General features: G+C 42.0%; 1 protein-coding gene and 1 non-coding gene across 3 annotated transcripts; both read right to left on the reverse strand.

The window, feature by feature from the left end:
* Positions 1 to 31,734: 31,734 nt before the first annotated feature.
* On the reverse strand, positions 31,735 to 53,680 carry TMEM248 (transmembrane protein 248). Of its 2 annotated transcripts, none has more exons than XM_063089752.1 (7): positions 53,386 to 53,680; positions 42,633 to 42,809; positions 39,475 to 39,760; positions 37,936 to 38,086; positions 36,558 to 36,741; positions 34,938 to 35,081; positions 31,735 to 34,354 (listed from the first exon to the last, which is right to left on the reverse strand). In XM_063089752.1, exons 2-7 carry the CDS (start codon positions 42,789 to 42,791, stop codon positions 34,334 to 34,336), a joined length of 945 nt encoding a protein of 314 aa, XP_062945822.1. In that variant the 5' UTR covers positions 42,792 to 42,809; positions 53,386 to 53,680; the 3' UTR covers positions 31,735 to 34,333. The 2 variants fall into 2 exon arrangements, with proteins under 2 accessions (XP_062945822.1, XP_062945824.1); XM_063089754.1 differs by lacking the exon at positions 53,386 to 53,680 and adding an exon at positions 53,121 to 53,255.
* On the reverse strand, positions 43,630 to 43,736 carry LOC134374159 (U6 spliceosomal RNA). Its single transcript, XR_010023034.1, has one exon. It is a non-coding gene; the product is annotated as a U6 spliceosomal RNA (small nuclear RNA).
* Positions 53,681 to 60,948: the final 7,268 nt, after the last annotated feature.

Below are 60,948 nucleotides of genomic sequence, written 5' to 3' on the forward strand. Positions count from 1 at the left end.
CAAATCACCTGTAAGGGGGCCCCAATCAGGCTAACATCAGACTTTTCATCACAAACCCTAAAAGCTAGAAAGGATTGGGATGATATATTCAAAATACTAAAAGACAAAGATTGCCAGCAAAGAATACTCTACCCTGCAAGGCTATCCTTCCGAAATGAAGGGCAAATAGTATATTTCTCAGACAAACAAAAACTGCAGGAGTTTACCACCACACGACCACCCATGCAAGAAATTCTCAAGGGAGTACTGGGTTTGGGTCCTGAAAAATAACTACCACTGCCATAAAAACCCAAGAAAAATCAAAACCCACTAGTATAATAAAAATGGCATTCATGAAGAGAAAACAAGCAAACAAAAAGGCTACCTACAACCTAAGGAACCAACAAACACAGAAAACAAACAGTAAATCAGAAAGCAAGGAACAAAAGACACCTAAGACAACCAAACAATAATCAATAAAATGCTACGAATAAACCAACACTTTTCAATAACAACTCTAAATGTAAAAGGCTTAAGTTCCCCAATCAAAAGACACAGACTAGCTGACTGGATTAAAAAGGAGGACCCAACTATATGCTGCCTTCAAGAGACCCACCTCACCCACAAAGACTCACATAGACTAAGAGTGAAAGGATGGAAAAAGATTTACCATGCAAACAGAAAAGAAAAACGAGCTGGAGTAGCTATTCTTATATCTCACAAAATAGACTTTAAACTAAAAACCATAAAAAGAGACAATGAGGGACACTACATAATGATAAAAGGACTGATCCATCAAGAAGACATAACAATCATAAATATGTATGCACTCAATGTTGGAGCAACCAGATTTATAAAACAAACTCTATTAGACCAAAAGAAGGAAATAGACACTAATACCATAATAGGAGGAGACCTGACCACCCCACTGTCAATATTGGACAGATCATCTAGGCAAAGAATCAGTAGAGAAACACAAGATCTAAACAAGACTCTAGACCAATTGGAATTGGCAGATATCTACAGAACATTCCATCCAACAACCTCAGAATATTCATTCTTCTCATCAGCACATGGATCATTCGCCAGGATAGATCACATATTAGGTCATAAATCAAGTCTCAACAAATTCAAAAAAATTGGAATTATCCCATGTATTTTCTCAGACCACTATGGATTAAAACTAGAAATCAATAACAAATGAAATTCTGTAAACTATACAAACACATGGAAATTAAACAGCATTCTACTTAATGACATATGGGTCCAAGAAGAAATCAAGCAGGAAATCAAAAAATTTATTGAAACTAATGAAAATAATGATACATCATACCAAAACCTGTGGGATACTGCAAAAGCAGTATTAAGGGGGAAATTTATTGCATTAAATGCTCACCTCAGAAGAATGGAAAGATGGCAAGTGAAAAACCTAACACTTCACCTCAAAGAACTAGAAAAAAAAGAACAATCCAAACTTAAAGTTAGCAGACGGAAAGAAATCATTAAGATCAGAGCAGAACTTAATGAAATTGAAACCCAAAAAACAATACAAAAGATCAATGAATCAAAAAGTTGGTTTTATGAAAGGTAAATAAAATTGACAAACCATTAGCATGGCTAACTTAAAAAAAGAAGAGAGAAGATTCAAATAACAAAAATTAGAAATGAAAAAAGTGATATTACAACTGATTCATCTGAAATACAAGGAAGCATTCGAGACTACTATAAACAACTATATGCCAACAAATTTGAAAATCTGGAGGAAATGGATGAATTTCAGGACACACACAAGCTCCCAAAACTGAGCCATGAAGATGTAGAAAATCTGAACAGACCAATAACAATAAAGGAGATAGAAGCTGTTTTCAGAAGGCTCCCAACAAAGAAAAGCCCAGGACCAGATGGATTCACAGCAGAATTTTACCAAACATTCAAAGAGGAATTGACACCGATTCTTTACAAACTATTCCAAACGACTGAAACAGACGCAAGTCTCCCAAACTCATTCTATGAATCAAACATCATCCTGATACCAAAACCAGGTAAAGATATAACCAAAAAAGAAAACTACAGGCCGATATCCTTGATGAATATAGATGCAAAAATCCTCACTAAAATACTAGCAAACAGAATACAGCAACACATACGAAGAATTATTCACCACAATCAAGTGGGATTCATCCCAGGGATGCAAGGTTGGTTCAACATATGCAAATCAATAAATATGATACACCACATTAATAAACTCAAACACAAGGACCATATGATCATCTCTATAGATGCTGAAAAAGCATTTGATAAAGTTCAACACTCATTCATGACAAAGACCCTCTATAAGTTAGGTATAGAGGGAAAGTATCTCAACGTAATTAAAGCCATATATGCCAAACCCACTACCAATATCATCCTGAATGAGAAAAAGCTGAAAGCTTTTCCTTTAAGAACAGGAACTAGACAAGGATGCCCACTCTCACCACTCCTATTCAACATAGTGTTGGAAGTACTAGCCAGAGCAATCAGAGAAGAGAAGGAAATAAAGGGCATTCAGATTGGAAAAGATGAAGTCAAACTGTCCCTGTTTGCAGATGACATGATCCTATATATCGAACAGCCAAAAGCCTCTACAAAAAACTCTTGGAGTTGATAAATGATTTCAGCACAGTAGCAGGATATAAAATCAACACACAAAAATCAGTAGGATTTCTATTCTCCAATAGTGAACATGCAGAACGAGAAATCAAGAAAGCCTGCCCATTTACAATAGCCACCAAAAGAAATAAAATACTTAGGAATAGAGTTGACCAAGCATGTGAAAAATCTCTATAATGAGAACTACAAACCAATGTTGAGAGAAATTAGAGAGGATACAAGAAGATGGAAAGATATCCCATGCTCTTGGATTGGAAGAATCAACATACTGAAAATGTCCATACTACCCAAAGTGATATACAAATTCAATGCAATCCCCATCAAAATTCAAATGACATTTTTCTCAGAAGTGTAAAGAACTATCCAGACATTTATATGGAATAACAAAAGACCACGCATAGCCAAAGCAATGCTGAGCAAAAAAAATAAAGCTGGAGGCATAACACTACCTGACTTTAAACTATACTACAAAGCTATAATAACCAAAACAGTATGGTACTGGCAAAAAACAGACACACTGATCAATGGAATAGAATAGAGAATCCAGAAATCAACCCACACACCTACAGCCATCTGATCTTTGACAAAGGCACCAAACGTATACACTGGGGAAGTGACTGTCTCTTTAGCAAATGGTGCCGGGAGAACTGGATATCCATATGCAGGAGAATGAAACTAGACCCATACCTTTCACCATACACTAAACTCAACACAAAATGGATTAAAGAATTAAATATACACCCTGAAACAATAAACTTCTTAAAGAAAACATAGGAGAGACACTTCAGGAACTAGGACTGGACACAGACTTCATGAATACGACTCGGAAAGCACAGGCAACCAAAGGAAAAATAAACAAATGGGATTATATCAAACTAAAGAGCTTCTGCACAGCAAAAGAAACAATTAACAGAGTTAAAAGACAACCAACAGAGTGGGAGAAAATATTTGCAAAATATACATCTGACAAAGGATTAATACAGAATATACAAGGAACTCAAACAACTTTACAAGAAGAAAACAAGCAACCCAATTAAAAAATGGGCAAAAGAGCTAAGTAGGCATTTCTCTAAGGAAGATATCCAAATGGCCAACAGACATATGAAAAAATGCTCAACATCACTCAGCATCCGGGAAATGCAAATCAAAACCACATTGAGATACCATCTCACCCCAGTTAGGATGGCTAAAATCCAAAAGACTGAACGATAAATGCTAGCAAGGTTGCGGAGAAAAAGGAACTCTCATACATTGTTGTTGGGACTGAAAAATGGTGCAGCCTCTATGGAAAATGGTATAGAGGTTCTTCAAACAATTGCAGATAGATCTACCATACGACCCAGCTATCCCACTGTTGGGAATATACCCAGAGGAATGGAAATCATCAAGTCGAAGGTATACCTGTTCCCCAATGTTCATCGCAGCACTCTTTACAATAGCCAAGAGTTGGAACCAGCCCAAATGTCCATCATCGGATGAGTGGATACAGAAAATGTGGTACATCTACACAATGGAATACTACTCAGCTATAAAAACGAATGAAATACTGCCATTTGCAACGACATGGATGGAACTTGAGAGAATTATATTAAGTGAAACAAGTCAGGCAGAGAAAGAGAAATATCACATGTTCTCACTTAGTGGTGGGAGCTAAAAATAAATAAATAAATTCACACACACACACACAAAAAAAAAAAAAACGGGGGGGGGAAGAAGACATAACAATTACAGTTCCTTAAGTTGATATGAAAGGACATTGTTGGGTGGGAGTGAGGAGACGGAGGAGGGTGGGAGGTGTCAGTGAAGGGCCACAATAATCAACCACATTGTACATCAACAAAATAAAAATTTTTTTAAAAAAGAAAAGGGGTTTTTCAAGATGGCGGTGGCTGCGGCAGTTGGCGCAAAGTAGCTGAGGTGGAAAAGGTGGCCACTGGGCCTCAGGCAGCCGGGAAACTTATGGACCTTCCTCTTGCCATCTCTTAAGGGAGGACCGCTGCTGATGGCCGGTCGTTGCGGGTGACCGCCACTTTGCCCCCGGCAAGAGAGGCTGCCTCATTTACAGGCAACAGCTTTGAAGTGTGGAGCAGGAAAAGAACTGTTTCTTAGCTGCAAAAGCGAGTCTCGAAACAGGGAACATGGCGCCAGGGCTTCTGTGGATGCAGACAGGATCCCGGAGGTGGGGGCCGCGCTGAAGGCGGCCAGCTGCCCTATTCAGGATTTGAGGTTTCAGGCCGGCATTAAAGAAGATTCCTGGGAGTGCCCAAGCCGTGCCACGACTGAACAGCCTGAGGCGGCAGCGGCCAAGAACGGGGAAGGCGGCAAACCAGAGGCAGAGGGTGAGCGCCCGACCTGGCACAACCCTGTGAGTGACCCCTGTACCAGCCCTGTTTGGGGGACTGACGCCCACCCGGATCCTGCCTGCACCACCAGGCCACTCACCACCCCGGGGCTGCCTCCATTTTCCCAGGTGCTGGCAGCTCCGCCCGGCTCGGCCCTCACTGAACCTTCCCACTTGCTTGGCCCGGCGCGGGGCTTTCCGGAACCTGTGGGCCGGCCTCCCCTCCCACTCCCTCCGTGGTTCTCTGGCGGGTTGGTGGCGTGGGGCGTCCCCGGCCAGTGTCGGGAGGGCAAGGAAGTACGGGCGGGCCGACTGTCACTCCACCACACCCTGGACTCCAGTCCCCGGTAAACTTCCTGTTACTGGGAGGCAGATACCATCTCTGCGGCCACCAGTTCAGAAAAAAGCCTAAGGAATTTCTGGTTGGGAACAGTGTGGTAGAAGAGTTCCCAGGTCCGCTCGAACCTGCCGGAGAGCTGGCTGCAGGCGGGCCCTAGACTCGTTTTATACCGGGGGGATACAAAGGTGAACAAGTCCTGAGAAAGATCTACACAGTGCTACAAAGGCACCCAGAGCGACCGGTCGTCTGTGCCTAGCAGAAACCTGGTAGACTTCCTGGGCGAGGCAGTGCCGAGCAGGGTCTTGAAGGCCCAGCTGATAGATGAGGGTTGCAGAAGACACGCCCCAGCCCAGCACAATGCGCACAGAGTGGGGAGACGTGCGGCCAGGGAGGCGGAGACTCAACAGAAAACACAAACCCTGTGGGGTCGCCACTGCACGATCCAACAGCCTGGGCCAGAGCACAAGGAACAGGGAGAAGTCCGGCACAGAAATTGAAAGCTCAACAGCGGTCACACACCCTGTGGTACGTGATCCACCAGCCCAGCAGAGTCCAAGCTAACCAGAAAGGTGGCTCCCCGGAGAAGCCCAAGACCTGAGGCAACCACACACACAAGGCACTAGAGGCCAACTGAGCAGCCACGGAGGTAGCCATACAGAATTTGGCAACCATAGCAACATCCTAGTTATTCATTAGTCTCAAACCAGTGGACTGTGAAACCCCCTGTCACAATGAATAAACATCAAAAAAAAAGATACCAGAAATACAAAAAACCAAGAAAGTACACCACCAAAAGTTAATAAATCTCAAACTCTAGATCCTATAGAACAAGAAGTCCTTGAAATGACTGACAAGGAATTTCGAGTGATAATTCTAAGGAAACTGAATGAGATAGAAGAAAACACAGCTAGACATCATGATGAAATGACGAAAAGTATACAGGACCTGAAAGAGGAAATATACAAAGAAATCAATGTCCTGAAAAAAAATGTAGCAGAACTTGCTGAACTGAAGAAGTTATTCAGTGAAATAAAAAACACAACGGAGAGTTTAACCATCAGGCTTGTTGAAGTTGAAGAGAGAACCTCTGAACTTGAAGATGGGCTGTTTGAAATAACACAAGCAGACAAAAAGAAAGAAAAAAGAATCAAGGACATGGAAGAAAACCTGAGAGAGATATCAGACAACCTTAATTGCTCAAATATCCAAGTCATGGGTATTCCAGAAGGGGAGGAAAATGGAGATTCCATTGAAAACATATTCAACAAAATAGTGGCAGAAAACTTCCCAGGTATAGGAAAAGTCACAGATCTTCAGATCCAGGAAGCTCAACGATCTCCAAACGTATTCACCCCAAAAAGGCCTTCTCCAAGACATGTCATAGTCAAACGGGCAAAACTCAGAGACAAAGAGAGAATCTTAAAAGCTGCAAGAGAGAAGCGTCAAATCACCTATAAGGGAACCCCAATCCAGCTAACATCAGACTTTTCATCACAAACCCTAAAAACTAGAAAGGAATGGGATGATATTTTCAAAATATTAAAAGACAAAGATTGCCAGCCAAGAATACTCTACCCTGCAAGGCTATCCTTCCGAAATGAAGGGCAAATAGTATATTTCTCAGACAAACAAAAACTGCAGGAGTTTACCACCACACGACCACCCATGCAAGAAATTCTCAAGGGAGTACTGGGTTTGGGTCCTGAAAAATAACTACCACTGCCATAAAAACCCAAGAAAAATCAAAACCCACTAGTATAATAAAAATGGCATTCATGAAGAGAAAACAAGCAAACAAAAAGGCTACCTACAACCTAAGGAACCAACAAACACAGAAAACAAACAGTAAATCAGAAAGCAAGGAACAAAAGACACCTAAGACAACCAAACAACCAATAAAATGCTAGGAATAAATCAACACCTTTCAATAACAAACCTTAATGTAAAAGGCTTAAATTCCCCAATTAAAAGACACAGACTGGCTGACTGGATCAAAAAGGAGGACCCAACTATATGCAACCTACAAGAGACCCACCTCACCCATAAAGATTCACACAGACTAAGAGTGAAAGGATGGAAAAAGATTTACCATGCAAACAAAAAAGAAAAACGAGCTGGAGTAGCTATTCTTATATCTCACAAAATAGACTTTAAACTAAAAACCATAAAAAGAGACAATGAGGGACACTACATAATGATAAAAGGACTGATCCATCAAGAAGACATAACAATCATAAATATGTATGCACCCAATGTTGGAGCAACCAGATTTATAAAACAAACTCTATTAGACCTAAAGAAGGAAATAGACACTAATACCATAATAGCAGGGGACCTGAACACCCCACTGTCAATATTAGACAGATCATCTAGGCAAAGAATCAGTAGAGAAACACAGGATCTAAACAAGACTCTAGACCAATTGGAACTGGCAGATATCTACAGAACATTCCATCCAACAACCTCAGAATATTCATTCTTCTCATCAGCAAATGGATCATTCTCCAGGATAGATCACATATTAGGTCACAAATCAAGTCTCAATAAATTCAAAAAAATTGCAATTATCCCATGTATCTTCTCAGACCACAATGGATTAAAACTAGAAATTAATAACAAACGAAACTCTGGAAACTACACAAACACATGGAAATTAAACAGCATTCTACTTAATGACATATGGGTCCAAGAAGAAATCAAGCAGGAAATCAAAAAATTTATTGAAACTAATGAAAACAATGATACATCATACCAAAACCTGTGGGATACTGCAAAAGCAGTATTGAGGGGGAAATTTATTGCATTAAACGCTCACTTCAGAAGAATGGAAAGATGGCAAGTGAACAACCTAACACTTCACCTTAAAGAACTAGAAAAACAAGAACAATCCAAACCTAAAGTTAGCAGATGGAAAGAAATCATTAACATCAGAGCAGAACTGAATGAAATTGAAAACCAAAAAACAATTCAAAAGATCAACGAAACAAAAAGTTGGTTTTTTGAAAAGATAAATAAAATTGACAAACCATTAGCATGGCTAACAAAAAAAAGAAGAGAGAAGACTCAAATAACAAAAATTAGAAATGAAAAAGGCGATATTACAACTGACTCATCTGAAATACAAGGAATCATTCGAGACTACTATAAACAACTATACGCCAACAAATTTGAAAATCTGGAGGGAATGGATGAATTTCTGGACACACACAAGTTCCCAAAACTGAACCATGAAGACGTAGAAAATTTGAACAGACCAATGACAATAAAGGAGATTGAAGCTGTTATCAGAAGGCTCCCAACAAAGAAAAGCCCAGGACCAGATGGATTCACAGCAGAATTTTACCAAACATTCAAAGAGGAATTGACACCGATTCTTTACAAACTATTCCAAAAGACTGATACGGACACAAATCTCCCAAACTCATTCTATGAAGCAAACATCATCCTGATACCAAAACCAGGTAAAGATATAACCAAAAAAGAAAACTACAGGCCGATATCCTTGATGAATATAGATGCAAAAATCCTCACTAAAATACTAGCAAACAGAATACAGCAACACATATGAAAAATTATCCATCACGATCAAGTGGGATTCATCCCAGGCATGCAAGGTTGGTTCAACATACGCAAATCAATAAATGTGATACACCATATTAATAAACTCAAACACAAGGACTATATGATCATATCTATAGATGCTGAAAAAGCATTTGATAAAGTTCAACACTCATTCATGACAAAGACCCTCTATAAGTTAGGTATACAGGGAAAATATCTCAATATAATCAAAGCCATATATGATAAACCCACTGCCAATATTATCCTGAATGGGGAAAAGCTGAAAGCTTTTCCTTTAAGAACAGGAACCAGACAAGGATACCCACTCTCACCACTCCTATTCAACATAGTGTTGGAAGTACTAGCCAGAGCAATCAGAGAAGAGAAGGAAATAAAGGGCATCCAGATTGGAAAAGATGAAGTCAAACTGTCCCTGTTTGCAGATGACATGATCTTATATATCAAACAGCCTAAAACCTCTACAAAAAAACTGCTAGAATTGATAAATGATTTCAGCACAGTAGCAGGATACAAAATCAACACACAAAAATCAGTAGCATTTCTTTTCTCCAATAGTGAACATGCAGAACGAGAAATCAAGAAAGCCTGCCCATTTACAATAGCCACCAAAAAATAAAATACTTAGGAATTGAGTTAACCAAGGAGGTGAAAAATCTCTATAATGAGAACTACAAACCACTGCTGAGAGAAATTAGAGAGGATACAAGAAGATGGAAAGATATCCCATGCTCTTGGATTGGAAGAATCAACATAGTGAAAATGTCCATACTACCCAAAGTGATATACAAATTCAATGCATTCCCCATCAAAATTCCAAAGACATTTTTCTCAGAAATGGAATAAACTATCCAGACATTTATATGGAACAATAAAAGACCACGCATAGCCAAAGCAATGCTCAGCAAAAAAAATAAAGCTGGAGGCATAACACTACCTGACTTTAAGCTATACTACAAAGCTATAATAACCAAAACAGTATGGTACTGGCATAAAAACAGACACACTGACCAATGGAATAGAATAGAGAATCCAGAAATCAACCCACACACTTACTGCCATCTGATCTTTGACAAAGGCACCAAGCCTATTCACTGGGGAAGGGACTGCCTCTTCAGCAAATGGTGCTGGGATAACTGGATATCCATATGCAGGAGAATGAAACTAGATCCATACCTCTCACCATATACTAAAGTCAACTCAAAATGGATTAAGGATTTAAATATACACCCGGAAACAATAAAACTTCTTAAAGAAAACATAGGAGAAACACTTCAGGAAATAGGACTGGGCACAGACTTCATGAATATGACCCCAAAAGCACGGGCAACCAAAGGAAAAATAAACAAATGGGATTATATCAAACTAAAAAGCTTCTGCACAGCAAAAGAAACAATTAACAGAGTTAAAAGACAACCAACAGAGTGGGAGAAAATATTTGCAAAATATACATCTGACAAAGGATTAATATCCATCATATATAAGGAACTCAAACAACTTTACAAGAAGAAAACAAGCAACCCAATTAAAAAATGGGCAAAAGAGCTAAGTAGGCATTTCTCTAAGGAAGATATCCAAATGGCCAACAGACATATGAAAAAATGCTCAACATCACTCAGCATCCGGGAAATGCAAATCAAAACCACATTGAGATACCATCTAACCCCAGTTAGGATGGCTAAAATCCAAAAGACTCTGAACGATAAATGCTGGCGAGGTTGCGGAGAAAAAGGAAATCTCATACATTGTTGGTGGGACTGAAAAATGGTGCAGCCTCTATGGAAAATGGTATGGAGGTTCCTCAAACAATTGCAGATAGATCTACCATATGACCCAGCTATCCCACTGTTGGGAATATACCCAGAGGAATGGAAATCATCAAGTCGAAGGTATACCTGTTCCCCAATGTTCATCGCAGCACTCTTTACAATAGCCAAGAGTTGGAACCAGCCCAAATATCCATCATCAGATGAGTGGATACGGAAAATGTGGTACATCTACACAATGGAATACTACTCAGCTATAAAAACGAATGAAATACTGCCATTTGCAACAACATGGATGGACCTTGAGAGAATTATATTAAGTGAAACAAGTCAGGCACAGAAAGAGAAATACCACATGTTCTCACTTATTGGTGGGAGCTAAAAATTAATATATAAATTCACACACACACACACACACACACACAAAACTGGGGGGGGGGAAGAAGATATAACAACCACAATTACTTGAAGTTGATACACAAGCAAACAGAAAGGACATTGTTGGGGGGGGAGGGAGAAGGGAGGGAGGTTTTGGTGATGGGGAGCTATAATCAGCCACAATGTATATCGACAAAATAAAATTTTTAAAAAAAAGAAAAGAAAAGAAAAGAAAAGTAAGTTTGCTAGCAATTAATTCTAGAGTTGAAAACTGCAATAATTTAAGTGAAACATTTACTTAGATGGTCTCAACAGTAGATTTGAGATCGTAGGAGAAATAATCAGTGAACGCGAACACAAAAAATTATTCAACTCTCAAGAGTCTTTGTTTATCTGAGAATGACTTTATTTCAACTTCACTTTTGAAAGATAACTTTTCTGCAGATAGAATTCTTTGTCCGCAGTTTTTCTTTTAGCCCTTCTAATATGTCATTCCACTGTCTTCTTCCTCTAGTGTTTCTGAGAAGTCAGGCATTAATTGTATTGTTGTTTCCCCGGACATGGTTTCCCTGAGTCACTTTTCTCTTGCTGTCTTCAAGATTTTCTTTTCATCTGTCTTTCAAGTTTGACTATGATATGTCTGGGTGGGGATCTCTTTGTGTTTATCCTACTTAGGGTTTATTGAGATTCTTGGATCTATAGATTAACAACATGAGATAACTTCAACAAATTCATGGAAAAGTAGGATTAAAAGATAATACAAACCTTTCCATGAACTTTTTGAATTATCCTCAAATTTATCAAATTTGAACATTTTTGGCCATTATGGCCATTATCTCTTCACCTATTTTTTTCTGCCCCTTTCCTCCTGTCCTCTCCCTTTGTGACCACCATTTTTCTATATTGGTATGTTGCCTTGAGGTCTCTGAGGATCTGCTCATTTTTCCTCAATTCTTTTTTCTCTCTCATCTTCAGGATTGGATAATTTTTATGATCTATACTATTTTTATGATCTATTTTTCTAATCCTGATTATTTCTTCAGCCATCTCAAATCTACTGTTGAGATTATCGAAGTAAATGTTTCACTTAAGTTATTGCAGTTTTCAACCCTAAAATTTCCATTTGGTTCTTTGCAATATTTCTGGTTGTTTTTACAATTCCCTAGTTTCAAGTCATAATTATATTTTGTTTCAATTTCTTAATCATAATTTTCTTTAATTCTCTAAACATATTTAAAAGAGCTGCCTTGAAGTCTTGTCTGCAAATTCAACATCTGGATCCACTTACGGACAGCTTCTGTTGACTGTTTTCCCTCTGAATATGGGTTGTATTTTCTTATTTGTATATATATCTCATATCTTCTGTTGAAAACTGGTCAGTTTTGATAATATATTGTAGCACCTTTAGATTCTGATTTTTTTCCCCCTGAGAGTTGTTTTGTTTTTAGTAACTTGCCTGAACTTAATTTATGGAATGTGTCTCCCCCATAGCACAAGGGACACTGATATCTCTGCTCAGTTTTTTTTAATTGAAGTTTTTATTTTGAGATAATTTTAGATTTGCATGCAGTTTTAAGAAATAATACAGAGAGATGCCATGTGCTTTTGCCCAGTTTTCCCCAATGGTAATATCTTGTAAAACTATATATCACAACCAGGATATTGATAGTCAAAACACAGAACAGTTCCATCACCATAAGGACCCTTCCTGTTGTCTTTTTATAGCCATGCCTCACACCTCATCTCTAACTATGGACAACTGTTAAGAAATGTTCTCCAATTCTATAATTTTGTCATTTCAGGAAAGTTATGCAAGTGGAATCATGCAATATGTGGCCATTTGAAAGTGGTTTCTTTTACTTAACATAATTCCTTTGAGATTCTCCCTAGTTGTTGTACATATCAGTAGTTCATTCATTTTTATTACAGATCTGCCTTCCCTGGTATGAATGCACTGCAGTTTGTTTAACCATTCAGCATCAAAGAACATCTGGGGTTGTTTCCAGTTTTGGGCTATTATGAATAATGTTGTTATAAACACTCATGTACAGGTTTTTCTGTGAAAATACATTTTCATTTCTCTGGGATAAATGCCCTGAAGTATAACTTCTTGAATGGTAATTGCAAATCTTCAGCTTTATAAGAAATGCCACACTGTTTTCCAGAGTAGCCGTACCATTTTACATTCCCACCAGTAACGTATGTGTAATTCAGTTTCTCTATTTTCTCACCAGGATTTGATGTTGTCACTAATTTCTATTTTAGCAATTTTGATAGGTATGTAGTGATGTTTCATTGTGGTTTTAATATTCATTTCCCTAACGGCTAAAAATATTGAAAATCCTTTTATGTGCTTTTTTGCGATCTGCATATCCTTTTGAGTGAAAATCTGTTCACGTCTTTTGCTCATTTTTTAACTGAATTTTTTGTTTTTTACTGTTGAGTTTTGAGAGTTCTTTACATGTCCTAGATAGTAGTACTTTGTTGTCCTATGATATATGACTTGCAAACAGTTTCTCCAAGTCTGTAACTTGTCTTTTCATTGTCTTAAGAGTGTCTTTCGCAGAGCAAGAGTTTTGACGAGGTCCAATTTGTCAATTTTTCCTTTTATGGATTGTGCTTGTGATGCCAAGTCTAAGGATTCTTTGCCTAGCCCCAGATTATGCAAATTTTAATGTTTTTTCCTAAAAGTTTTATAGTTTTATATTTAAGTCCATGATCCATTTTTAGTTAATTTTGCATAATGTGAGAGACTTAGGTCAAGGTTCTTCTTTTTTTGTCTGCAAATGTTCAAATAAATGCTCCAGAACAATTTGTTGAAAAGACTAACCTTCCTCTGCTGAATTGCTTTTGCACCTTTGTCAAAAATCAGATGGGCAGATTTGCGTGGGTCTGTTGGGAAAATAGAATAGTTTGGCCAGGGCCCTCATCTTGGGTCCAGTTGGGTGTGGTCCAGCACGCCCATTGTAAGCAAATTGTGTGTGTGTGTGTGTGTGTGTGTGTGTAGTTAGTGTGCATGCACACCAATGTATCTTTTTAGTTTTGTTGCTATTCTTGTGTTCTTCAGAGGGGGGGGAGAGGGAGAGGGAGACAGGTAGAGAGGAGTTTTAATGAAGCAGGTGAGCGTCTGCCTCGGGTGTCTACCCAGCACAGCCATGCTTTCCAACCTATGGCTCCAAGGACCTTTTGGCTGGTTACCTAGTTCATAGACCTGTGTGAAGGGGTCTGGTGACCCAGCCTGGCATATGAAGGGTTTGTGACCCAGTCTTCAAATGGGCTTGAGAGGTCTGGGAGCTCCAGACCCAGCCCTAGCTCAACAATCGGCCCAGTCAGTGCAAGATTACTGGCAGGTAAAAGAGCCCAACAACTAGTGTGGTTGCCTAGCTTTACAATTGGCATCATGAACAGGATTAAGAGCACTACAATTGGTGATGTCAACGGGATTCCAGACATTAGCTTAGCAGTAGTTTCACAATTGGCGTAGTTGGCAAGATTAAGAGCACCACGTTGGCATAGGATTCTGAGCAGATACAGGAGCCAAAAGCCCTTGAAAGAAGGAGGAAATGTGGCTACTTTTGAATATGTTCTGCCCTATGGCCACCTTCCTGTTGACCAGGATCTGGTTGTTGCTCACTGTACTGCAAGACAGCATAGACCAAGTACTACAATGTAAAACCCCTTGGGAGGTGGAGGAAATGTGTCTATCTTTGAGCATGTGGTGTCCAGTGGCCACTTTTCTGCTGACTGGAGCCTGGCTGCTGATCATTGTGCTGCAAACTGATCAAGATTTGTGGCAGAAAGCAGAGTCCTTGGAAGCAAGGATGATTATCCTGGAGGATGACATGCAGCAACTGGCCACTCCTGCCTCTCACACCAGGGAAGATGACCAACCCAGTGGTGAGTTGGGGAAAACTGTGCATCTCCAGGCACGACCTGTTGTGCATGAGAAACTGAGACAGTAAAGCAGCAGAAACAGGGAGAGCCCCTGGCAGCTGCAACTGTGAGATCTAGGTGTAATGTGCTCTAGAGACTATGTAGTAATGCATGCTCTGTTTGTCTGAAGGCAAAAGGCTCAGAGGGTGCCCCTTAAACCCAATGGCTCAACAGGTGCCGTAAAACCTGAGAAAAGAATGTCACATGCAGATGGGCAGATGACCCGAGGAAGGGTGCCCCTGAAGAATTTCAAGTATATTTTCACCTGGTGAAAGGTGGAAAAGTTAGTCTCCATTACCACATGCCTGTCTCAGTGACAGCAGTTACAGGAGAGCCACAGATATGCACAGGGGCAGGGCAGCCACTCCTTGATGGACTGGGTGAATGCAGCTGTTTGAACTGTGGGCAAACGCTGCAAGACTGCCTGAGACTGAGTGAGTAGCCAGTGTAAGCAAAGCTGATTGAAGTAATTCAAACGCCAGAATGTAAAAGGGAAGCAGAGCATAAAGATTTGGAAAATTTGTAGCCTGGCCATGCGGTAGAGAAGCAGAGAGCAGGAGAAAAATGCAAGGGTGAAGCAGATAAACTGTTTGCTAAAGACATTATCTTGGAGATGAGGCAGCCAGATGCTAAGAGCCAAGACAATGGGGAAAAAAGCCCTAAACGCATGTGAGAAGTCTGGAAGGATGTCCCACCCATCACAGGCCCTGAGGGCATTTGAGAAGTTTGTGAGAGCACCCTCCCATCCTAGAACTGAGTTGTCCTGGAGGGCAGACCTGAGGTGTCATTGCCCTCGGCAAACTGCTCCCTGCACCCCAGCCACTCTGGCTGGAGCAATCCTGCCTTAGCACCTCTGAAGAAAAAAAGCCAAAAACCTTGGTGGCGTTCATGTTGTGTTAAGTTTGCAGGCCAGCAGTATGTGAGAGCAGTGGAGGTGTGGCAGGCTCCACCTAGATTTCGGAATATGTATGAATAAGCTGGGGGACTCAGGCGGAGACCTGCTGCAGGGGTGGAGCCACTGCAGAGGTCATCTACAGAGCAATGTGGAGCAGAAAAGTGGGGTCAGAGCCCCCATAGAGAACCCCCACTGAGGAAATGTCTAGTGGAGCCAGGCTGGTGGGACTGCCGCCAGGAGCCCAGAACCATGGGGCTGCTGGCAATGTGCAGTGCTGGCCTGGAAAAGCCGCAGGCACCAGGCTGCACTTGGCAAAGCTGTAGGAGCAAGGTTGCCCAACAGTTTAGGGGTCCGGGTGCCCCAGTGTGCTTAACGTTTGCCCTGTTCAGGTTTTGGATTTGTTTGGGGCTTGTTTTTCCTTTCTATTCCTCTCTTCTAGAATGGGAACGTGTACCCAATGTCTGTCCCACTGTATATTGGAATTAGATAAACTTGTTTTTGACTCTTTACAGGTTCACGGCTGGAAGGACTTTTGCTTTTGGTCTCAGAGGAGACTTTGGACTTTGGACATTTGAGTTGGTGCTGCAACAAGCTAAAGATTTTGGGGACTGGGATGGAATGTGTAATATGTGAATGTAAAGGTCATTTATCCTCACTAAGGGACCATTGCAGAAGATTCTGAACACGTAGATTGTACGGCGAAGATCCTGAAGGGGTGGATTGTTGGGAAAATAGAATAGTTTAGTCAGGGCCCTTGCCTCGGGTCCAGCTCAGTGTGGTTCAGCACGTCCATTGTAAGCAAATTGTGTGTGTGTGTGGAGTTAGTGAGCATGCACGCCAATGTATCTTTTTAGTTTTATTGCTATTCTTGTGTTCTTCAGGGGGAGGGGGTGAGGGAGAGGGAGAGAGTTTTAGTGAAGTAGGTGGGCGGGCATCTGCCTCAGGTGTCTGCCCGGCGCAGCCATGCTTCCCAACCTATGGCTCCAAGGACCTTTTGGCAGGTTACCTAGCTCACAGACCTGCGTGAAGGGGTCTGGTGACCCAGACTGGCATGTGTGGGGTCTGGTGACCCAGCCTGGCATATGAAGGGTTTTTGACCCAGTCTCTGAATGGGGTCTGGCAACTCCAGACCCAGCCCTAGCTCAACAATCAGCCCAGTCAGGATTACTGGCAGGTAGAAGAGCCCGACAACTAGCGTGGTCACCTAGCTTTACAACTGGCATCACAAACAGGATTAAGAGTGCTACAATTGGCGATGTCAGCAGGATTCCAGACATTAGTTTAGCAGTAGCTTCACAGGGTCTATTTCAGGGTTCTCTATCCTGTTTCATTGGTCTATGTGTCCATTCTTGCACCAATACTATACTATCATCATTACTAAAACTATAGTAAGCCTTAGTATCAGGTAGAGTAATCCCTCTCACTTTTTTCTTCTTTTCCAAGATTGTTTCCGCTATTCTAGAACCTGTGCCTTTCCTTTCAAATCTTAGAATAAGCTTGTCTATGTCTACAAAAAGACTCTTGCCAGGATTTTGATAGGAACTGCATTAAACCTATAAATCAATTTGGCAAGAACTGACATCTTCACTATGTTGAGTCTTCCAATCCATGAACACAATACATCCTTCCATTAATTTAGATCTCTGATTTATTTCATCAGTGGTTTGTAGCAGTCAGCATACAAGTTCTGTATATGCTCTGTTAGATGCATACCTAAGTATGTTTAAGTGATTGTAAATGATATTGTATTAAAATTCTGGTTTCCATTTTTTGTTGAAAACTGGACATTTTCTTCTATCTCTTCTGTGATTTTTTTTATTGTAACACAGTTGATGGTACATATCTGCGGGGTAGGGGGTTGAATATCAATACCTGTATGTAATATGTGATGCTCAAATCAAGACATTCAACATTATGTAATGTAACCATTTCTCGTGGCCCTTTACCAATCCCTCCCTTATTCTCCTCCCCCCTCTCCCTTTCTCACCCCTGGTAACCTCAGTTCTGTTCTCTCCCTTTGAAAGGAGGTTATAGAGAGGGAGGGGTCAAGATGGCAGAGTACTCAGTTCCTGGTGTCGCTCTCTCCCACATAGTGACAAATTTGCAGCTTTTGAGGAGCCGTGACACAGGACCTGAAATCTGTGCTGGAATGGACAGGAGCTGCCTGTCGCAGGACCCCAGTTCAGGTTGCTCCCCATTTCGTGGAGAGGCTTTAGAGCTTTGGGACCAACACCCCCCAAGTCTGCCAGCCAGAGAAGGCAGGCGGGGCCAGGGCGGGACTTCCAGTACAGGGTGTCCCATCTCCATGAGCGATCTGAGAGGCACGGGCTCCCAAGCCCGAACCAGATGAGCCGGTGAAGGCTGACGGGGTGGGAATTTCAGCCCAGGCCATCCCGTCTCTGTGAACGGCCTGAGAGGCTCCGGAATCCTAAGCCCCGAGTCAGACGAGCTGGTGAACGCAGGTGGGGCAGGACTTCTGGTGCAGGCCTTCCATCTCTGTGAGCAACCTGAGAGGCACAGGCTCACAAGCCCTAAGCCTGAGAAGCCAGTGAAGGTAGGTGGGGTGGGACTTCCAGTCCAGGCTAGTTTCTGCTGTCCAGAAGCAGCAGACCCTTCAGGACCCAAGCCAGACATCAGGGTGAAACAAGTGAACCGTGATACTCCGGCCACAATGACAAAACACCAAAGGAAAGAAACCAGAAATATGAAACATCAAGAAAGTACATCACCACCAAAGGAAATTAATAACTTACAAGTGCTAGATCCTATAGAACACGAAGTCTTTGAAATGACAAACAAGGAATTTAGAGTAACTATTATAAGGAAACTAAATGAGATATAAGAAAACTCAGTGAAACAACATAATGAGATAAGAAAAAACATACAGGATCTGAAAGAAGAAACGTACAAAGAAATCAACGCCTTGAAAAAGAATGTAGCTGAGCTTTTGGAGCTGAAGGATTCATTCAATTAAATAAAAAATACAACAGAGAGTCTAACCAGCAGACTTGAACAAGCAGAAGAGAGAATTTTCGACCTCGAAGACAGGCTGTTTGAATTATCACAGGCAGACCAGAAAAAAAAAAAATTGAAGAAAATTTAAGAGAGACAACTGACAATCTTAAGCGCTCAAATATCCAAGTCATGGGTATTCCATAAGGGAGGAAAAAGGAAATGGCATTGAAAACATACTCAATGAGATAATAGCAGAAACCTTCCCAGGTATTGGGAAAGTCACAGATCCCCAGATTCAGGAAGCACAAAGATCACCAAACACATTCAACCCAAAAAGGTCCTCTCTAAGACATGTGATAATCAAACTGACAAAAATCAAAGACAAAGAGAGAATCTTAAAAGCTGTAAGAGAGAAGCAGCAAGTCACTTATGAGGGAGCCCCAATCAGAATAACATCACACTTTTCATCAGAAACTCTAAAAGCCAGAAAAGAATGGGATGATATATTTAAAACACTGAAGGAAAAAAATTGCCAGCCAAGAATACTTTACCTAGCAGGCTATCCTTTCAAAATGAAGGACAAATAGTATATTTCTCAGACAAACAAAAACTGCAGGAGTTCACTACCACACCACCAGCCCTACAAGAAATTCTCAAGGAAAGAACTGGGTATGATACCACAAAAACAACCATCACTACCATGAATACACAAGAAAGAACAGTACCTACCAGCAAAACAAAAATGGTAACAAAAGAGAAAAAAAATAGTTTACCTATCATCCCAAGAAACCAACACATACAGAAGACAAACAGAAAATCAGATAGAAGGGAACAAAAGATACTTAAGATATCTAAACAAAAATCAGTATAATGCTAGGAGTAAACCAATGCCTTTCAATAATAACTCTGAATGGAAAGGGACTAAATTCCCCATTCAAAAGACACAGACTGACTGACTGGATTAAAAAGATGGACCCAAGAATATGCTGTCTCCAAAAGGCTCACCTGACCTGTAAAGACACAAATAGACTAAGAGTGAAAGGATGGAAAAAGGTATATCATGGAAGTAGAAATGAAAAATGAGCTGGAGTAGCTATTCTTATGTCAGATAAAATAGACTTTAAAGCAAAAACCATTAAAAGAGAAAAAGATAGCCAATACATAATGATAAAAGGATCTATCCATCAAGAAGACATAACAATCATAAATATATATGCACCTAATGTCAGAGCAGCCAGATTTACAAAGCAAACACTATTAGATATAAAAAAAGAAATAGACACTAACACCACAATAGTGGGGGACCTGAACACCCCACTCTCATCATTAGACAAGTCATCTAGGCAAAAAATCAACAGAGAAACACAAGATCTAAACAATACTTTAAACCAATTGAATTTGGCAGATAGCTACAACCACCCAACAACCTCAGAATATTCATTCTTGTCATCAGCACATGGAACATTCTCCAGGATAGACCACATGTTAGATCACAAAGCAAGTCTTAACAAATTCAAAGAAACTGGAATTATCCCATGTATTTTTTCTGATCACAATGGATTAAAATTAGAAATCAATAATAAACAAAACTCTGAAAACGATACAAACTCATGGAAATTAAACAACATTCTACTTATTGACATGTGGGTCCAAGAAGAAATTAAACAGGAAATCAGAACATTTCTTGAAATGAATGAAAATAATGACACATCATACCAAAACCTATGGGATACTGCAAAAGCAGTTTTAAGGGGGAAATTGATTGCATTAAATGCTTACTTCAGAAGAATGGAAAGATGGCAAATAAATAACCTAACTCTTCACCTTAAAGATCTAGAAAAACAAGAACAATCCAAACCTAAAGTTAGTAGACCGAAAGAAATAATTAAGATCAGAGCAGAACTAAATGAAATAGAAACACAAAAAACAATATAAAAGATCAATGAAACAAAATGTTTGTTCTTTGAAAAGATTAATAAAACTGACAAACCTTTAGCAAGACTAAGAAGAGAGAAGACCCAAATAACAAAAATTAGAAACAAAAAAGGTGATATTACAACTGACACCTCAGAAATACAAGGAATCATTAGAGCCTACTATAAACATCTATTTGCCAACAAATTTGAAAATCTGGAAGAAATGGATAAACTTCTGCATGCATACAAATTACCAAAACTGAGCCAAGAAGACATAGAAAATCTGAACAAACCAATAACAATAAAAGAGACTGAAGCTGTTATCAGAAGGCTCCCAACAAGGAAAAGCCCAGGACCGGACAGGTTCACTGCAGAGTTCTACCAAATCTTCAAAGAGGAACTGATACCAATTCTCCACAAACTGTTCCAAAAGATTGAAACAGAGGCCATTCTCCCAAACTCATTCTATGAGGGAAATATCACCCTGATACCAAAACCAGACAAAGATACATCAAAAATAGAAAACTATAGGCCAATATCCTTGATGAATATAGATGCAAAAATCCTCAATAAAATACTAGCTAACCATACAGCAACACATATGGAAAATTATACACCATGATCAAGCGGGATTCGTCCCACAGATGCAAGGTTGGTTCGACAAACACAAATCAATTAATGTGATACACCACATTAATACAAGCAAAGACAAAAACCACATGATCATCTCTATTGACACTGAAAAAGCATTTGACAAAATTAGACATCCTTTCATGATAAAGACTGTCTATAAGTTAGGCATAGATGGAAAGTATCTCAATATAATTAAAGCCACATATGATAACCCACTGCCAGTATCATCCTGAATGGGGAAAAGCTGAAAGCTGCTTTTTTAAAAACAGGAATTAGACAGGATGCCCACTCTCACCACTCCGATTCAACATAGTGCTGGAAGTACTAGCCAGAGCAATCAGAGAAGAGAAGGAAATAAAAGAGCATACAGATTGGAAAGGATGAACTCAAGCTGTCCCTTTCTGTAGATGATATGATCCTATATATTGTACAGCCTAAAGCTTCTATAAAAGAACTCCTAGAGTTGATATATGATTTCAGCAACATTGCAGGGTACAAAATCAACACACAAAAATCAGTAGCATTTCTATACTCCACCAGTGAACATGCAGAAAAAGAAATCAAGAAAGCTAGCCCATTTACAATAGCCACCAAAAAAAATAAAATATTTAGGAATAAAGCAGTCCAAAGATGTGAAAAATCTCTACGAAGAGAATTACAAACTACTGTTGAGACAAATTAAAGAGGACCCAAGAAGATGGAAAGATATCCCTTGCTCTTGGATTGGAAGTACTGACATTGTGAAAATGTCCATATTACCCAAAGTGATCTACAAATTCAATGCAATCCCCATCAAAATTCCAATGACATTTTTCTCTGAGATGGAGAAAGCTATCCAGACATTTATATGGAACAACAAAAGACCATGCACAGCCAAAGCAATACTGGGCAAAAAAAATAAAGCTGGTGGCATAACACTACCTGACTTTAAACTATATTACAAAGTTATAATAACCAAAACAGCATGGTACTGGCATAAAAACAGACACAAGGATCAATGGAACATAATAGAGAACCCAGAAATTAACCCATATGCCTATAGCCATCTGATTTTTGACAAAGGCAGCAAGTCTACATACTGGGGAAGAGACAGCCTTTTCAACAAATGGTGCTGGGAAAACTGGATAATCATATGTAGGAGAATGAAACTAGACCCATATCTTTCACCATATACCTAAATCAACTCAAAAGGGATTAAAGAATTAAAAATACATCCTGAAACAATAAAACTCCTTAAAGAAAACATAGGGGAAACACTCCAGGAAATAGGAGTGGGTACAGAATTCACAAATAGGACCCAAAAAGCACAAGCAACTAAAGGTAAAATAAACAAATGGGATTATATCAAACTAAAAAGCTTCTGCACAGCAAAAGAAACAATAAACAGAGTAAAAAATACAACCAAGAGAGTGGGAGAAAATATTTGCTAAATATACATGTGACAAAGGATTAATATCCAGAATATAAAAGGAACTCTATCAACTTTAAAACAAAGAAACAACTGAATTAAAAAATGGGCAAAGGAGCTGAACAGACATTTCTAAAAGAAAGATATATGAATGGCCAACAGACACATGAAAAAGTGCTCAATATCACTCAGCATCCAGGAAATGCAAATCAAAACTACACTGGGATACAGTCTCAGTCCAGTTAAGATAGCTAACATCCAAAACACTGAGAATGATAAGTGCTAGAGAGGTTGCGGAGAAAAAGGAACTCTTATCCACTGTTGGTGGGGCTGCAAAATGGTGCAGCCTTTATGAAAAATGATATGGAGTTTCCTCAAACAATTACAGACAGATCTACCACATGATCCAGGGATCCCACTGCTGGGAATATACCCAGAACGGAAATCATCATGCCAATTGGATACCTGTACTCCCATGTTTATTGCATCTCTATATACAATAGCCAAGAGCTAGAACCAGCCCAAATGTCCATCATCTGATGAGTGGATAAGGAAACTGTTGTATTCTGTTCCACACAATGGAATACTACTCTGATATAAAAAAGAACAAAATACTACCATTCGCAACAACATGGATGGACTTAGGGAAAATTATATTAAGTGAAACAAGTCAGGCATAGAAAGAAAAATACCACATGTTCTCACTTATTTGTGGGAGCTAAAAATTAATAAATAAATAAACACACAAACAAATAAAGTGTGGCGGGAAGAAGACAGAATAACCACAAAAATTCCTTGAACTATTTAAGTCAAGTGTACAGATACAATGGGTGGCGGGGTCGAGAGGAACAAGTAAAGGGGCATGAAAATCAAGTACAATGTATTTTTAGAAGTAAAACTAAATTAAACTAAAAAAAAAAGTACATTATTATTGTGATTGTTGTTTCTTTCTCTTTTGTTTATGTTTTAGCTCCCACTTATGAGGTGTGGTATTTCTCTTTCTGTGCCTGGCTCATTTCACTTAACATTAGATAATATACTGTAGCAATTTCAGATTTTGATTTCTCCTCCTGAAGGTGGTAGTGGTTGTTTTGTTTTGTTTTTAGTAAATTATCAAGACTCCACCTGTAGAATCTGTCTCCTCCATGGAATGTGGCTCATAATGTCCCTGGCTCAGGTTTTTTAAATTTATATTTACATTTTTTATAAAATAATCTCCCTAGAGGGAGGAGGGAGGGAGGTTTCGGTGATGGGCCACAATAATCAACCACATTGTATATCGACAAAAAAAAAAAAAAAAAAAAATCTCCCTAGTGATTGCCCCAGTTCTGCACAGCACAGTATACAGACAATGACTTCTCAGAGGTTCTGCTCAAACACCTTCAGCCAATACGGCTTTCACCTTTTGCCAAAGGATCTGTTGGGGGAGGGAAGAAGCCGATTCAAACTTCAGTCCATTTCCACCTCTGTCCTAGGTTTCACTTTCTAGACAGAGCTTGAGCCTTCTTGGGTCCCCATTGTGTGCACCCACCTCCCAGCCAACCGGGGATGTGCAGAGAGCTTGATTAGCCCTCTCTGGTTCTCTCTGTTCCAGGATTCCACTGCTAAATTTCTTAGTCCATTGGTCCTCCTCCCTGCCCCAAGAGGAACTGCAACCTCAGGCCAGCAGGGCTGCAGGCTGTCCCCTTTCACATCCTACCAAGTTGGATATTTTCATGGAGCATGGGATTTTCCTCCTCCCTCCAAGTCAAGTCCAACAAGGAAGCTGCTAGTTTTCACAGACAGCCCCCACCCCCACCCCCAGTGCACCATGAGCTCAGGGCGGGGGAGGAAATGGAAGCAGCTCTAGGCAGGAACACCCCCGACTCCCATTCTTCTTTCCTGAGTTCAGAAGTTTTTCCATAAATAAATCCTTCGCAATTATTTTTGTTCGCCTGTGGCCAACTTCCAGAGCCCTGATATGGTTGGTTTTGACTATTTTGTCCTATTTAATAGCTGCCTAGCACTTTGCCAGATATACCCAGACATGCCTGAGTCCTTCAGTGCTGTGACACAGCTTGGGACTCAGTCCCTGCGCTTCCAGCTATAGCCCTAATGGATTAGGCAGCCTTCTTTAACTGAAGCCCTCCACTCAAATGCAGGTCCCCCTGTTCTGGTGAGGGAAGGCTCAGAAAATGTTAGGTTTGCCTATGGAGAGGCCCCAACACCTCTAGGGTAGTAATATGCAGTAATACACGTCTAGGGTGGCCTACACACAGCCCAGCAGAGGGGGTGGGGCCAGTCAATCCATAAGGTGTGGACACCTGTATTTAAAAATTAGGCTGCACGCAGATGCTGATTTAGCACACAGGTTGATGTCGCTGTCCTCCCTTGGAGTGCTGGCTGGGTGGTCAGGTGTCACATGTGGGTTACACAGTCTGGCAGAAGGAGTAGTCGTTACTCACAGTGTTGAGAGAAGCACCCGCCCACTCTCATTTCCTTTCTGCATATCAAGAGGTATCCAGTTTATATGAACTCTATTAAGGAGAGCCATGAGTTTCTAGTTTTGAACTAACTAATTATCTAGTTTTAAACTGTCACCTCATACACAAATGGGTTTAAAGACTCTTCCAAATAAATCACTTATTAAAAATAATACTCAAGTACAAGCAAATGACAACATAACAGCAAACTGACCCTCCTCCTACTAGGTCTTCTCAGTCCTGTAAGAAGATAAATATGATGGTGCTTTAATCAGATCTGACAAGAAGTTATCCAGAAAATCCAAAAAACGCCATCCAGAAAACGTCAAATTTACAAGACCTCAATTTGAAACACAGATTGACAAATTCTCTCATGAGGATGAGCCTCTCCCACCCCAAACCCTTTATGTGGCTTTAGATATTAGCCAACGACATCCTGACATCATCTCAATTGCTAAGGCATTCTAAACATCTGTATTTCATGCTTCTATTTTTAGAAACATTTTATTAGGCACATGATAGAGTGCATGTACATGGCATTGAGCAGATTTGAATTTACTGTGTGCACTAAAATTCATCACCTTACAATCCCACTGGTCTCGGGGGTCCCATGCTCATGCCCCTGCCACCGTGCCAGCCCAGGACTCTGTCAGGGGGCTGGTGAGTCCCAAGCACCCTCTCCCCCTGGCTCCAGTCAGGGGTCATGCAGCTTTGGGGCTGGACTTGAAGGCTAAGAACTCAAACATAACCAGTGGACTGCTCCCTGAACCCCATGGCAGGTTGGGCAGCCACCACATCACTCTCCTGTGACAGTCCCAAGGTGCCGGCATTACCAATGGGGGCTCAAGACTGCAAATGGGTGGCATCCTGTCCCTCTACATTCCCATCAGGCAGGTCATAAGAAATGTCATCTTTCACATAGTTTGGTCTGTACAACGGAGCAGGTTACTGGTGGAAAACTGCACCATTAACTTCTGACTTCTCCAGGGACTGAAGCAGGGTGTAAACAGGACAGTGGCCAGGGCTGGTGAGCCCAGCTCCAAGCAGGCTGACTCTAAGCCTCCACAGTCACAGATAGCATTTGTCATCTCAGGCTTCACATATTGTGTTCATTTAATCTTCACAAGAACCCTGAGAAATGAATGCTATTATTAGCCCTATTTTTACAAACGAGGAAAGGGGGCACAAAGTACAGATGAAATTTGCCCAAGGTTACCCAAGAGAAAAGTGTCAGTGCCAGATTTTGAACCTGGGCCAGCCAGCTCCTAATCCCAAACCCAACCTCCTCATTACTACGCTCTCTTGCCTCCCCAAAAGCTACGACCTGTCCATGACTCAGCAACTAGTAATTGCTAGCACTAGAACTTGCCACCAGGGAGAAAAGCACCACCATTTGCATGAAATAAGGAATGCATGTTGCAGGATTACAGAGTTGGGGCTTAAGATACACAAAGGTGTTCTCTGCAGAGTCCCCATCTAATCACCACCACCACCCCCCCCTCTTCATCCACTTGGTGCCAACACTTTCAGATTCTGGGCAGACCATCTCAAGGACTTTTTTTTTTTTTTTTTTTTTTTTTTTTGCCTTATTTGCCTTACTTAAGATTTTTAACATCTCTCATTTTCCCAGAGTCCAACCCAGGCCAAAAAGCCTGGGGAGACACTTCACTTTGTTAGTTCTCATCTACAAATGTCACTGCCACTAAAAGTTGCATATCCCACATTCTCTAGATATTGCACATTCTGGCCACTCTCTTGGCTTTCCACTGTGCGTTTTTGGCTTATTGTAACTGGTTCATACCACTATTACCCCATGAATCATCCAACACAGGCCACTCACCTCTTCAAGTACACAGCAGGTTTCTGTTGCACCAACTTTATAGGTAGAATTTCTTACACCCCCGAGTATAGTATCTGGGGTTGGCAAAAACGTACTTGATAGTAGGTGAGATCAGTTACTCCCTCTTCTAGTTCCCATGGCATCCCGTGCATTGCTAGTGTGTGGGGCGGAGGCAGGGAGTTGCAGAAAATAGGTTGAGGATAAGAAGTCTACCACTTGTCTCCCAGGCTCAGTGCCTGTCCAGGTGGACCCGAACTTCCTCACATGCCCGATGGACATCTTTGGGGCAGGGCTGCCTCCTGGAGCCATCCCCCTCCTTCTGAAGGGCAAGGGACAGGGCAGTACCTCAGAAGCCCCCTGCATCATCTTGAGGGGCGGGCCATCAGGCAAACCAGGGAGGAAGAGGCATAGATCACAGCTGGTGGGCTTGGCCTGCAGGGCCCAGGGACCACCGCTGCCCTAAGTGCCCAGGGTCAGCTGAAAGTCAACAGCTGAGGCTACTGGGAGTCTTTCAGTCTTGGGCACAGTGCTGGAGCCCTGGTTTTCAACAGGGTGATGCCACCTCGAGGGAACACTCTGGAAATTTGGGGGGGTTGGTCATCACAATAAAAGTGACCCACTCCTGGGATGCAAACATCAGCAATACAGAGATTTGTCACGGGTTCCACACGGCTTCCAGTGTCTTATCCAGCATTCATGTAGAGATGAAAAATGTGTATAATCATTTGAGCCTGGAACCTAACTTAACTCTGTTTTGCACAAAGTATTTTTTGCAGTTTTAACATACATTGTATTTTCCAGGAATGCAAGTAAATTGAAGGAAGAGTGTACTTTGTTTTGTTGGGAAACTTACCAACAAAAACCACATCTCCAGCAGCCTTGTCACAGAAGTGGCCATTCACCCCCACCTGTCACTCTGCAGGCAGGGCTGTCCCATTCAGAGACCCTCTCTTAGGCACAAACATCACCTGCCATCACATTGTCATCACTTGGTAGATAACAATATCTTTTTCTTTTTTTAATCACTTCAGATAATATCTTTTTAGGATAATACAAGTTTTTAAAAGAGGCTGGGTCTGATTAGGTTGAGCTCAAGGAGCGAGAGAAGGCTGGGATATCCCCGGTGCCAGCATGAGTGGCCCTGGGGCAGCACTGGAGCAGGACAGTGGCCAGGCAAGCCCCACAGTCGGGACGTGCTGTAATGCAGACACCAAGATCTGGCTGATGATCAGAAGGGTTTTCCAGATCCAGGATGCAATCTGAGATCCAGGCTGGAGATGAAGGGCTTGGGAGCGATGAACTATAGGATGGAGAGAGCATTTAAAGACACCGAGACATTAAGAGCAGCGTCTTCCCTGTGCTCTTCCGTGTGTCTTTCTCCTTAGATTAATGGCTTCTTCATTTCTAAAATGAAGACCTTGTCAACATGATTTCCAGATGTCAGCCTCCACAGCTCTGAGACCTGGAAAGATTATAACCTGCTAAAAATGACAAAACTAATTCTTTTTGTTTTTAGCAGTTGGCAGGGACAGCTCTTGATAGCTAGAATGTTAGCGTTCAGACTCAGAAATCTCTCTGCTGTAAGGGATCTCACAGATTATCCCAATCAGTGTTTCTGAGACTACTACTCTCCACTTGGGGTCCAGGCCATCAATTCAGTGGTCACACCCAGTGTTTTAATTAAACAAGAGACTCAAACATCAGCACGTGTCATCTGCAATGAGGGGACTATCATTTCATGAAATTTGTCTTGGTTATACACGCATCCTTTCAGAGACGGGTCCTCATACAACCAACAATTGGTAAGCAGCCATGACACACAGCATCACAGTTCATGGAAGAGAAAGCCTGGGGAGACACTCTCCACTTTGTTAGTTCTCACCTACAAAGGGCAACCAGAGGTGGCTCACCAGCAGCACTCTTGGTCACCTCCACTTACCATTTCATTACACGAGACATTTACTGTGTGCCAGACCCTGTTCTGAGAACCCCATATTAACCTGCTGAGCCCTACTGCATTAATGTGGGTACCATCACCCCTACTTTCCAGATGACAAAATGGGCAAAGAGAGGTTAAGCCACACAGCCCCAGCCACATGGCCTGCAGGAGCTGAAGCCTGGCTCCCCCCAGCCATGCTGCGCCTCAGTGCAGACAATGCTCTTCCTGGGCCAGTCAGTGGAGGGCCCTGCCCTGCATGGCTCTCATGTGCCATCCCTCTGGCGCCACTCTGGCAGCAGCCTGAAGGAACCTTGTCCCCAGGTGGGGAGGCAGATCCCCGACCAACTCCTATTCCCCAGCTTGCAACGAGCCAGGGGCCCTGAGCACAGCCCCTGCCTTCCGAATGGAAGGCCTGGTCCACAACTCCCCACTTTCCTTCTGTGACCACCCTAACCAGATGTCACATCCATCACTCTCTATCCTGGTGACCCTCATCCCCTCACTCTCAGCCATTAGCTTATAGATACATTTATGTGTTCGTGGACTGTCTCCCCCACAAGAGGTCAAGTCCATGAGGACAAACGCTCTATGAGCTGCTGTATCCCCAGCTCCCTGGACAGTGACAGGCAGAGAAGAGGAACCAAGAAATACTTGTTACTGCCTAAGCAGAAGAGTTTGGAGGACAGAGGCTGAGACTGAACCCCGTAATCCCCCTGGACAAAGCACAACTTACTACCATCTATTCTCACAATTTTCAAACCACTCTCATTCACCCAGGTTGACAACCGGTACAGTATGAGGAGTTTAGGGTCTTCAGAGGTGAAGGAAGGTGGCTCTCAGAAATGCACAGCAAGGTTTCTGTGAGACTGCAACCAAGTCCACAACAAGCTGGACCGGACGCCACAGCGCTCCTCTGCTTGCTCGTTCACTCTACTTTTTTGCAATCCTTGCTGAAGTTGAGTCAGAGGGAACTTAACACATGGGGAGCCCACCAGAAAAATGAAATGGTTTTAAAGCAAAATCTCCAATTTGACTCAAGGACTTAGCATGTGTCAGGTATTACAAGCTCTTATTCTGTACCTATGCAGACAAGTCACTGCACACAAAAACAAACGAGTACGGGGGAGAGTGATGAGCAGCACCAGGCTCTGCAAGCACCGAGCTCCACCTGCTGCAGACAGAAGGCAGGAAGGGGGAGGGAGAGACAAGGAGCCACTATTACCTTCCTCAGCGCTAGCCTGTCCCAGAGTGCTGAGCCTGACCTCGTGACCCTGCACCTGCTGGCAAGTGAGGGAAGGGATTCCAGCCTCTGCCCACTGGAAAAGGGAAGAATTTGCACCAGTGAACATGACCTTCCTTTGTATAGAGAAGGGGCAGGATGCAGTGTCCTGGCAGAGGAAGTCTGCACGTGCAGGAATTCTGTACAGGAGACAGACTGGGCTCAGATCTGCCGCCTGGGACCGAGGACTAGTGCACACTCAGGGTTTATGTGACCAAGAAGGGTGTCTCTAGACTCCCAGGTCTATTCCACGCTCCCTACTGGTCTATGCTTCTGACTGACTTCTTCAGGGCAGGATTTGGGTGGGTCTGTGAGCACCTGTTGGTCTAGTAAATGACAAAAGATTTTGTACTCACAGGAAGAAGACCCACATGCTCAGTGAGGCCACCTGAAAAGGACACACTGCTCACCCCTCATCTTGATGACAGGTGACACTGCAATAAATCAGCCTGTTACTGCTGGAGACGGGGCCTGGGGTGGTGTGGTGGCGGGCGCAGCTCCTCAAGCCGCTGGAGTCTCGTACTCCAGGGAGCCCAGCCTGGTGACCCCCCGCCCAAGAATCCAGCAGGAGCCCCACCCCAGGGGCCAGCAGGCCGCCCACCGCAACAGCCCCACCTGTACCACAACCAGGACGAGGAAGGCGACGAGGAGGGTAACGAGCTGAGCGACACCATGGAGGAGGAGCAGTAAGGCCACCTGTGCATCACAGCCTCGGGCAGCCGCACAGTCAGAGTTCGGAGCCGGTGCCACTGAGGGCCGCAGCTGCGTGCAGCTGCGTCCCGCTGGTGAACCGCCACCTCGCACAGGGGCGAGGCCAACAGCTGTGGTGTTGGCGTCCGCTCCTCCACCAGTGACCCAAGCCGAGGTACAGCTGCGTCCGCGTGCGGAGACACTGCAGGTCGGACTGAGCGCCCCACCTCACCGAGGGCAGGTGAAGGGGACCAGGCGACGGGGACCGCCACACACGCCTGCTCCGCCACCACCATCGCGTCTGAAAACTGACACCTAGAACATCGATCTGAGCCCCCAGCCCTGCCCTTGAAGCCGGCGAGGAGGTGGACGGGGCCGGCTCGGTAATCAAAGTGGGGGCCGCCCCGAGCCGCTGCCCGCCTTCAAGCAGGCCAGTGCCAGCCCCAGCCACCGGCCACGACAGGGATCAGAAGGCATCTACACAGGGACTTTGTAAGAGGAGCTTGGGTCGCGCCGACTCGTGAGGGACCAAGTACTAGAGCTGCTTGCATGCTATACTAATACAAACAAATGGGATCGAGCCACTTACCTACCCAACTGTGACTGTTGCCTGAAAAAAGTGTGGTTTTTATTCTGCTTATATTTAAAACTGATGGGGGGGGGAGCAGCTTGCAAAAACCCTCAACTGCTTATGTGTATATTCCTCCCTTAGAAAACACCCTTCAGACAGGAAGAAAAGGAAACATGGCCAATAAATTCAGATGTTTTATTCTGTAAAGCACATATGCACATATTTCAAACACAGAAAATTAATCTGGGAGTGAATGCCATAACAGATCAGCTACTGACCATCATGCAGCAAAATAGTGAAATGGATCCACTGGCCCTCATAACCCCACAGTGCCTGCAGGAGGGTTGAAAAACCAGGATGTTGAATCCCTATATACTGCCAAAGAAAATGCAACAGAAACGGCAGGTTCCTAACGATGAGAAAAACTTACACACAGAATCAAAACTGATTCAAGTCGTACAGTAAAAGGACAAAAGGAAAAAGGAAAGAGATCAATATGATCTGAAACAACCATTTTAATAGTAAGTTGCTGACCTTTTGTTGGACCTCCAGTCCAAGGTGCCTGAGAACAAGCCTGTGCTCCAGTGCGGGGTGACCCCTAAACGGCAGTGGGCCCCATCTGTAACACTCTCCTAAGGTCCACCAGCAAGACACAGCTGTAGACTGGGCCTTCTCTGTAAGGTCCCAGGCCTCTTCACCCACGTCCCACGGCCTCCTCTCTTCCCCAGCCCTCCTTCATCCACCTGACTGACTCTGCATTTCTAGGAGATCTTTGAGAATTACTTGCTAGGGTCAATGTTGGATTTTAAAGTGTGTGTCCTGGCCTCAAGACAAGCCATATTGTCCAGACATTTTTGGCACTTCCTCCTCTCATGCCTAACAGTGTCCTTCCTCCCCTGGCTACAGATTCTAGCCATTCCCTATAATTAAAACAAGGCTAATTACTATTAGCAACAAACTAGATTGATCAAACCAGTGACAAACTTTTCTCACTTGTCTTTTTCCTTTTATATGACTCTGCCAGTTATAAATCTATCCCTATAACTCTACTGCATTGGGATTTTATTCAGAAGCAGCTTAATCTAAAATCTGAGGGTTCTAATGATATTGACATTTCTAAAAGCCAAGCCAAATGGCTCTTTCTCAGTCTTGTCTCTTAAGGGTCTCAAAGTCTCTAAAAAGAAAACTAAATTACCAAGTTAGTCATGCATCATGTAAGCAACTCGTGTCATACAAAAAAACTGGATAGACAAATACAATTACCACCCCTGAAATGTACTGAAAGAAAAAAAAAAGGAATACTAACATATCAAGTTACTAGGGTGATTATTTTATCAACCTTCAGTAAGAACCCACAATTGTTTTCCATTCAAGAATGACTAGACTACAATGCCCTAGGTCTGAATATTTCATACTGCAGGAACTAATTCTAATTTAGAACAGACCTAGAGTTAAGGGAAAGAAATGCTGACAGTCACATCTAAGGTTTTAATGGGCCTTCAGCTGTAACACTGCCTGGGAGAACACAGATGTCATTAACAACAATGAAGTTATTAAGGCCAAGAATTATTAAGAAAAAGAAAAACAGTAAGAATATACAAGTAACAAGAAAGGACTGGAAAAGATAATGCACAATTTTTTTTTAAGGAAGAAGAGACAGGAACTAGATAATCAAAATGTTATTTAAAAAATGCTTTTGGTTTTCCCCAATAAATGGCAAATCAAAATCGCATTCCTTCACATTTCACAGGCATCATTTTCATTATGTTACTCACCTACTAGTTGCCATTTTCCTTCTGAGGACGTGAGCTGCATAAAAATAAATGAAAAAAAGAAAACCCACCCCTCTTCCAAAAAAAAAAAAACCCCTTCACGACTATTAAACCAAATCATTCTCTTTCCATACTGTCATCTGCATTCCAGAAAGTAGATCATTTTTACTCTACTCTAGAACCATCTACTTAATTTTTAAGCCATTCTAGGTGAGGAAGTTTAACTTTTATAATACAAGGAAGGTGCAACAGAGGACAAAAAGACAGTAGAACATTCTATGCCAACTCAAACAAGACCAGGCTCCTCACTGTCCATGTGGAAAATAAAACTTAGATCTTTTACCATGAGGTGAATTTTGAATATTTCACTTTTTACTCAGGATAAAAGCACAAGTCTGTCCTAACTAGAGTAGTATTAAAATGTGACCAGTTTTTCTTCAAAAAAAGAAAACCCCAACTTAGATAGGTATGTTTCCTTGCAAGCAAAATGGAGAAAAAGGTATTATTGTTGTTACTATGATTATTAAGCCACAGACACATAAAATCCACAAAATGGATTGGTGGCTCTGGAAATGCAATATCATATCAAAGGTGCAGACTGTTTCAGCATTCTGTACAATCAGGCAGAAACAAGACCAAAGTAAACCTCAACCTCACCAGCAATGAAACGCGCCTGTGACCTTGGTAAAAACATCATGCCCTGCTCTGATGCAGCAAGATCCATGAATCTTCTCTAGTGCTTGGCGGAAAGTTCCTGCCAATTCCACCAGTGCACAGTGAGGCTGACAGGCTCTAGCTGCACTCAGTGCAAAGCACGTGCATCACTGAACCAATTTCCAAATAGAATTTTATAAATATGTACAAATCAGTTACAGGCACTTGAAATGTCTTTGGCTGGAATAACCCAACATTGCAAGGTAACGTATTCACAGAGTGTCCAGGCCCAGGCTGGGTGCAGCAGGCAAGGATTATGATTCTGAGTCTCTCAGGAAACACGGAGCTGTGAGATTAGGCTTCAGCCAAAGCCACCTGGAAGAGAGCAAGACAAGCAATGAAGTCAAACAGGGAAACCCAGGTAACTTGGCTCTGCTGGTGCCCTTGAGAGGCAGCAACCTACCCAAGGACCAGGGAGACATACTGACTGCATGCATCTATCAGGCAGGGAAGTTATTAAAACCTGAGGGAAAAAAAATCTCACCTAGGAAGGAGTGTCTATAAGTCTAAAGTCTCATGTAAGAAGCAGCTCATCTGCAGAACCACTGTGCTGAGATAGAGCTGAGTGTGTTCAACCCTGATCAGCGTCTGCTGAGCATTTCTCACAATGATGGAGGTGGAGGGGAGGCAGCCTATCCAGGGCCAGTGATTCTCTCCTGGGGATCCGAGACAGCTGCCACAGTCAGTACCCTTTAACAGCTAAGAAGCCTTGGGTGTTGGCTGAAAATCCAACACCATAATTTAGGCTGAGGGTAAAAACTACTGACAAGGAAAAGACAGGAACTAGTTTCTTTGGAGGAAAGGTACCACCCACAATAAATGGAATAAGGATGAACTGGGACTTTCCGTATTCAGAGACCTCTAGCCAAACGCTGGGCAGACCCCATCCACAGCTCACCTTCTCAGGACAAAATTCAGGATTGCTCTGACGTAATTTGCTGGGTCTGCCTTTGATAACAGCATAGCAAAACATTGTTATCACCATCACAAAGAGGAAGTAACTGGTGTGCATGAGATGCAAATTTATTAATGAACGGTCATCCTAAATGAAGAGAAAAAACAGAAATATCTGCACTGAGTTACTGAAAGATTTTAATGCTGGCTTTCTGCAGACAGAATTCACAGCCTCCAGACTTGCCCCAGCTTTCATTCTTAAGATGGAACGGGTGGTTTCTTCTTTTGTTTCCTAAACTAGCAAAGCTGGATATAACTAAGCGAAGACATGGTGTTCCTGAGCAATCCGTGCTGGAGACCACCCACTCCTCCTGACGCTGTTCTCTGCCCTGCCTTCTGCACCCCACACTGCACCCCACACTGCACCCCACACTGCCTGAACTCCTTCCCCTGACTCCTCGCCTGGGAAGGCCCCAGAGATTCTGCCTTTCACCCGGCCCCTCCAGACACACCCTCTTGCTCCACTGGCCCTCAGCTGCATGGCTGGCAGCCCCAGCCTGCATTCCTAACTCCTTGCCGCCCCCCTGCCGGGAAGACTGAGCACATCACCTCTCCCCGAAGGCAACTTCTTTCCTTCTGCTGTTTGCCTACTTCGGTAAGTCCCTGGCTGAAAACACTGAGGTCGTCCTTGACTGATTCCTCTTTTACCTCCCACATGCAACTGTCCCAGGCCCTGCTGGTTGTCAGAGCTCCTGGACAGGCTTCCACTTGTTTTCCTCCTCATGGCCCAGTCCTCACAACATCAGCCTTAGGTTCCATGCCATTTCCACACAACATGTGGCAGACCAGTGTCCTGCTTTACAAATCTCCTCCAGCCCAAACACAGGCAGCGGCTGCCTTGCCAGAGAAGAAAGGCTGCATGCCTCAGCTAGGCACACGAGGCCTTCTGGAACCTGGCCTTGGCCCCCCATCCAGCCTCACCCCTGCAGGCTGCTGGCCTACCAACTTCCACAACTTGGTAAAAACAAGCCACGAAAAAGAAAAAGGACTGGGCCAAAAGAAGATAAATCCACCTAACACATACTGATAGGAAGAAAAGTAAGGGCATTTACACGACATCAGTGCAGTCTATTAAAAGTGGGCTCAAGCCTAAGCAGGAAACTAAGCTAGCACATCACCTGCTAGACTAATAACACTGTTTTCTTTCCCTTCCCTCTTTAAGTTGAATCCTATTCAGGCCTCAATATCTAGCCAAAGATTCATCTCCTTTTACTACTTACTTCTACCTTTCTGAACTCCAAGCAGTACTATGTGCTGCTCATACTAACACTAACCAAATAGTCTTCTATGAATGGTTATGTGCATCAGTAAATTGTGCAAGCATCTCTTGTAATCCCCATGGGTTAGGCACACATGCTGAACAAAACAGAAAACAAAGAAAAAGAGATTTTTCTTAACCAAAAGCATGGCACATTTTCCCAAGTCTCTACCACTACGCCTAGTCTCCCAACCCAGCTGGAAATCTAGAGTGGCAGGGGCTACACTAACCCAAGAAAGTGAACAGGGCCTCTGCCAACAGTTCCAGGAGACACACACACACACACACAAGATTTTTCTCACTTACATCTGGAACAATAACTGTAAGCTTAGGATTTAAAGCATGATAGACTTTTCCAATGGCCCCCTTGTAACACCAGAAAGGATTATAATCTTGAGCATATTTTGTGTTGGCATCTCTAGCAGTTGTGAAGATCTTATACCACAGTGTGGCATTGCTGTATGTGTCAGGAACACAGTGTGGTGGCTGCCTGCGGGGGAAGACAGGAAAAGACACGTGCTCGGTGGCCTGAGACATTTACTTTTATCTCCCCAACAGCACCCAGCACAACAGTGAACACAACAACAGAGGTGGAAAGGAGAAATAAAATGAGACACACATGCTTCTGACAATATCATGTTTCTGTGATATAAATACCATTATATTTTTAGTTTGAGGTTTTGGTTTTTGGGGTTTTTTAAAAAATAAACACATAACACGAGAAGAAAACAGGCACCTGACCTTTAGGAGTTCAGGTGCTGGATTTCTGCCTTCAAAATTCAAGTCAACTCCTCTCAGACAAGATGTGGCCAAAGGACCCTGCTCCTTTTAAATATATTTTCTAAAATTATCTAAATTCTTAGGTACAACTAGAAGCTTTACACACAAACTTCTGCATCAGGTATTATAACACCAAATGTTTAATTTATCTGATCTTGTCCTATAAACTTCCAAATGTCTAAAACAGATAAATTCTAGGATAATTCTTATTAAAAAATGATTCACCACAGAATTCTTTTAAATAGGTTGGATCTTCTTGTGTATTTCACCTATTTATTTATAGACCATTATCTACTTAACAGAGAAAGAGCAGGCCTACCACCCCACAAAAAAAAAACCTTAAAGGCAACAACACTGACTGCTACTAAAAAAAATTGAAGTTTCAGAAATAATACTGTTTAATGGGAAAAAATGTTCAATTTTACACTCAGTTTAAAAACTAACACTTTTTGGATAATGGAGATGAACAAAACCTTTATCTTTGGAGAGCCTTAATTACGGATCACTCTGGTCCTACGAGATCAGCTCTTAATTATTTTTATTTTTGAGCGGGGACTGGCCAGTACGGGAATCCGAACCCTTGACCATGGTGACATCAGCGCCATGCTCTACCAAGTGAGCTGACTGCCAGCCCTTTATCTTGTGGCACGCTTCTTCTGTTCTTATAGGAAAGGCAGCCCCAGAATATCTGACAACCAGATGTGGTTATGGCCTGTTGAAGCACCAGCATTCTGAAGTTTACATGTAGACAGTCTACCTTTAGAATTCCAAATTAAATAATCTTTTAGACAGGTCCAGATGATGCAACGTGAGCCATCCTGGGGATTTACTGCCGAGACAGCCAGACATACTCATGGCTAACAAAGCTTCTCTCACATATCCACTGGCTGCAGGAAACACTTACACAGTGACGGGGAACACGCCAGGGGTGGCCGTGAGGGTCATGCAGGCTGTGAACACCACCTGCTCACAGTGACCATGAAGGGCACAGTCATCCGAGCTCCAAGCTGCAGGCAGGGTAAAGGTAATGTTTATCTCCTCGTGGGCTTCCCTGCCTATGAAAGAGAAATTGTTAATTTGGTAAATAAAGGCAAGAATTCACATATTTATTATTTTCTGGGATTTGAATAAATCCTGAAATCAAACACACTCAGGAATCACCTATCAGCCGGGACACCTTTTAGGATTCCAGGAATGACAAGAGTGATCTAGACTATGAGGCCTACTAGCAGAGCCACAAAGAGGCAAACAGAGAAGAGCCACTTTTCAACCGGGGCCTAGAAATGCCAGGCAAGAGCCCAAGCAGTATCTGAGATGGAAAGCTTGGGCTGGGTGAATTATCACCACTGTTTTAGCATTTGCCTAGCACCCTTACCATTTTCAAACTGCTTTTATATGTATTTTATACTTAAAATGAACCACTATCCCATGAACATGACCAAGGAAGTATCACTACTGCCCTTTTATATATGAACAAACTGAGGATCAGAGGGTCTAACAGACTAAGAAAGGTCATGGGAGTGGGAAGCGAAGAAGCTTAAACTACGACCAAGAAGCTCCAATGCTAGCCAGAAGAAAAAGGTCCACCTGCTGCACAGAAAACCCAGAAGTCACCCATACCTTGATCACCATGCGAAAACTCTCACCTCTAACAGCCAATAAGAGTCTGGCAGGCACTCAGATTCCTTTAAGGACTTTTTAAAAAGGCTTCTGGTAACCAAAGAACTCAAGGCAAAGGCTATTCTGCCAAGGCCCACCCCAGGCCCCCCTCAGGACACCCTCCTTGACTATTCCAGCTTCCACTGCTTTCCATCCTTCTCCCCAACACTCACAGTCTGTCACAGGATTATTACTGGTCAAGGGCAGGGCTCCAAGTTTTATAGGTGTTTGTTTTTCACACTACTTAACAAGCACTTATATAGCATTTCCTCTGGGCCAGGAACTACTGTCAGTGTTTAATAAACATCAACTCATGTTATCTTTTTCTCTTCCATAATCCCAAAATTCTAAAGAGAAGAAACCAAGTCCTAGGCTTTTTCTGTTCTTTTCAGCAGCTAGGACAGTGCTGAGCTGATGGTGGGCATTCAAAAATTTGTAGACTAATAGCAATACAATATTTGTAGTAAGTATTGAAAATTCCAAAAAGATAAACCTGAATAAAAATCAAGTGTTTGTTAAATATTAAGGCCAGAAACAGGCCTTACAGTTTTTTCAGCTTCTCTCCTTACAGGCTTTTATTGAGAGACTGCGAGCAAAGAACTTTACTACTGAAGTTGTAGTAGAAATGGTTCCTTCTTGACTTCATGTAGTTCAAACTCAACAAAAGGAGACACATGCAAAAATAAAACATAGCACAATGAGTAAAACTACACATGGCTGGTCTTCTCTCTTGTAATGGTTGTTGCCTGAGGATCTAAAGGGGAAGTGGCTAACACTCACATACCTGAAAGTCCAATCTGATGCCCTAAGATGGTCGAGTACAGGTGTGTGACGTTGCGAGAGTACCCTCCAAAGGGTTTGAGGGGGTCCAGGGTTAGGGTGATTGCAACTGAGATGTTAACTGGGCCGGAATCTTCCAGAGCCTGGGGGGACTGGGTGGACCCTCTGGCCTGCCCGCTGGTCACAGTGCTTTCTGGAGTTGTGGTGTCGTTTATGAGATGCTTTAATGTTTCATTTTCTGATACACACAAGTCCAAATCATTAAACCGCAGCAGAAAAGTATTCCAATCCTTCAGTAAAGTGAAATAAAGAGAAACAAATGTGAGCAGTCCTGAAGTCTCCCAGTGCAGGAATATAACCATGACCCTCAGTGTGGCATCATATCACAACAGAAAAGCTATAATGCAGAGTCAATCATTTCAAATAACAGTGACAACACGGCCATCATCCTCCATACTGGCAGACTAGTGTGATTTTTCTAACCACCCTCATATTCATAATCTGTAACATCAACTCTGCATTGGCATGGGAGAAATAAGTCATGAGATTAAACAAACTTATTCAAGAAAACAGGTTTTCTAAAAAAAACAAGCATATTATTATACTTACAGAAAATGACTTAGCCTCAGAATCAACTTGAAAACAAAATTTGAACAAAACTAGTAAAACATTAAAAACATTAACCCAAACTCCTTTAACAGTTACAATTATAGTTATTTTTTTTAAATAAGGCTACCTTAAAATAATTCCTTAAGAAGTCCATTTAAACACCTTGCTTTCTCTCTCTAGAATGCAAAACAGCAGTAAATATCCATACTCATTTAGTACTTTTTCCCCTTGTCATGGGCTTTGGCTGCCACCTCAGAGCAGGAACAATTTCAAAAGAAGGGCACAAGATGCTTTCAGCCTTCTCTTAATATTTACAACCTTTACTGATGATTTAAATCAGAAGTCAGTTTTAAGAGCACATACAGCTAATTATTTCATAATTAAAAAGATGCCAACATAGTAAAGGACCCGCCAGGGTCTATTAATTTTAGCAGAAACCCAAAGGTGAACTCAAGCTGAAACAGCAACAACAAAACTAACCTGGGCTCTTACATGGAACTTCTTTCTCCCATCCAACATTACTTTAGACAAAGTTGGCAAGTGTGAACACAAACCAAGTTACACTTCCAATTACTCTAATACTAGTGCTAACTACAAATGCCACCTGAGCAATCCCCAAGCAGTCACCTGAGTCTACCTTTACAACATCAACATAACTGTACCTGACACTTAGTGAGACTGCTACTATATGTACCAAATTACATTTTCCCTAACATCTACAAATTCAGCAGACCATTCTAGTACATTAGGGTTGAAAATTAACATTCTAGTCCCCTCCCTTCATATTCCAGACATAAAGAAACTAAGGCCCAGAGCAAATTAGGGACTCTCCAATTCTCCAGATAAAGGCAGAATCAGCATTAAGTTCTGATTCATGTGATCTCCGGACTAGCCAGCGCAAAAAAAAAAAAAAATTCTGCTTCAAGGCACAAAACTTTTCCCATACAATACTACCTTTCGTACATCCTAGGATCCTCATCTGAAAATAAAATCACTAAATTAATCAAAACCAAAGTTCTGCAGCATCCTGGCATTGCTTTCCCACAGAGCTCAAGTCTGTGCTGAACAGCCAGCCAAAGCCAATGCCAGGCCCCATTTTGACTATTAAGGGCTAATTATCCAGGCCACATCTTAACCATTTCCTTGGCCTCTGTGGGAAAGAAATGCCAATGCTACAGAGCTTTGGTTGTGACTAGAATATTCATTTTCAGCCCTAACGTGCTACAGCCTGTTCATGCAACCTTTCTAGATTCAGGCAGGGTCAGAAAAGGAGAATTAAGCCAGCCCCTTGCTAAGAAACTCTTTGAAAGGGTTTCATGGTAGAAATAGCTCAAACTTGTTACTTTAACTGTGTTAGAGAAAGTTCACACGTGAAGGCTGTACCTACTGCCAAGATCGCCTATGATCTAGAACACGGAAGAACACAAGAGAAAGCTGCGATCCCAACTACACAGAGCAGAGCTGTCCTCCCCATCGCAAGGTACACATGGCACAGCAGCAACGCAACCCCGGTCCCCCACCCCCCGCACCCCAACCACCAAGGAGCAAACCAAGAAGAAAAAAGTAGAAGAGAAGGCACTCGGGCCGGCCCGTGGCTCACTCGGGAGAGTGTGGTGCTGAGAACACCAAGGCCCCGGGTTCGGATCCCATATACGGATGGCCGGTTCGCTCACTGGCTGAGCGTGGTGCTCACAACACCAAGTCAAGGGTTAAGATCCCCTTACCGGTCATCTTTAAAAAAAAAAAAAAAAAAAAAGAAGGTACTCAAGAAATCCATCAAGACAGGAACTCATTCATTCTAAAAGAAAACTCTACCAGTCAATTCACCGTATCATTAATTCAGCATAATTTCTAGGACATAAAATAAATTTATGAATAGGCAATTGTCATTCACCTCTATTAAGAATTATTAAATTTGTTTTCTGATATACAAAATACACATCTTTTAAAATCTGCGTTACATGTGTTCAAACTACTATATGCATAGATTAAGGATAAAGGTCAATGCCTTAATAATTTATTTAAAATGCCCAAAATGTAAAATCTAGAAGGCATGTTTGTAGATAACTGAGGATTTCCTTGATCAAAAAAGACAAATACATTGGAAATAAGATTCTGCTTTTGAATTTCTTTGGGATCCCCTTCTTATCCAATAAAAAAGCCATCAGTACAATTGATAAAACTCCATGATGATATGTAGCTTTAAAATATCAAATGTTCACAGTTTTCTAAAATTGCAATGAGCTAATTTTATATGAATATCAAAGAAGTAACTTCTCCAGCTTCTTGACACAAATCATTTTACAGCTATACTCTCCAAAAGGCATGTTTCATTGCTCAAATAGCATAGAACTGGTACAATTATTTAAATCAAACAATAACTATCTACTTAGGTATTTTCTAACAAAGCATGTATGGGAGATGAAAGATGAAAAATTCTGAATAAATACTAATTTTTCTCACCAGGAGAAAAAAGTCACAACCAAAGAAAGGCGCATGGAGAGCCAAAAGGCGTTTCCCCCAAGCCTGAGAGAGAAGTCTTACACACTGTACCTCTGCCATTTCTGGTGATTTAATCTCCTTGATTTTGAAGAAATAGCCCAGGGTCAGGAAAGCTATTGCCATGGCGCTCACACTGATCATAAAGACCACCAGGGGAGGCCGACTGCTGATGTAGACCTTCAGGTTCTCCAGGGGGTTGATGTTGAACATTATTCTGATCAGCTCCACCTGAAAGAAATTAGTCAAAGACTCATAGACTGACTTACCAAAAGAAAAGCTATGATTCTCATTTTTGTTTCCTTTACTAGTGTTGGGGGGTGAGGGGGAACACTCAATTTTGAATGTGAGAAATGTCTGACTATAAATTCATTCAAAAGACTAGATGGAAAAAGCACTAAATGTTAACTGTCATTACCTAAAAGCAGTAGGATCTTGAAAGATATTTATTTTCTTTCAGTTTGAATCCTCTAAATATTCTATAACAAATACTGCTATTTCCTTATTACTTAAGGGAACGTTTAAGCAGGTCAACAATAACACACACGTGCTAACATGTACAGAAATAAATTGTGGATGCTCTCATTTCCTACAACTGAAAAGCTGAATTCTATTCACTCAACATTCTGCCCTGTTTACTGCCATCCTAGCACCTGGCATGGAGCAGACACTCAATAAATACTGAATGCATTTTTATCACTCCCTTGCTTAAACCCTCCTATGGCTTCCCACCAGACAAAGGTCAGTGACAGCTCCCAGTCACCACCCAAAGGGTTTCCTGACCCAGAAGTCCTGCCAGCCTCTCCCACTACATCATCACGAACTCCCCCTCCTTCACTGGGCTTTGGCCACACTGGCCTTGTAATTTTTCAGGATCTACATGTCAATTTCTGCAAGGAAGTCAGCTAGGACTCTGACAGGGATTGCACTTAATTTGCAGATTAGTTTAGGAAGTACTGCCATCTTTTTTTTTTCCTTGATTTATTTTTCTTTTTATTTTAACTTCTCAATAAACAATGTAGTTGATTTTCGTGTCCCTTTACCTGTTCCTAAAAGTATGGAACGCTTCACGAATTTGTGTGTCATTCTTGCGCAGGGGCCATGCTAATCTTCTCTGTATTGTTCCAATTTTAGTATATGTGCTGCCGAAGCGAGCATAATACTGCCACCTTAACAACGTTGTCTTCTACTCCATAAACCTGAGATGCCTTTCCACTTATTTAGGTTTTCTTTTCTGTTTTCAAAGTGTAAGTCTGCATTTCTTTGGTTAAGTTTTTTCCTAAGTATTTTATTCTTCCTGCAATTTTTGAACATGGCCTATCTGAAGGTCTCTGCTCAAGCATCAGCTCCTCCAAGTGGGCCTTCCTTAACCACCCATGAACTTTTTGAAGTATCCTCATATCACTAGGTCATCCTAGCATCACAAAAATTAACAGAATTCGTTAACTCTTAATCACTTTCTAAAACAATGTAAATAAGATATGTACTTCTATTAGAAGTTTGACAGATCTGACCAGAAAACCACCTGAGTCTGCCAAGGTTTTGTTTGGTTTTGTGTTTTTGGTGAGTTGTCTCAACTAATTACTTATTCATATTTTTAATGGCTATCAGTCTATTTCTATTGAGTCAGTTTCGATAAGATATACTATTCTAGGAAATTGTCCATTTTACATTGGTTTTTAAACTTTCTGGCATATTATTTTGCAAGTTGTTCAATTTTTAACTTACTTGTAGTTGTGTTCTTTTTCATTACAAGTGTTTCTGTGTGTGTTTGTCACCTCCTCTTTTTAATGAACCTTGCCAGAGCTTTATTGCAGTCATGTTTTCAAAGAGCCAGTATTTGGTTTTGTAGATTGTATCTAGATAATTTCTTTGTTTTCTAGTTTCAGTAATTTCTACAAATCTTTTTAATTACTTTCTTCCATCTGCTTTCTTTGGGTTTTTCTAACTTCGTCAATTGGAATCTTAGCTCACATCTTCTGTTTTCTCTTCTAATGTAAGCGTTTCAGAACATAAATTTCCCTCAACATACTCCTCTTTTAGCTGCATTCCTTTCCCTCACTCTACTACCAATCTAACCCAGCAGCAAATCCTACTGATTTTCTTTCCAACATGTATCTCAATCTACCTATCCTGCCCATCTTGTTCAGATGACAGAGACTGATCACTGGATTAGCCCCCTCCAGCCCTGAGACCTCTATATCTGAGTGCCCTTGGACATCTCTACACCTGTATGATCCAAAACTGAACGCATCTGCTTTCCTGTCCAACCCAGCTCTTCCTCCTGTTCTCCCCATCTCAATCCAGAACTTCAGGAAACATCCTAGACTTCTTCTGCCTTACTCCCTATATCCAAGCAATGACTAAATGGTAAGGATTCTATTTCATTAACATCTCCTCTGCCTCCTCCTTGCCAAACCCCTCTACTATAATCACTTCTTGCTAAGAGTCCCAACTGGATCTTCCTGCTACCGGTCAAATAATCCATCCTCCATGCTGCTGTCAGAGTGATTTTTCTAAATGCAAATCTAATCGTGTTACTGCTTAAATATCTGAGACCTCCTTAGGATGGCAGTCCACCATGAGGTAAGCCTTATCGCTTCTCACTGGGCTTGCCCCAACATCCCCCTTGTAATTCCCAGCACATCTGAGACAATGTCACAGTTTAAGAAAGCCTTTGGAGTCCATTGGTCCTCCTGACTTTCATAAACTACATCCCACTACTTCACCCACCTCTTCCAAGACTCAGCTCAAGGATTTCCTCCTCTAAGAAACTTCTCCAGGCCCCTCTCACCAACACCTAGGGGAGCAGTGACCACTTTCACTTTTATGTCCACACTACATTCTGCAAATTTCTCACACAGAGCCTGAAACACCTTATTGCAATTTGCCTGTGTATATGTATATCTTCCCAACCAAGCTGTGAGCCTCTCAAGGGCAGACAGAACATCTTACTTGTCTCTGCATACCCAATATCTAGATACAAAATAGGTGATTAAAAATACAAGTTCAAAAGCAAAAACAAACAAACAAAAAATACAAGTTCATTGAATGAAACAAAAGAGTCCAGGCTTAAAACATACACTAAAAAAAAAAATCTAGAAATAACACTAGTTCGGTTAAGATTAATAGGATTCAGAAACAAAAACATCAGTAGTAAATCAGAATTTACTTTGTTAAGAAAGAACAAAACTGAATCATATATAAAAATAAGTACGACCCATTCACCACTTGGAACTACAATTATGAAACATTCAGAAAAACAACAGAAAAATATGAATTAAAATTCACTTCTAGAGAGAACAATCACTAAAACTATGTCACACCAGAAAACACTTAGCTATATCAACATAAATAATCACAGATTAGCAAATATTGTCAACATAAGCCAATTAAATTTATGGAAACTTCCAAAGTAAGACAACTGTAGTCACTAAAAAAGCAAAAGCATTTTTGAATAAAACTATTTAAGAGTCCAAATATTTCACAAATTTTTCTATTTGCTGCTGGCTGGTACAGGCTTCAAACCCTGGACCTTGTTGTATCAGCACCACTCTCTAACCAACAGAGCTAAGTGGCCAGCTCCAAATATTTCACAAATTTAAAATTTCTTTCTACTATTCACAAGAGCATCTTCAAACAGAAAATTAATAAAGGCTAAATGAATTATTTCCTCTACAAAGAGTTACAAGAAAGTTTCTGTAATCTTTGCAATGGTAAATATTGCTTTTAATTAAATAACAAATTAAGCTCTGTTTGAGGGAAAGAGAAAGAGAGAAAGCACTCTATCTGATCCCTCTGCCCTAAATTCATTCCAACTCCAATTAGAGAGTCCTGGTAGTCACCAGGAAAAGAGAAAATGATCAGGGCTGTGAAGCTGCCTCTCTAAAAGTCCAGGAATTTAAGGTACCCAGAAAATAGCCAAAAGGCACCATCACAAGCACATGAAAGCATAGGATTAAAGTCTATCAACACAATACCAAGTTCGGAAACTAGTTCAGCGACAATGCTAAACATCAGATGTTGACTAAGTAAGCAAAAGGCAATACTAAGATGACCCTACAGATAAGCAACCCGCAAGTTACTAGAACACAATTTGCTTAAAAAGAGGCAGGGGAGGGCTGTGTTACAAGCTTTCTGGAGACCAACTTGACCATACATACTGAGTGTTAAAGTCTAGTATGCTTTTTACCTCTGCCATTCTACTTCTAAGAACTTAACCTGAGGAAATGCCCAATGCTGAAAACAAAGATTCAACTACTAAGATAGTTATATCAGGAGTCTGTTTAAAATTGTAAAAAATGGAAAACTAGGTATCCAACACAGCAGGGGACTGGTTAAATAAAGTATGATATCACCCAAGTAGGAACACAATGTGGCCATTAAAAACACAGGATCTAAAATAACATATATAGAACGAGACTACTCTGAGCTTCCTAAGCATGAGGGTCAATGTGCATGCGTGCACAAGCACGCATGTGGGTAAAAGGAGGACACGCCCTCAGGCACAACAGTGGTGATCTCTAGCTGGTGAGATTACATATATCTTCCTTCTTTGGATTTTTTAAAAAACTTCTATCATAAATATGTATTGCCTTTCTAATAATTTTTTAAAATAAAATTTATAAATATAATCTTCAATTGCTCCTGCTGGTCTAGCAGTCAAAGTAAAACTTCATTAAATTTTAATTCCATTTTCTTTATTAATAAAGGTGACAAATGGGAAAAAAACTTAAGAGTGATTTCTTAAATCAACCTAGAAAGAAAACAGAAATCAGGACCTCTAAGCTGTTCTGTGCTGAGAAAAGTAATCCTCAGTTTGCAGTGATCTGTACTCAGAGGCTCGGAGAGACCCCAGAGCAAAACCAGAAAGCACAGCGGGTGCCACGTGCTCTGGGCGGGGTGCGCACAGTGTGCAGGGTTCCTCCATCAGGCACAGGAAGAAAGGACGTGGCAGACACCGCCAGCCAAAAGAGCTCCCAGGATACAGTGTCCTGTGAGGCAGAGAAGAGTTTCAAAGAGGAAGAGGCGCCCACCAAACGCTGCTGAGAGATGAACAGGTGTGAGAGCACAGAAGGAACCTGCGCCCGCCCCTCCCTTCTCTCAGAAGTGCTCGGGAAGCAAAGCTCTCCCCGTCTGGCAAGATCACTGGTGACCTCTGAAACTGTACTCGGGCAGCGAAGAAATCAAACATGAGCAGGTAAGAACAGGGCTGAGGAAACTGAGGCCACAGGTGCAGGTAGAAGGGATGAGTGGGGCTGGCTTTTTATTAAGTGAGGAAACACTGACACCGTGGTAAGGAGAGGAAAGGCACTAAGAAAAGAGAAAGGCCTCCCAGGGGACCAGTGAAGGCAGAAATATGTAATTTTGCAACTTGATTATAATATCTTATTAGAAAGGAAGTAAATCAACATTCATTATGCCAGGCACATGCAGCCTTTCACAGTTTCTCTCTCCTCTCTCCAAAGCCCATGTGCTTTGAAGTATACCGCATGGCTTTGTTCAAGTTTTAAACTCTTTTTATTCTAGTTTTAAACTGGCTTTATTATAGTTTAAACTAGAATCTTTGGACAGGAGAGGGATTCTATATTCCCTGACAATATTTCCTAAACAGTTTCATTACTGTACCTGACTTATGTTCATCTGGGGTACACTAAATCACTACCTGTGCCCCAGACCAAAAAGCTCACTTCACAAGAACAACAAAACCACCATTCATCTTAAACTAGATTGTTTTACCTTAGGCTAACTGGGAAATTCCTGAAAGCTACCCTGTAGTTTGGGGGGTATGGGTAGGGGTGAAAACTGGGGGAAGAAAAGAGAGGAAGGACAAGCGAGGCACACCCCGCCCTCTGTGCCCACCTCCGGATATACCTTGGTCAGTGCTAAGAGAGACTGGCAAGAACTCACCTCGACATCGGAGAGAGGCGCATTTTGATATAAGTATTAAAGTGGCTTTTCTCAAAAATCTTGTGATGTTTGAGACATTCAAAGGGCTTTAAGGCCGGGGTTTGCAAACCCTGAGCCTAATAAAGAACAGTAATCTATGTGACGCCAGATTATCCAAGATTTAGCAGAGATGAGGACACTTGCTGGTGTCAGACAAACCCTGCGCAAGCTCAAGCACCCAGCTATGCCGAGCACTCAGCAGAAACCATCCTTCCTCTCCCACCACAGCAAGTGTAGATAGAATAGGAAGAGATGAGTGGAAGCAGTGAAGACAAAGGGAAACTTCTAGGTCTCCAGTAATCTCTGGGTGCTAAATGCAGTCTGAGTTCCAGTCCTTACATCACCTGGCCATAGCACTTGACACTGAGGGTCGCACCCTCTTCCAGCTCCCAAGACATCCCTCTCCTGGTTTTCCTCACATTCTTCACCTGGCCACCCCCTCCTTCTCGCTGTCCATCAAGGGGGCCTCTGTTCAAAGGGAACAGACTCACTCATGGCTTCATGCCAACTTTACGTACCTCCTCACCCCCAGATCCAAACACCCAACTACTGGAGCTCTCTACTTTGATGTCCCACAGGCACCCTGAACCAACAAGGCCAAAACTTATCACAAGTAACCAAACTGGCTCCTCCTTCTCAAGAAAGACACAGCCATCTGTCTAGTGACTCCTGCCAGCCACTCCTGACTCTCACTCTCCTACAATGCACCAGTTACGGAGTCCTGCCGTTTCCCCCTCTTAAACATCTCTAAAAGCAGCTTGCATTCCATCCCCACAAACACTGCCTTCCTTGGCCAAACTGAACTCCAAATATACCCTGCTCCCATTATCTCTCATTCCTGTGATGTTTCCACAATCCTGCCTCAGACAGTGCCTGGCACCAAGAAGGTGCTTAACGGTAATGTCTACCATTACTGCCTAATTTTTGTGAGAGGCACTGCTCTTAAGAGTTTTGCAGTACACCAGCTCTATTTTATTGATGGGGAAATTAAGGCACAAGGAAGTTAGCTACCTTGTCCAAGATCATATATTAAGCAAACACGGATTCAAATCCAGTCAGCCTCCAGAGCCCATGCATTAACCATTAAGTTCTACTGCTGTCCACTCAATGTTAGAGGCCAACCCCATCAACTGAGATAAAGACTGAAAAGTATCCATACAATTTTGCAATCAAGACATCAATAGTGATGTAAGCAAAACCTCTTTCACAAGGGTGATGGAGCCAGAAACGAGATTACAAAGGGCTAAGGAGTGAAAAAAATCGCATTCTTAATAGCTACCACCTATTGTGTGCCATGTCCCAGGCACCACGCCAAGTGCTGTACATACATCACATTATTTAACCCTTGCAACAGTGCTAGGTGGATATTACTATCGCCACTTTAAAGAGGAAATTGAGACAAAAGAGGTTGAGCAATTTATACAAGGTCACACTGCAAATAAATGACAGAGATGGAATCTGACTTAATTCATCTGACCCCAAAAGATGTGCTGTCATTCACAATGCCAGGGTTGATAAAAAGGTTTCAAGTCAAATGCCAAATCAAAAAAAACAAAAAACAAAAAAAACCCCACAAAATGCCACATGCCATGGACACATAAAGTCTATTTTAGTCACTGACTTCAATAAAAGCACAATCAAGATCAATTTTTTTGAAGTTTAAAATGTTTAATTTGCTCTCCATCTCTTTAGCAAGGCAACTCCTATCTCGGCACTCTCACCAGAATATAAAGCAAAGATGAGCAGAATCTTCTTCTGCCAATGGTTTCTTGTTTCCTAATCTGATACAATTCATAGTGCAGAAGAGACTTTCATAATAACTCAAGTTTAAAGTCATCAAAAGAGAAATTACAACAGAAAGCATAAAGTTTTAGTTGCTAAATGTGCAGATTAGGCAACACCAGTACTCTCATTAAGATGAAAAGGAAAGAGAGGAACAACATAGGCTGATACAATTACCTGTCTATAACCAGACTTACTCCAAAACTCAGACTTCAACTGTATTTCTACTCACTTACAATTAATGAATACATTGTTCCATGTCATAATCATGATATAAAACCGTGGTAACTTCCAACATGCCCCCGTTTCTTTTTTAAAAAATAAATTCACCACAGTCCCAAGATTAAAAATAATTTATCTCTTAAATTGCTAACCATCTTAAAAATCAAAATTAAAAGTACACCTCCCATATTAAAATTTAATATGGGGTTTGATTAACAGATATTTAAGAGAACAAGTCACAACAGAAGCCAAGATTAAGTGAAAGCTAAAGATCTAATATGAAATCTTTTTTTTTTTTTTTGCATCTGGCCAGTATGGGGATCTGAACCTGTGACCTTGGTGTTATAATGCGGTCAATATGAAACCTTAGTAGAACATCCAAACTCAGTGTACAGACTGGAAATGTTTGAAAACAACATTTTTAACCAAACAGCACAAAAGTCCAACTGGTAAGACTCTGTGGTGTAATTCCCAGGGTTACAGTTAGGTATGTAATTACACGCAGAAACAGCACAAATTTATTTGATTTGTACCTGGGAAAGATAACTTAAAGATTTGCGTGCTTATCAAAATAAATCCTAAATGGAAATTCAGTTTGCTAAAAACTCTATCTTTCCTCCATCTCTTCTTTTTCACTTTTAACTGGAATGTCAGAGTGAAAAAAAAATTATTTAAGCCCTCTTACATGGTAATGGAATTCTGTGGCATGTCAATACTGACAAAAACATTCCACAGATCTGCCATCTCTGTATTGTTATACTGTGTTCCCTGTCAGGACCACTCTTTTTCAGATGCTGTCTATAAAGAGGAAGAAATAGAGCAGTGGGTAGAGCAGGAAGAAGAGTCAAAAAGAAGCATTAAGAAGTTAAAATGGTGCAGTCCTGATCATGTTTAACAGCTAAGGTTGAAGCCAGTGAGGTCCAGAGATTAGTCACAGTGTTCCAGAGCAATTACACGCATCCTGTTTGAATGGTTTCAAAGGTTCTTCGACAATATCGGGGAAGAAAAACAATCAGCATCTCTGTGAACAGACTAGGTGTCATTAGAAACACTTAGGACACGACTAAGGGGCTTGCCATTTATCACTTCATTTGGCTGTAGCCAGACCTGCAGAGACATACTAGAGCCGCGCTCCTGCAAACTAACCTAAACACAGGCACTGAAACAACCTGCACACACCAAATTTAATTTCCTGATTGTTACTATCACACAGGAATGACAATCAGCTTCTTTTTCATTGTCCTTAAAATAAATTAAGCACCGCTTGATGCCACTGGCTGCTTAACAAGATAAACTCATCAAATGAAAACAATTCTTTAGAACTCAGAAATCTACCAGAAGCCAGGCTAGGTAGCATATGCTTCTCTGTATTTCTTAGAAAAGTATTTAACCTTTATGCACCAGCCTCTGCCAATACTTATAGGCACCTATTGCCCAAGTACCTAGTCTGTATGCTCTTTCACCAAATGGCCCTAGCTTTTTCATTTCCCAGCTAATTCTGAATGGCACAAATCCTCCTGATCTTTCTAGGTCCATGTCAAAGGTCACTTCATTTATGAAGCTTTTTCTGATCCTAATTATAATAAAATCCCTAGCAGTTGGTAGTTTAGTATGGCAATTCAGTCCCGCTACATTTTATAACCTATTGCTTTCTCTAAGTAAGTTCCTTGGCAAAAACTGTATTTGCACCTAGCTCTTTCTACCTCTCCCCCTTGCAGCAGCTGCAGTGAGAGCCCAAACATCTGGGAAGGTGTGCTGATCAGCATTTAGTGATCTCAGTACTAGAAAGTGGGTGCCGGACCGTATTCTAGTCCACCTGAATCAGGCCAAAGAAATTCTTCCATCACCTTTGCTACACGTTTACTACAACGCCTCCTTACTCCTAGAGAGTAAACGCACTTGGGGGCATGAAGTGCATGTTAGGTGCACAACAGGTCTATTTCCTTTCACAATCCTTAGATGAAATGAGGAAGGAGGAAGGCACTCTTACCAGTTTAGTGCTGGCGGAGCAATCATCTACAAATGGGATACAGATGCTCAGACCCCAAACGGACCAAAAAGGGTGCTACAGGGACAAACCGATGTATCAAATACTGATCATCAGCCTTGACGTTTTTCTTCCCACTACCTCCCATAGTGGCTCACCTCTGGGAAAGTAGCAATTCAGGGGACACACAATCTTTCCAATGCATGCTCCAAATTAGCTTACCATTCATCACCCAGTGAGGGCTGTAACCTGATAGTTGAGAACTAAACTCAGACACCAGATTCAACGAAGGCCCCCTCACCAGCTGCCCAACGGAAACGGCGTTCAGACAATTCAAAACAGCACAGCAAGCCTATCTTATTCTTCATGGTGCCCATGAAGCAAGCTAGAACTACATGCCTCTAGCCCATCTTGAAAGCACTCCACCTGTTTTACTAAAATATGGTTACAGATAAGAATCCACCCCATCTCTTGATATTTAGCAGGCCTGCCACACAGAACACCACTATTCCATTCTAAGCCTCTCCCTCCTACAATCCTTCACTACCCAAAGTCGAAAATGGCAAAAGACCAAAACGTTCCCCGTGCCACAGCCAAATTACCCAGGCCTCAGCGCCACACGAAGAAAGTCCAGCGAGGGCGGGCAGGGAAGCCCCGCTCCGGGTTTGCGGTGGGCAAACACCGGCGGCGGGTGCCCAGGCCGAGGCCGGCCAAAGCGATGCGACCTCCACCAGCAGCTGGGGCGGGGGCTGCAACCCCGCGGACGATGAAGAGACTGGCGGAAGCGCCGCTCCAGACCAGCAAACCCCAGCCGGCCCCGCGGACAGCCCCGGCTCAGCCCGACCCCCGCCCGCCAGCACGGCTCACCCCGCCTCGGCGGGCAGCGGCGCGCCCCGGGCCCGGCCGGGCCAGCTGCTCGGCGGACGCCCGCGGCCGCGCTGGGCTCACTCGCGGCGGCGCGCGGCGGGACCGGGGCCGCTCGGCACCATCCTCCCCGCCGCTCCAGGGGCAGCGTCCGGCTCCGCAGGGCCGATGTGAAGACCAGAGACCAGCCCGGCTCCCGCCACCGTAACGCGGGATCCCCTCAGAATCCGGCAGCCGTGATTTCCGGGTAAAAAGAAAAAAAACGGCAGCGCCAACGCTGCCGTGACCTCTGACACCTGGCGCCCTACGGCGGCGCGGCCTGGACAAGAGTCCTCTCAGACGCCGGCGGCGGTGGCCACGCCTCCTGGCTGGGTCACGTGTGTGCGGACGTGCGTGGAGTGCGTAGTGTGCGCCTGCGATCTGTGTGTGCGTCTGGGCGCGCGCGTGTTGATCTGGGTGTGTTTCTGAGCTCGTGTATTAATCGGTGCTGATAGAAGTATAATTTTTGTACAGTCACTTGTGAAATAAGTTTCACTGTCAGGTACACTTAAAGATATAGATATCCTCCTTCGGGAATACATCACCCAGAGGAAAAGCTTGCGCCTGTGAACAGGTGGACTATAACGTTTATAGCAGCACCGTTTGTAGTCACTAAAAATTGGGGAAAAGCCTGGCCGGTTAGCTGCGTTGGTTAAAGCGCACCCTTGTAACATCAAGGTCACTGGTCCCGATTCCCATGCCGACCAGCTGCCAAAAATAAATTTTAAAAAGTTTTTGTAATTGGGGAAAAAAACATGTCCATACAGTCAAATGTAAAAACAGACTTTAGTATATTCATGTATAACCAAATACAAAAGAGCTGTGACAATTGAACACTGTTCACATAATAACGGGGATCTCAGGATATAATAGTGGAGGGGCAAATCACAAAATGATACATTGCAGCAAAACTGCATTACATAAAATTCCATGCAAATCTAATCAACATATTGTTTAGAGATGCTTATGTAATTGGTCGAACTGACAAAAAGCATGAGAAAAAAGATGCACAAACTTCACGTTGAGTGTTAAGGGAATGGGCCTTCAAAGGGTATGGAGGTGATCTTTTTCTTAAAAAGGGTGGTGGGTGCACAGTTATTTGTTGAATTGTTATTGTTTATGTTTTACACATAACAAATATTTTGTGTCTACTAAATATTTAAATTAGAAAATCATAATGATTCACCATTGAACTATAAAGTTGTTGGATGTACAGAAGATGGCCTATCACATGCCAATTAAAGGCAGAATTGCTAAGTATCTTAAAATAGGTCAAATCTAGAGGACGCTGAGTCATGAAAGAGAATGACTGTAGACCCCAAATATACATATTTTGACAAAATTATCTATCAAAAACTTTCAGCTGCCTTTCAAAAGAAGCTGCTTAACTTCCAGTAAAAAGAAATTCTGTTACAAGTAACATGAGAAAACCAATCTTTGTCCCAGTTGCAAAAAACAGTTGAATATTTCTGTACTCTGTAGTCACAAGCTTGTGCTTGTGTTAGCAAGAAAACCACAGGCTGTCAGCTCTCAGCTCCTTCCTGTGTAGATGAGAAACAGGCTAGCTTTCTAAGACCCCTCCTCAAGTAACCACACTTCCTACCCTAATACCCAGGTATGATAAAGACCCCTTACTCAAAAGCTTCTTTAAAATATGTTTCTGTGGAAAGTTTTATGGTGACCTATTTCAGCCTCTGTAAGCCAGCTGTGCTGGCTTTTGCAGAATATCCTGTATTACGTACTGTTGGCTTGCTTGCATTGGCTAAAATGTATCTGATGATTAAAGTTTGCCCGTACATGTTAAGATAAAAACCTTGAAGAAAAACGGCTCAGGGCCGCGCTGATCAAATTGGCTTGCGTGGTCCCGGCTGCCGGCAATAAATTTCTTTCCATTTTCTCAAGTCGGTCTCCGAGGGTATTTATTTTTCTGGATGGCTATAACAATTCAACCGAAGATAAAACTTCGATCCTCAAAATCATATCCTCAATCTTTTTTTTTTTTTTTGGCAGCTTCTGGCTGGTATAGGGATCGAACCCTGGGCCTTGGTGTTATCAGCTCCACACTCTAACCAAATGAGTCACCGGCCAGACCTCATACCCTCAATCTTAAAGTTAGTAAAGCACCCCTGATTTAATAAGTGGAGGCTTTGACAAGCGTGCCAGTGCCAGCTGTGTACAACTGCCAGTGGCTAGGTGGTAATCTAAGTGCACGTTTACAGCTTGATGAATATGGATTAACGTTAAATCAAGACTGTGAAAGTGAAAAGTAATGTGGTGGGTCACTGTATCAGGATGAATATGTGCCGTCATAAATTAATAAAAATAAGCTTTGTCAATTCTGTGCACCAAAGTCCAAGTAGGAAACAAATTTTGTTTTAATTCCACTCTTTAGAACTGGCTGGTTAGCTCAGTTGGTTAGAGCGTGGTGCTGATAACACCAAGGCACCAAGGTCAAGGGTTCAGAACCCCATAATGGTCAACCACAAAAAAAAAGGTGTAAAATTTACACTATATTCATGCACATTTCATGTTATTTTTTCTGAAAAGCTATTGCTGAATCAATGAATATGTTATTCTCAGTGAAATATTAGAATCAATAAATATTTGTTGAAGGAGTGAACGAACAATGAGCATTTCATAAGAGAAGAAATATGCATTCCAATAGAAAAAGATGTCACTGGAATGAAGATGAAGGTTACTGAGGACAAGCAGATCATTTCCTGGGAGGGAGGGTATGCAGGAGCAGGGAGGAAAGCAGGAGGCTCTGGCTGGAGGGGGGATTTGGGGTCTAGTCTTGACTCTACTGCTCACTCTATATCACCTGGAGCAAGCCACAAACACTCTGAACCTCATGTTCTTCATTCCCAAGATAAGGATGATAATACCAGCTCACTCAAGGTAGCAAAAGTCCTCCAAACACTCTGCAAACTGTAAATCATTATCCAAAGATAAATTATTGTACTGTGAGGGCTAATTCTCATAGCATCAGAATTAGCCCAAGCAGTTTTGCTAAAGTTCCAGCTGGGCACTGACCCTTGGTCAAGGCCGGATGCATACTGATTTGTAACCAGTTGCTTTGTAACCGTGGATTCAAGGAATTTGGGAGCAGTTCGTGTCAACCCTCAGCATTATTTATTGATAATAGTGATGATTTACACCTGGTCTCAGGGAGACTACCCCCCACCCCCAGGCTAGTTACATAGCAGAAATATGCCTACGTATATAGGCAAAATATAAATTGGAAAAAAAAAAAAAACCCAGCATAGACTCCATTTTGAGCTCCCTGCTCCAAGGTGTTCCAGGCACATCTTGATGGTTTCTGATCCAAGAGAGAAATGAGTTTTGTCTTGTCTCTTACAGAAGGGGGATAAATAGCCTTACACCTGGCCTTTCCAGACCTATTGCTGTGAGACAACCTTTGGCTGTGACAGATATCCTTACTCTAATATTGTTGCTCTATTGTATTTTTTTTTTTTTTCCTATAATAAACTGTCGATTTGTTAGCACTCTCATTTGGGGTCCTGAGAATCATGTTTACCAACCAAACCCTGTTAAACCCTATTTAACTGCTGCCATTAGTGCAGTTGGTGTCACAAGTGGGGTTTATTGGAAGACCACTGACTCGTTCTTAACTAAAAATATGGTTAAGGCATTATTTAGAAAGAAAAGGGATGAGTCTGATAAAGGGGATAAAAAGTAACAAGCTATCCTTGGTTCAAAGTAGGACAGAATTTGAAATCAGATACTAATAATAAAATTTTGCAGCAAAAATCTGGAAACAAACGAACCTCAGGAACGAGAAAAAGGAATCAGAAGGGAACTACAAACTGATGTCAGGTCCGCTAGAATTTCAGTGCTATGGTTGCTGCTTTCTGCAGTGGCAGAGGGAAAGTAAGTTCAGAATCTCCTACGGTTGATCCGTGCCCTCTGGCCGGCACTGTCATTTTTGATGGATTAGCTGAACCTTTGAGAGCCATTACAGCAAAGAAGATAATTCAAGTGGGGCAAGATGACAACAGGGCAAGAAATCGTGGAAATAAGGGATGATTCAGTGAAGGAAGGGAGTCATTTTGTAGCTCATTACAAGCATCCCTCTGATAAACCTTTGTTGTGTGGGTCCTGAAAGTTTTAGAAGGAGCAGTGTCCCTGGCTTTTACAGTCTGAGTAGAGGGGGAATACTTGGGCCCATATCATGTTCTCTGTTGGCTGCTAGCTTTGTGGAGATGATCCATGGGGAAGTCCAGAGATTATTAGAATGGGTGAACAGGAGGGTCCATCACAAATACCCAGAAAAGGGCGATTTCACTGCCTCTCCCTTGTCCTGTAAATGGCCGAGTCATAGTGAAGCTTCAGAAACACCATGGACACAGGCAGGATTGAACTGTCTGTACAATGGGACCAAGCTCCCTAATGGGGGGCCCCGTCACCCAGGCCATGGCTGGTACTGTAGTTTGAGTCCCACCACCATGGGCCACATGCAAGGGGACTTGGAAAAGTTCATGGAAAGATTCCTATTATCTTTTATGCTATTTTTTTCCATGAACTTTTTGAAGTACCCCTGTGTGTGAGTTTGCTATTGAGACCTCAGGAGAATGAAAAGAGGCAGCCTCAGATCTTTTATCCTAACTACCTTGTACGGGATTTCAAAATTAAAAAAGAAAAAAAAGGTTAGATGGTACAGCCACTTTAGAAAACAGAGTAGTGGCAACTCCTCAAAAAGTTAAACATAGGCCGGCTGGTTAGCTCAGTTAGAGCACAGGGTTGTAACACCAAGGTCAAAGGGTACAAATCTCCCTACCAGCCAGCCTCCAAAAACAAAAAAAAGTTAAACATAGAGTTACCATTTGACCCAGCAGTTCTCCTCCTGGAGACCCAAGAGAATTGAAAACGTATGTCCAAACAAAAACTTGTGCACAAATGTTCACAGCAGCATCAAAACAGCCAAAAAGTGGAAACAACCCAAATGTTCATTACTGATGAATGGATAAACAAAATGTGCTAAATCCATACAATGGAATATTACTCAGCCATAAAAAAGGATTGAACTGATCCATGCTACAGCACGGATGAACGCTGAAAGCATTATGTGGAGTGAAAGGAGCCAGTCACAAAAGACCGTGTATTACATGATTGCATTTCTATGAAATGCCAAGAGTAGACAGACAAATCTACAGAGACAGAAAGTAGATTAGTGGTTGTCTGGGGTGGGAGGTGATAACTAAATGGGAACCAGGTTTCTTTTGGGGGTAATGAAAATGTTCAAAAATTGATTGTGATGATGGTCGCATGACTCTCTGGATACACTAAAAACCACTGAAGTGTACACTTTAATCAGGTGAATTGTATGGTTTATGAATTACAGTCTATCTAAACAAAACTTTTTTTTTTTAAATTATGACTTTACAAAAGAAAAATCAAAACGAGAAAGGGGGTAAAATTCAGGCTCTAATCATATGGAAGTATTTAAACGATTTATTTCTAAATGACATGAAAAAGGAGGAAATTCAGAGTGCCACCAAAATTGTAACCGAATTCAATAAGAATCTGGAGTTCCCACAACTAAGTCTCCTCAAACTCCCTAGGAAGGGAAATCCCAAGGCTTAGAGAAATTCCAGAAAGAAAGTTTCCAATGAGCCTGTAGCATCAGATGCCAAAATAATCACTTTTAATACTAAGGCAGGAGTTCTTTGTGCCATACTTGCAAATTTGCTTTGACATTGAGATTATTTCAAAATTAAAAAATAATTAAGTGACATTTCTTATTAAAAACTATCAAGGCAGTAATGGAGGAAGAAGATGGACATGAAGGCCAGGACCTCTGACCCAGTGGGGCGCCTGAGGCCTGCTACAAACGTGCAAGTGAAATGGTCACGGGTAGACAGGGGTCTGTCCCGAGTCAACTGGGTACAGGATTGCAGGGCACAGGACTGCCTAGGCCTGCAGTGAGCCCCTGAGGGTCAACAGACTTAATTTAGAGGGATATAGGAATGCTACCATGAAAGAGACCAAAAATTAAAGTCTGGTTAAAAGTTGGAATACACGTATACTATGGTGGTGTCTCCCTTACCTGAATGGGTGTGAGTGTGGATTTGATGTCTGAATTGAAATTTCTCCCCCAGCTGGGTAAAATGAGATAAGGAATAACATGTACATCTTTGTCCAATTGGACATGCAAAATAGGAGCCAATTCAAATAGTAAATTTGAAACAATATCAGAGACCTAAAGAGCAGCAAGAGATTATTGTCCTAATTAAGAAAACATTAGATGCAGGTATTTTAGTGCCCACAAACTCACTGTACAAGGGTACTTCAAAAAGTTCGTAGAAAAATAGAATTAAAAGATAATACAAATCTTACCATGTACTTTTTGAAGTACCCTTGAATGATACCCCGATGTGACCAGCAAGGAAGGATGACAGATCATGGAGATGAACAGTAGACCACAGGGGACTCAACAAAGCAGACCCTTGTAGCCTCAGAAGTCCCCAATATAGCACAAACTGTTCAACTTATATGGCAAACTGAAAGTGACTGGGATTCTACAATTGATCTGGCTAATCAATTTATCTCAGTATCGGTTGCTAGACAGAGCCAATAACCATTTGCATTTACGTGGAATCGTCTACAACATAGAGGTGCTGTATTTTTTGAAAAATAAAGAACTTTCTTGCCTATTGTCGCAATCTGATAAGGTGGGACCTAGAGCTATCACAACTGGACATTGTCCTAACATACTGTGATGGTGACGTTATGATGATCTGACATTATGAAAGGGAGGGCCAAACTAAAAGCAACCTTATTAAGGTTATAAACTATATATCTGATAAGGGATTGATTAACTTCAAAAATCCAGGGCCCACACAGACTAGAATTTGGGGAGAATTATGTGCGTTGTAGCAACCTATGACATATGGCCCTGCCCCCTGCACCTCAAATTAAACAAGAGGCTTCAATGCCTCACAGGCCTGTTTGGCTTTTGAAGAAGTCATATACCTTACTTAGGAATACTATTGGCATCAATCCATAAAACCATCAGAAAAAAATGCTATTTCTGATTAGCCTGGATGAGAACACACCTTCTTAGACCTGCAGAAGGCTGTTGCCCAACCTATTCCATTAGGACAAATAATCCTGTCACTGAAATAACACTGTAGAGCTATTGTAATGTTCACCACACATGCCAGCTGGAGTCTCTAGCAAGAGCCTCTAGCTGCTGCTTGGTGGGCACTTCTGAGTTTCTGGACTACAAAAGTACTGGTTCCTGCTCTCTGTTATATTCCTTTTGAAAAACAGTTACTGTCTTGTTCCCAGTACCTGAAAGTCACAAAATTATACTAAGACCTGAAATACCCATCATGGCATTCCAATAAGAAGGGAAATGCCCAAATGAGTTCCATTATAAGACAGAAATGGTACATACAGGAGCATGCTACCAAGAACGCTCATTGCATGCAGGAGCGAGTGGTCTCCCTCCTCTAGGACCTACTGTAGAGCTTTACTGCTGCTGCTGCATGGGCCCCTCCTCTC

The sequence above is a fragment of the Cynocephalus volans genome, chromosome 3 (assembly GCF_027409185.1).
Source record: "Cynocephalus volans isolate mCynVol1 chromosome 3, mCynVol1.pri, whole genome shotgun sequence".
Classification (NCBI taxonomy): Eukaryota; Metazoa; Chordata; class Mammalia; order Dermoptera; family Cynocephalidae; genus Cynocephalus; species Cynocephalus volans.

Bases quoted from the DNA above. Each gene is read 5' to 3' on its own strand.
- TMEM248 (XM_063089752.1), bottom strand. From the start codon at position 42,791: ATGTTCAACATCAACCCCCTGGAGAACCTGAAGGTCTACATCAGCAGT. The intron at 36,742-37,935 runs GTAAGTGTTTCC...CTTCCCCCGCAG, and splicing joins GGCGTGTTCCCCGTCACTGT to GCAGCCACCACACTGTGTTC. The intron at 35,082-36,557 runs GTAAGTGAGAAA...CTCTTCATTTAG, and splicing joins TTACAGTTATTGTTCCAGAT to GATGACCGTTCATTAATAAA.